Source organism: Emydura macquarii, unplaced genomic scaffold (assembly GCF_026122565.2).
Source record: "Emydura macquarii macquarii isolate MOO-44397 ecotype Brisbane River unplaced genomic scaffold, CSIRO-AGI_Emac_v2 contig_1827, whole genome shotgun sequence".
Taxonomy (NCBI): Eukaryota; Metazoa; Chordata; order Testudines; family Chelidae; genus Emydura; species Emydura macquarii.
Genome location: NW_027131964.1, coordinates 1,743,457 through 1,815,545, shown reverse-complemented (window position 1 = coordinate 1,815,545; position 72,089 = coordinate 1,743,457). Strand labels below are relative to the sequence as shown.

Here is a 72,089-nt window from a genome sequence, read left to right as displayed (position 1 = left end):
ACTGAAGCAAACTAGGCATTAAACACCTCAGATGTCTTGATGTCATCAATTATTAGATCTCCTTCCCCATTAAATAGCAGATCTACAGTTTCCTTTGTCTTTTTCTTGTTCATAATGTATTTAAAGAACCTCTTCTCGTTGCCTTTTATTTCCCTTACTAGGTGTAACTCACATTGCGCCTTAGCCTTTCTGATTTTGTCCCTAGACACTTGTGCTAGTCTTTTGTACTCCTCCTTAGCAATATATAAATTGGAGAGGGTTCAGAGAAGAGTCATGAGAATGATTAAATTATTAGAAAACATGCAGACTCAAGAAGCTCAACCTGTTTAGCTTAATAAAGAGAACGTTAAGGGGTGACTTTTTACAATCTATAAATACCTACATAGACCACAAATATGCAATAATGGACTCTTCAGTCTATCAGACAAAGGTATAACAAAATCCAATGCCTGGAAGTTGAAGTTAGACAAATGGAAATAAGTTTTAAACTTTTTACTGTGAGACTAATTAAACACTGGAACAATTTAACAAAGGCTGGATTATCCAGCATTGGCAATTTTTAAATCAAAATTGGATTTTTGTTTTAAGGATATGTTCTAGTTCAAAAGGAATTATTTGTGGGAAGTTCTGTGGTTTGTATTATACAGAAGGTCAGAGTAGATGTTCACAAAGTTCCTTTTCTGTCCCTGAAATCTATGAATCTATGACTATAACATCTCTTTGACTTTAGTGCGAATTGTGAGCACCCAGCACTTCTGGAAGTCAGACCCCTAACTCTTGGGTTACTGTACCCAGAACATGAAGAATACACAATTAGTGACACCAATGAAAATTTTGTTTTAAGCAAATTACTTAGCATCACATAGGAATTCTGTGGTAGGAGCAGGAATAGAATCCAGTTTTCCAGAGTACCATTCAACTGCCTTAACCATAAGACTGTCCTTTGTCCTCATTCACTACACACTTTCCAACTTTTGCAGCAAATAAGGCAGGGTCCTACAGACAACAGCTTCCTTCACCACACTACTCTGATTTATTCCCAGAACAGACAACCATAATACTGGCATTTGTTAATTGACTTTTTCATTTACATTTTTTTTTAAATACAAAAAATTCCACTGAAAACTATTTTTCATGGAAAAATTGTTTTCAACAAACCCCCATTTTTTGATGGAAACATTTCTTGTTGAAAAGATGTTGACCACCTTACTGTTAATTCAATTAATATACACTAGCAGTCCTTTGCAAACTTTTCATTTGAAAATAACTTCAGTAAAGCTTTTGATATCAAACAATGCAAACCTTTGTCATTGGAGTGGAGATCATGTCCATTCAGGGTGGCCGCACATAGCACTGGAACTCTCATAAGAAACATTATATACTTACAGGTGCTCAGAATCTACAAAGCATTTAAGGTCTAAGCCTCAATGTAGTTTGTCAATAAATGAGGTGAAATAGGATATTAATTGGAATCAGATTGACTACATTATTTGAAATTAAAAGCTCACAATAAAGAAATAGTACACACAAGCAAAATATGAACCAGATCATTACAGAACCATATATTTCATTTGATATAATCAGAGATGCCCTGCTGGAAACACAGGCCTCAGCCTCCCAGTCAATCCTCACTGTCAGAATCCTTCAGCCTCTTTTGACTCAGTCTGACTCTACCCTTTCTCTCAGTGACTATCAGACCCCTTTCCTTCCTAGCCCACACAGTCACAAACTCAGAATTGCTGTTGTATTTCAGTCTCTTTGGGCTCCTTTCCTGAGCTTACCCTAAGCACTGCCCACAAAGCTCAAAGAGAACCCCACCAAGGGCTCAACCCCAAAGTAAAGTTTTTCAAGGCTCACATTTTAACAGTGCTTCCAAACTGCATATATGCCTGCTTGCAGTTATAACAACAATTGCTACATTATTGTGTTGATTCTATCCCTTTTCACAAACCAGAAGATCTAGTGATTTCTTTTCTCAAGTACATTCAATTCAACTTGTTTTGTTAGGACCAATGGGTTACCAAGCTTTTCTTATGTAAGTGAAGTAGGTGGATGTCTTTCTTTTCCTGACTACCTATCTATCAAAAAAACTTTGATTTTTGATTGATATTGGTGAAACCTGTTTGAAGTGGGAAGTGCAGACATGGAGGTGTAAGTCTATTTAGAAAAAAAAGTGCTGCTGTTCAGACACGTGACAATATCAACAATAGGTGGCAACAAACTGAAGAATCCCACATGAAGAATCCCACAGTCACTTCTGAAAAAGACTCAGACCAGAAAGGACCAATATGATCATGTAGTCTGACCTCTTGCACAGTGCAGGCCACAGAACCTCACCCATCCACTCCTGTAATAAACCTCTAACCTATGACTGAGTTATTAAAGTCCACAAATCAGGATTTAAAGATTTAAGGTACAGAGAATCTACTAGTAAGTGAGCCATGCCCCATGCTACAGAGGAAGTCGAAAAGGCCTTTGCCAATCTGCCCTGGGGGAAAATTCCTTCCCGACCCCAAATATGGCAATCAGTTAAACCCTGAACATGTGGGCAAGACTCATCAGCCAGACACCCAAGAAAGAATTCTCTGTAATAACTCAGAACCCACCCCATCAAACATCCCATCACAGGCCATTGGCATATCTAAAACAAAAGATCAGTCAATTGCCAAACTAGGCTATCCCATCATACCATCCCCTCCATAAATTTATCAAGCTCAGTTCTAAAGCCAGCTAGGTTTTTTGCCTCCACTGCTCCACTTGGAAGGCTATTCCGGAACTTCACTCCTCTGATGGTTAGAAACCTGCATCTAATTTCAAGTCTAAACTTCCTGATGGCCAGTTTTTATCCATTAGTTCCTGTGTCCATATTGGCAGTGAACTTAAATAATTCCTCTCCCTCCCTGGTATTTATCCCTCTGATGTATTTATAAAGAGACTGATGCAAACACTACCAATGGAAGTCGAAATAAGTGGGTTAAACAAAAATAAGAACAGGGTTAATCAGACTAGTGGTCCATCTAGTCCAATATCCTGTGTCCAACAATGGCCAGTACCAGAGTGCACAGAACAGGGCAGTTGGAGTGATCCACCTCTGACTTCCTATCCTACCTTCTGGCAGTCAGAGGTTTAGGATTATCCCAAACTTGGATTTGCATCCCTGACAGTCCTGGCTGATAGCCACTGGTGGGCTTATCCTCTGTGACTGTATCTAGTTCTTTTTTTAATCCAATTATACTTTGATCATCACAACATCCAATGGCAATTAGTTCCACAGGTTAATTGTGTGTTGTGTGAAAAAGTGCATCCTCTTGTTTGTATTAAACCTGCTGCCTATTAAATTCATTGAGTGACCCATGTTTTTTGTATGCAGCAAAGAGTAAATGACACTTCTCTATTCACTTTTTTCACACCATTCATGATTTCATAGACCTCTAGCATATCCATTCTTAATCCTCTTTTTTTTTTTAAACTGAACAGCCTTAATTTTTTTAGTCTTTCCTCTTATGGAAGCCATTCCATACTCTTGATCATCTTTTTTACCTTTCTCTTAACCTTTTCCAGTTCTACTCTATCCTTTTTAAGATGGGGTGACCAAAACTGCATACATTATTCAAGGTGTGGATGCACCATGGATTTATATAGTTGCATTATGATATTTTCTGTCTTATTTTCTATCCCTTTCTTATTAGTTTCTCACATTTTGTTAGCCTTTTAGACTGCTACTGTGCACTGAGCTGAAGTTTTCAGAAAACTATCCACAATGATTCCAATATCTCTTTCTTGAATGGTAACAGCTAATTTAGAACACATCATTATATATGAGTAGTTGGGATTATTTTTTTCCAATGTGCATTATTTTGCATTTATCAGTATTGAATTTCATCTGCCATTTTATTGCCCAGTCACCCATTTTTGTGAGATCCCCCTGAAATTCTTCATAGTCACCTTTGGTCATAATTATCTTGAATAGTTTTGTATCATCTGCAAATTTTGCCACTTCACTGTTCACATCCTTTTCCTAATTATTAATGAATATGCTGAACAGCCAACATCCCAATACAGATACTTGAGGGACCCTGCAATTTATCTCTCTCCATTGTGAAAACTGACCATTTATTCCTACCCTTTGTTTCCTATCTTTTAACCAGTTATTGATTCATAAGAGGACCTTCCTTATTATCCCATGGCTATTTGGTTTCCTTAAGATTCTTTGATGAGGGACCTTGTCAAAGACTTTTTGAAAAGCCAAGTACACAATATCAATTGGATCTCCCCTATCCACATGCTTGTTAAAATCCTCAAAGAATTCTAATAGACTGGTGAGGCATGATTTCCTTTACAAAATATGTGTTGACACTTCCCCAACAAATCATGTTTATATATGTGTCTGATAGTTCTGTTTTTTACTGTTCTTCCAATTAGACCAGTATTGGAGTTAACCTCACTGGCTTGTAATTGCCACGGTTGCCTCTGGAGCCTTTTTTAAAAGTCAGTGTCACATTAGCTTCCTTCCAGTCATCTGGTACAGAGGCTTGTTTTAGTTATAGGTTACATACCACAGTAAGTAGTTCTGCAATTTCAGATTCATTGGGAGTGGTAAGCCCACATGAAAAGGCAGAGATCTTTAGTGCTATATCATTTATTGGAAAATGAAACCTGATGACACACAAGTTGTTGTGAATGAAGATCTGTTCTACATGCATTGTAGTTTCAGAATCCACTGCAGTAAAGCTTAACAATCCTCAAACCAGGACAGTATGTTAATTTTCTAGCTCTGATATCCAACTAGGATAGAACTGTAGCTGCTCTCAGGAGGCAGATCAAGGTGTTTTGTAGAAATGAACCAAAAATTTCATAACGGTTTGGGATTCAGCAAAATCTGTTAGTTTTCTATTTGGGTAAACAGAAGCGAAGTCAAAGAAAATATTTTACTCATCTATCTATGTAACATATTCAGTATGTCCAGTGAAAACATATGGTTCAGAAATATTTGAAATGTATATAATGTATATTTCAAAATTTATATTACAGAAAAAGGTAAATTAAAAAAAATAAAATTTCACAAAAATTGACCTGAAATGATAATCTGCTTTCTTGCTCCTTTCTATTGTTTTGTAGAGAACACAGGCTTCCTCTATTTTCTGTCAAAGGTAAGGGATATATAGATTTCTACTGGCTACTAGATATCATGGAGTATGAATCTTACTGGAGGATTTGTGATTCGATTTTGTTAATATAAGATAAGAAAATAGAAAATCATTTATAATCTATATCTTTTTCATAAATCAGCTTGAGGTCATTTGGAGGCTTGCCATTGTGTACTAGCAATGAAAGAGTGTTTACAGAGCAATTGTATTGTGAGCATTAGAGTTATTGTTAAAAATGATTTTTATGTCAATATGTAAATAAAAGGCTTCTCTTTGATGATTTTCCATATCATTGTTTAAAAATATATGAACACCTTATAAATATATAAAATTCCTTTTAGGAGTAAGTTTATTCAATATTCCCTCTCTGTGCCAAGAGGATGCTTGAGATTTCCCTTGTTCCTTTTGAATAAAGCCTTATAGAAACACACCTACATAACCATTCTCAAAATATGAATGACGTGGTTTTTTTCAGTGTAATACTTAAACAGTTCAGAGCAGGGCCCATATTCTACAAAGCTTTACCAATCTACCCATAAGCCTTGATGTAGCTATTACATACATAAACATAATTTAATCAGTTGGATACCTATTTCTCAGTCATTTGATGGTATAATGAACAGGTGAGGGACCAGTTGTTGGGGTAACATATGCAGGGGCCTATTGATTGGATAACACTGACATTTTCTTTTTTGTCTTCACATATTCTTTCAGCAGTTCACTGTGGAATTCCTGCTCCAACAGCCTCAATTCTCAGTTTTGCCAGATGTAGCCCATCACAGAATCTTTGTTCTTCTGCCTAAATCAAGTATTTTCTGTCCAAAAACATCTTGCAGTCCCTTTTCATTTCCCTCTGCATTTCTAGAAAAGTATTCCCTCTTGTTTTCCTTTTGCATTCCCTTAGTTTGGTCAAGCTCTTGACTACTTTTAACACAGGATACCTGGTGTCATGCTTTCTCTGTGCAGCTGTTAGTGCAGTGATGATTGCTGAAATAATTGATAAGAAACAGTAGGGCTAAAAACTATAAAGTGGCATATCCAAACTTTTTAATACAAAAGAGTCCAAAGTGATAAAAGTAACAGGTTCTGTTCTGTTTCTCATTCCAGTCCAAGGTACTCTGTTTAAAGACTCCAAATGGTAGTGACAAAACAGACTGCTGAGAAAAGGTCAGGGATAACGGACTTGGAGAAAAATGGGGCTAAAATAAATTATTATCTCCAGTAGATTCTTTTCCATGGATTAGCTGGATGGCAGCAGAGAGGATGAACAAGGAAATAATATCAACCTATCCTATCTAGGTACTTATATGGCCCCTAATCCCCACAGTATATAAGTGTCTTACAAACTTTTGTAATTCAACACCACTGTGAGTCAGGACATTTTTATTACCACATTTCACTGATGGGTAACTGATATTAAGTGGCTTGCTGAAGAACAAAGATGAAGGCTGCAAAAGAGCCAGCAACTGAACAGGACTCCTGAGCTCCAGTCCAGTGTCCTAAGCACAAGACCTTCCTTTCTTTTGTAGCACCAGTAGAGCAGTATGCTGTCCGCTAATATTTATGCTTGTTTTTCCATACATTTCCCATACATTCATTATAAAAGCAGAATGATGCATGATTTCAGTTGGCTAGAAGAAGACGGCTACATAGGTTTACTGGTCTGGACTATTCTCTGATAGATGTAATGAATATGCTTCACAATTTATTTTACTACATTAACATTTTGTTGTTTATATGTATTCTGTGTTACAGTTTCTGTTTGACTGTTTCATTTTTCTCCACTTTTCTCCAATTTTGAGACAGATCATGTGGTATTGCTTCACAAGCCACTATGTACTCCATTACAGGCTCTTGTTCCCTTATAGGAACAGTGGCACATGGAGATTATCAAACCCTATTTCCTATTCCAGGGATCTATTTCTAACAATCTCCTACTTGTTATTTTGACTTTTGCATAAATTTTTGCAAACTTCAGGGGAGCAAAGAGTTGTGAGTGGGTGGTATTAGTTGGATGCAGTGAGAGTGAGTGAGAAAGAATTCTGTGTAGTGGGAAACAGACTGGGAGCTTTAACTGTTCATTTCCAGGCATTCTAATTATCTTTTAAAAGTGTAGAATTTTTTTGCAGAAAATGTAATATATTGGGGTGCTATTAGCTGAACTCCATTGAAATACCCTTTCCACTTTGATGACCAACTCTTCAGTAGACTACAATGGACCAATTTACACCACCTGATAAGTTGGCTCTACTCTTTTTTTAAAAGTTTGATTGCAAATAAGTATATATGGTACTGTCACCAGGCCACAGACTATCATTTGGGATGATTGGTCAATGTGGTATCATGTAAGCAAGCTACAATCCTCTATCTCAAACCCTATAACTATGGAACTACAGCTATCTGAACTTTGCAAATAATGTCCAGAGAGCAGACTAAATGAACTAACACAGGAGCATCAATAATAACTCTGAGCAAAGAACACTGTATAGTTTTATAGAGAATTTCTTAACCACAGAGCTGTTAGCTTAGCACCCTCTGGTCTACACAGTGTGTCCCTTGTGAAATGGAAAAACATGTTAATGTATTCTTCCTGACAAGTGGGGGAATTGACCTAATTGACTCCGTGAAATGGGGCCTGAAGGGGCCCTTGCTGCTGGACAGCAGGGAGTTTCTTCTCTGGAAGGAGGGCTTCATCTGCCTTTTGCATCACTGTCACAGTCAGCTGAACAATAGCCAGGGAACCTGTAGTTATTCCATAACTACCACATGTCCTAAGGCTAGTAAGTGAGGAGTAAAATGAATATTGCAGTCAGCTGCCAATGGCTCCTCTTACTGCAGCCAGTAGAGGTTCATTCTAGCTCGCCTTGCAAGAGCAGATTCAGAGAAGGAACCCCATGCATAAAGAAAATGATTATTGCAGGTCTCATACTAGCTCCAATCAAAGTGTTGTGTTCAGAAAAGTGTCAACTTTCTCCAGAAAGCCTGTCCCTGAGGAAGTTTTACTGTTACTCCCTTTATTTTTTCTCTCACTAAGTTGCACAAGGAACTCTGTTTGGCCACCGATTCCATGGTCCCCAGTGTTTCATTTGCCAAGAGTGAGGCTGAATGCAGGGTAAGCTGAACAAATGGAACTTTATTAAATCCTGTGGTGTGCTCTGTTCATGCAGTTGAATTGTCTCCAGCCTAACTCCTGTTTCTTGTTTTCCTGGTGTCCCTTCAATAACAGTCCATCCAGGGAACATGGGCCCTCTGACTCCAGTTCCACTGATCATGATACATTTTCCCTATTTTACAAACATTTTAATATAAACACTAAAAACAAATAACTGAAAACCAGGCCTCCAACCCATTCCCCTTCAAACAGAGGTTGCTAGCACATGGCCAAGTTGGAGTTTCATCTTTACCACATGCTCAGCTGATTTGAGACAGTTTGGTCTCCTCAACAGGTGACCACACCAGGAGTGAACTATCTCTGTCTCCCTGTCACCTATCTCTGAATATAGCGAACTATCTCTCTGTGAAGTCTCCTTCCTGTCTGTGGGGTTGTCTTCTGGATAGTTCTCCATCTCTATATTCCATGATGATCGCTGTAGGCTCTCTTTGGGTGTTGTGTTTGTAGGCTCGTAAGTGCCTCCTCGTCCTTCAGATCACTTGTCCCTGTTCAGTAGTAACCTCTCATGATCTGGGTGCCAGTGAACTATTCACAACTCCTTTAGTCCATGCCTTCTTTCTAATGGCTTTCCTGTCTTTCTAATGGCTGGATCCTCACAGGAAGACCTGTCCCCAAGGCAGATAGATCTTTGGATGACCTGTCATATTCTAGTACCTGCTTTCTCTGATTGTTAGCTATCTTCTTTCAGTTGTATCTCCATCCTTCTGGCTGCAACAGGTCTCCTGTCATTAGTAACTGGATTTTGGTCATTTGTCCCATCAGTGCCTGCATTGTATTATTTTAATATCCCTGTGATGGAATATTCTGTGTGCCACAGAATCCTTGTTCATGTTTTATGATTTGTAGTTATATTTTACTTAGTTTAAGATTAATTACGGTTCATTGAAAGTGTAAATGGGAAGTACTGGCAAGGTCAGTAGCTTCTTGGGGACCCAAACTATAGCACCTTGAAAACTATTGAACATGTATGTGCATGGAATGCTGACACATTGTGCAGGGAGTATCCAGTAATAAAGACCTTTGTATCTTGGACAATCCTTCAACGGAAGATTCAATTTTGTCTGGCTTATGCCTCAGTGTCAGGGACCTGGGTTTGAACCCAAATATGCAGCAGCACTGGGTTGCCAGTGGGCTGACTTCTGAGACTCGGTGGTAGCCAAGGTGCCGGACAGGGTTCAGTGGGCACAGCTGGAGTCCCATGGGATGGACAAGTGTGTCCAATTGCTCAGTCCAGATTATCTAGTGAGCTTTCAAAAAGCAAGTGCCAACTGAAGTTGGTAGGCTTGTTGTGCAGGGCAGAATCCTGTAAGCTTAGACAAGATGACCTGATGGGCTTTGCTGGAGCAGGCACCTGATAATCTGATAGGCGTGGGCTCAGGAATACAGGCATTCGCTCCAAATAGTGTTAGTGGACCTGTCAGAGCAAAGAAGCTCGCTGGCCCATGTTAGCCTGGTAGATTTTGCAGAGATGAACAATGAATCTGGTGAATCTTTATGGACTCAGGAAATAAATAAAGATTCTTTAGACTTTTGCATGGATTATTTTGGAAAGCATAAAAACCCTTGGGCAAACAGTATTTTCGTGGGGGGAGAAAGCTTAAGAGAATTTATGTGAGAAATGAGAGGAATGTATTGTCTCAAAACCACAACTTAGCCATAAATTAAAGAAAAGGACACTGATATATGGGTCAGTGATAACAGGGGAGGAGCTCAGCAAGCACTCCAGGAGAAAAGCAAGGAAATCTCCCAACTTAAAGATTTGTTAGCAAAAAAGAAAAGGAACCAATCAGAATCTAAAGCAAGAAAACTTCCAGTGGAAGAAATCAAGATATTAGAATGATACAATGGAAGGAGGCCCTTCCTAAAGTCCATCCTAAAGTCCTACAAGGGAGTATCCTACCCTATTCTGCACAAGCTGCAGAGGTAGTAGCAGTGTCGGCAGTATTAAAGGCCATCATTCCAGACAGTAATATTCTCATCTACTCAGACTCTGAGTGGGTCATTAGAGCATTAATCAAATGGATGCCTACCTGGATTTCCAGAAATATGACCTCTGCGGATGGAAAACCTGTGGCGTATACCAAATATCTGTTCTATGGATGGCAAATTGCCATGACAAGAAAGGGAAACACTTACCTTCTTAAGGTGAGCACTCACAGAAGGAATTAGGTGGAGGTATCAAGGTTAATCAACAGAGTCGATAGCTCAGTAAAATAAGCGGCAGTATTTTGTTCAACATCTTCATTAGTGATCTTGAGGATGGGGTAGATTGCACCCTCAGAAAGTTTGCAGATGACACTGAGCTGGGGGAGTGGTAGATACCCTGGAAGATAGGGATAGGATACAGAGGGACCTCGACAAATTGGAGGATTAAGCCAAAAGAAATCTGATGATGTTCAGCAAGGACAAGTGAAGAGTCCTTCACTTAGGATGGAAGAATCCCATGCACAGCTACAGGCTGGGGACAAACAAGCTAGGCAGCAGTTATGCAGAAAAGGACCTGGGGGTTACAGTGGATAAGAAACTGGATATGAGTTAGCAGTGTGCCGTCATTGCCAAGAAGGCTAGTAGCATATTGGGCTGCATCATTAGAAGCATTGCTAGCAGATGGGGGGAAGTGATTATTCCCCTCTATTCGGCATTGGTGAGGCCGCATTTGGAGTATTGTGTCCAGTTTTGGGCCCCCCACTACTAAAAGGATGTGGACAAGTTGGAGAGAGTCCAGCGGAGGGCAACAAAAATGTTTAGGGGGCTGGAGCACAGGACTTATGAGGAGAGGCTGAGGGAACTGGGATTGTTTAGTCTGCAAAAGAGAAGAATGAGGGGGGATTTGATAGCAGCCTTTAACTACCTGAAAGGGCGTTCCAGGGAGGATGGGGCTAGGCTGTTCTCAGTGGTGGCAGATGATAGAACAAGGAGCAACGGTCTCAAGTTGCAGTGGGGGAGGTCTAGGTTAGATATTAGGAAAACCTTTTTCACTAGGAGGGTGGTGAAGCCCTGGAATGGGTTACCTAGGGAGACGGTGGAATCTCCATCTTTAGAGGTTTTTAAGCTGTGGCTTGACAAAGCCCTGGCTGGGATGAATTAGCTGAGGTTAGTCCTGCTTTGAGCAGGGGATTGGACTAGATGACCTCCTGAGGTCCCTTCCAACTCTTATATTCTATGATTCTATGATTCTATTAGGAAAAAAATATATGGACTATGTCAGACACTAAAATATATCAAATTCAATGAAAAAAACAGAAATGGAAATTAAAATGGATATTGCTGAACTACAAAGACAGGACAAAGAAATACAAGATCTACTAAGAAGAGAGGAATATCATAGTTACGATATTTTTAAAAATAAAAAATTTGACTTGTAATGGGCCTTAAAAAAGATCTGGAAGGATCTTGATCTTGAGGAAGTAATTGCCTTTGTCAAGCCTTCATTATCACTTCCGTATAGTGGGATATCTGCAGAGTTCTGGCCTGGTAGAAAAGACTAACAGGACAGTTAAGACCACTTTGTGAAAAATTGTGGCAAGCACTGGCAAAGATTGCCCATGATACTAATGGCATTGAGGTTAACGTCTGCTACACATGTGTGGAAGAAACAAAGCTTACTTTGCGTTTTAGTTGAGGCTCATCACTTGGCTTCACATCACATGCAGTGCTAACAGGCAGGGCCATGTGAATACCAGAACAATGGTGGCTAGGAGGGGTGCCTCCTGAGAACTATCAGCAAGGAATATTAATGGACCTGTTCATGAGCAAGTTGCTGAACAATATTAGTATCATTCAAGTATTATACAGTAAATATTAGTACTATACAAGAAGCATTTCAACTAAAAAGTAATAAAAAATGCATGGATAAAAGGTTAGGGATTCCCTACAAATAAAAGAATGGTAAGTCAGGGACAAGAGATATGTGTTAAGCCCTAAGTAGGTAGACCCTGTAAAAATAACTAAAGCCCTGTACATGGATCCACATCCAATCCGCATCCACCACAATCATCTCACTGCAGACTGCCATCCACAGTGTGGTGATCTGCACTGGCAGGCATCTGCAGCTCTGGGGCCCCCAAAACCCGCCAGGCAGCTGCCCAACACCTGATCAGTGTTCAGGGAAACCCCGCAAACAGCTGATTGATTGGCAGCCCTCCCTCAAGAGCTGTTCTGCAGGAGTCCCCCGGATGTCCTGTAGCCACCAATCAGCCGTTCTGCAGGAGCTACTCTGCAGGCCACCAATCAGCTGTTTCACCAGGCTTCCCCTGCCAGACGCCGATCAGCTGTTCAGCAGGGCTCCCCTGCCAGCCACTGGTCAGTAAACCATTGTGCATGTGCTTTTATGGTCATCATGATTTCACAGAACAGTTGGTTAGAGGCCAGCTCCCACCCCCTAATCTCAAAGTCAGGGAGGCAGCCTCAAAGGCTGTAAACTGCAGGGAGCTGCTTCCCCACCTTTGAGATCCACATCTGCTTCACTATCCGCCAAAAATGATGCAGATATCCGCGGATATAAAGGCGATATCCCCAGATTTGTAGGGCTCTAATAATAACAAGGCCAACCCGACCATTTACTAGGTCGAGCTCAAAGGAAAGTGAAAACAGAACCTAATCTGGTTCCATTTTAGTCAATCAGAAGTGCTTTGTTACGTAAAACAATATTGAATATAACTTGCCCTGTGTTTGTTTGTTTTACAGGGAAAGATCATCAATCAATGTATTTTGTTTGCATTCTACATATATGTTTTAACTGGTATAAGTATTTCCCTGTTAATTAAAGAGGGAGAATATTACTTTTGTTATGCACTGGGAAATAAGTGTGATGTTAATAGTGATGTAGATTACGGACTAGATTTTGAATCAACATACGAAATACTAACTAGATATATAATTATATATGCCTATGAGGAAGGCTATTACTGTGATGTTGTGATCCTGGTTGTGGTCCTGATCCTGTGTCATTTGGCCTAGTCTATTGTCCTTTTTGAAGAATGGTAACATACATGTCTGTTAATTAGTTTTGTTGTTATCCACTGGTTTAGTTTGGGGTTCTGGCTTTAGGCGAAGTGTTGAATTTACCCCTGAGTTGTTATTTAATAAAACATTATTTTAATTATATCTGCTGCCTTGTCCTTTAAGAAGATCACCACCGGTGATTAGAAATGGTTATGGGATTGAATCTTGTGGAAGGGGGTTCCTTTTAAAGATTGCCTTCCATTTTAAACCTAGCATTTTGGCTTAAGAGTTTAACATAGGGGCATCTGATATCATTTGTTTCAGCATGTTAAATACTTACTGGAGAAGCCCTGCCCAGTCACTGCCTTGTGAACTAAAACATGGGTTCCATTTCTTCAGCCAGATGTGGACAAAACTTTCACAGAAAATTTATTATTCCTAAGAAGTGCTGTATCCCTTTTACATCTACTGGAGTAGCTATGTTTTGAGTGCCTGGATCCTGTTGGGATCTGCTTTCAGCCCCTCTGTTGGGAGCAGATATCCAATGTATATTGCTTGAGTCATATTTTTTGTGAGTTGAGTTTTATGTCCCTGTATTGCTGTAGAAAAGCTTGTAATTTTCAGCTTCTGTATCATCACTCCCTTCGCCTACAATGAGAATACTATATGCAATAATTTACACCCCAGACAGCCCTTCTAGCACTTGTGTGAGTCTTCCCTGGAACACTTTTGGTGTTGGACTTATGTCCATTGGCATGTGCAGCCATCTGTAGCACCTAAATTGCAGTTTCAAAGGCTGTCAGCGTGCTGGACTTTTTATCCAGGCTTATGTTCCAAAACCTGTTCCACTCATTACAGACTGTAAACATTCTTGCTTTGGAAAGTTCTAGTAAGATGTGATCAATTGTGGGATAGTGACACCTTTTCAATTCCCAGTTCAGTGGTTTTCGCTCAATATAGATGTGTAATTTGCTAGTTCACTTCTTTATCATCTCCATGCTGCTTACCCACGCTGTGCTGGCCTCTACTGGTGCTACTGATACCTGTGTGCTGCAGAGTTTTGAGCTCTTTGCATACTAAATTATGTAGTATCACTGGAATTTTCCTTCCTACTATACACACAGGTCCCACTGTGGGATCTACTTTCAGTCAGAGTTTTCCTATGAGGCACACATAACCTTTGAAAATATCACCATATGCTTTTCACATTGTCTCCATTGTCCATAGGACTCCTCCCTTGCTTCTTGTAATATACCTATAAAATTCTCATGGTTCACCTTAATTGGATCCATGGCATGTATGACTGTATCCCCCAATAGAGGTCTGTGGTGCCACCACCACAAACTTCAGCTGGTACCATCTGTTATTTTTCAGGTTAGTTACTATGTGGCCATATTTTCCTAAGTGATGTACTGTATTCTCATTGTACATTATTAGGTTGTGCCTGATCTTTGTAATGGGTGTTCAAGTCCAATTCACCCCTAGGAATCACATTATAGGAGCTGAAATTGCACTGATTGTTAATAATTCCCTATTAACATTGTTGTCTGCATGGATGTTGATATTGTACCTTGTTGCAGTCCTGTCCTGGCAGACTGAACTTGATATGCTCTCAGACTCAAGGAGAGAGTCATGATGTCGTCACCAATCTGATGTACTCTCCCCCTCTTGTCCAAGTCTGACTGAATCTTTTGGAGACTTTCCTTTGCTTTTATACAAACTGCTAAAATGGTTCAGCTAGCCACATTCCTTGCAGTGCTGTGCTAGTACAGAACACATCTCCTTTACCCACTCATGCTGTCTCCCCCCCCGCTGAATATATCTCATTATGGATAAAGAACCTGGCCATCTGCTCTCCTTTGCTCTTGTTTATATATATGTACTTCTTGGGGTTTGCAGCCTGCCAGGTCTTTCATCCTTTCTCTTGGGGTTTCTGCTGCATGCCCCATGTCAAAGCATTTCTCTAATATGAGATCACCTTCCTGGAGCAGTCACTTCTGCAGGGGTGATCCTAAGTGCCACAGACTATCCTGTCCTGAAGTAGGGAGTGTGTGAAATCCCCAAAATAGCATGTAGCAGTCAATGTACATAAGGCCCAAACATAGAGATCTATCCCCATCCCTTCAGATTGGTCTCTAGTGAAAAACATGCATCACTCCTGTTTCATTGTGATCTGTGGAGCAATAAGTCCCATGGGCTCCTAGTACTGCTGTGAGGCTTAAGAGAGTGGTGAGCTTCAGAGGAGTGCAGATTTCTCTGCTTTGTTCCCCAATAAAATAAACTAATAGCATTATATTCCAGCTGTTGTCATCCTCCTGCATGGCCATGTCTGTGTACAGCCTGAACTCCTCCTTCCACTGGTTCCATCACTAGGCTAGGTTTGTGTCTGCAAAATCCAGGGCTCTGGGCGGCTTCAGACCAAGTTCTGTGGCTCATATGGCTAGCTCCGCACTTCAGAGAACTCACAGCTCAGATGCTGCCACCCTGTGAAGTTGAACAAGTGGAACTTCATTAAAACCTGTGGACTTCTCTGGCCATGTGGCTGATCTGCTTCCAACCTAACTCCCCTCATTCCCTGTTCCACTGGTGTCACTTCAATTACAGTCACTCCAGGGAACATGAGCTCTCTGATTTCATTTCATTTATTGTGATACACCCAATTTCCCTGTATGGCTTCCATCTACAACTTATGCCTCAGAAGAATGCTCGCTTGAGAATATCCTGGTCTTGTGATGCATTGCTTCTCTGGTAAGTTGTCTCTGGCCATATGCGACAAGACTTCCATGAACAAGTGAGACATCATTTGTATGAGAGGACATTTAATACTAAGTTTTAAGCATTTCACCAAAGATGGTGACATAATGGGGGGTAGTGGTGGAATTGGCAGTGGCACTTCTGTGCAGGACCATGTTGACATAGCAATTGGGGTCACACTGCCTCTGCTCAGTTAGGTGCTTTCAACCACCTGTCATGATTACAGGAGGTAACAAGTAGGTGTGTGGGTGAGGGGGGGGAGAGTAAGAGGTAAGGAACTGGAATGGGCTTCTTGTTTGCCCACAACCCTTTATATGAGCAAGCTGTTTGCTAGCCAGATTTCCAGAAGACCTTTTCTGAGCACATGCATTGAACAACCTGATGGCCCTTTTATAAAACAAGCTACGATTACCTGCATAGTTTGGTCCCTGTATCCCTATTTAGGCAACTCCAGAAAAGACATCATTGGTTGCCACAAATGATGGTATAGTATGGTCTATTATACCTTTTCAGAAGTGATAAGATTTATCCTAAACAAGATGCAATATGATATGATAAACTGTGCAAATATCAAGTTTATAAACCACGTACTGTTAGTAAAGAGGGATGGGTAGTTTCAAAGGAATCCTTCACATCATAATTCACACACACGCACAGATAATAACAGTTGAAATACAAAGTTACCATAATTCATGGACTGTCAAAAACTATCATGATGATAAACAATGGGGGCAAGCTCCAAAATAAATAAATAAACAGTGCCAAAGAAATTATTTGCATATTTTTCTCTCTCCCCAACCACTGCTTGAAAAATGTTCTCATTCATTGTGCTTGCTCATCCACAGAACTGCCAGCTGTGCCTCCTTCTTCCAGCAGTAGTCACATGCTACACTGGTTTGTAATGCTGAGTTTGTAATGGTGCAACAGCCTAGGCTATGAAATACAGCTCTCTATGGTGCTTTTACAATTTGTGTGGAATTATGATTGCAATACTGAAACAAAAACTTGATGTGCTGCTGAACACCATGGCACATAAGAAACCAAGACAAAGAGAATACACGCAAAAGTGTCCAGCGAACAGGAGACTTCCACAGCAATTGTCATGTCACTAACATAAATCTGGACTGCCAAAGCTACTAAAAGCACTTGAGGCAGCTTTAAAATCCCAACTGCACAACTGCTACATTTAGAGCTCTTTCTCACTCTTTTCAGTTATGCACATGTACCTTGTTTGCAAGGCAGAAGGAATGTGATAACTACATATTTAGAGCTACATTGTGGCTTTAAACTACAGATCAGTATTAGGAACAATGATGAGGTGCACCCCCCTGGGAATTTAGGGTGATGTTCTGCTTCCCAAGGAATTCTCAGGAATCTATGCAGGTGCTGTGTGCTTTAAGAGATTGTATGTAGCATGTGTTCTCCTCCCTAGTTAGATTGAAATCTTTACTAGTGATGAGGAGTAGAGCCCTGGTCTGATCTACTCTGCATGCCCCTATCCCCTTAGCAGAGGCTGGAAGAAATACAGCTCTACAAAGCACAAGGGTTTCTGTTGTGACTAGCCTGTGCGTGGGTGGCACAAACAAGTGAGCGTTTCCTTGAACATTTCTCCTTTCCTGCATGCTTACATAAAGAGCAGACATAATCTGGCCCGTACTATTAGAACATAAATAATGCATTATATTCCCATGCACCAGGATTTTAGAAGGTTGCAATTTAAATTATATTTAAATGCAAATCTCAAATATAGGCAGAGGCTGCAGTCCACAATTTTTGACTATATAAGAGAATCATCATCCTGATTATAATACTCAATATACATTTCAAATCTAATATTTAGAATTCCCACTGGGGATTTCCCAGCTGGTCATTTATAGCTAAAATCTGGTTCCATACTACTGCCTGAAATCATCAGTGAATATCTGGCCCTTAGTCCTTCTGTTATTGTTATAGGGGTTTGCACCTCAGTGTTTCCTTAGCAGTCATTCTCAAGGACTTTTAGGAAAGTGGCATACCAGTGGTGGCAGCACAAAGCTGCCCCCAGCCATTTTTTTTATAGGAAGGGACAGAGATCTGCTTCCTTCCTCTGACAAATCCAGATTCTGCATCTTTGAAATTTCCCCATCTCTAGATTTATGTGCAGCTTTGCTGTCCTTTTATGTATATTTTTACAATGATGAGGAAATTTTACTGTGTGATTGAACATGCTTTTAGGCTGTTGTGAATCTGGAGATGGCTTTACAAAATATTCCCTTGTAATTCTAGAAACAAGGTCAAACAAATTTAAATGGGAGATTGAGATTTTTATTATTACAATGTTATATCATTAAGTTTCTCCCTTTTCTCTTGTCTTTTCAAGGAATTCTCCTGCACTTATCTCCTTCTTTTCAAATACTTAAAAATCATGTTTCCTAAAGTTTTGGATGTCCTTAATACTGATATCCTTTCCCTCTTTTTGTTAAAGAGGCATCACACTAATCATTCTGCCGGCTGTCTGAAGCACATGTATCCAATGGCAGCAATCATTCTGATAGGACAACCTAACTCCCTTTACAGTACCTTGTCTTGCTTAGTACACAAAAAGTGCTGGCCAACTGATTTAGCAGCCAAAGAATTTACTCCAGAAATGGTTGTATGAGGTATATGATGTATGTAAGAGTCAGCGCCATTACCCTTCCATGAAGAAAAGACACCTGAACATAAAAAGATGAGACACAGCAGTAAAAGTGACAAAAAAAAAGTTTCCCAACTGTGCCATGCATTTTCTCTAATATAACCTTCTAGTCTCACCATAAATTACTGGCATGAACTGCACGTGGCTCCACAGAGGCACTCAGAAATTCTGTACTGTACATGTGCTACACAGATGATAGATTTGGCACTTGTTGGCTAGCTAGTAGCAATCAGAATTATTTTAGTCGAGGGTGAGGAAGAGAGAAACAGACAATTATCCACAAAGGGGGAATAATGCATTGGCTCTGATTCATCCCAGAATAAATCCAGTTCTTGTGTCAGCATAGAGGGTTCTCGGCCCTTAATCCCACATGGGCTGCAAATCATTGTGGTCCATATGCTCTCCTTCTGTGTAAACAAACATGGGAGAAGAGCAATCACTCACAAACAACCATAGCTTTCCTCACCCTCTTTTGTGCAATATGCTCCTCCTGTAAATTGCATAAAGGGAATAGAATGGAGCTTGGGAAAAGAGTAGAGACCTAGGATCCCCAGGAAACACATGGCCAGATCTCTTGGATCATTGGGCAGTTGGACAGAAAAGGGTCTCCTTCTACATACCTCATAGGGCAACCCTGTCAGATGTGGTAGCACACCTGGCTCAGCTGCCATGTTGCCATTGGTCACTAGTTGGCGGAAATGTTCTTGTGAATCCTGCAGCCATGGCCCAAATACAGTCTCCCATCCCTGATGATACTGTACAGAGTACTCCTGCAAGAAACAACGGTAATCTGTATGAGCTGGATGTGTATGGGGCTACAGTCAGGCCAATTCACGTACTATTTTGGTTCATCGGGCCATACTCCTGCAGAAGGTCACTCACTGAGATAGCACCTCAGGGATCCTGTATAGCAGCCTCTCCATATGGTTGACGGAACCAGACCTGGAACAGAGCTGATAATTGCTATTCCTTTCTCCCTTCTTTAGTTGAGTTTTATCTGGCATGAGTATAAGCCACAAATTCTGATATGTATAGGTACAAATTCCAACTAGAACTGGCCCACTATTCTGACCTCTTCTATAAAACAGTAGGGATGGGTGAATAATGAAAATATTATTAATCAATTAGTACAATGAAATTTGTCATATTTGTCTCATAAATTCTTGACCAGTGTATTTGCAAATTATTTCTCTGTCTTTGTAAGGCAGATGACAAATGGAAAATATTTAATGAAATTGGTCACGTGTATGCTTTACTATTAATAGTTTCCCCAACTCTTATAAGAAGACATACACAGCCAAATTCCACCTTTGTATGTGTGCACAGAATTTTCATTGATTACACAGGGCAGAAACCCCAGATCTGTCAAAAACAAAAATCAAACACAGACATACAAAGCATATTTTGTAACTTTATAATATTTTACATTTCTCTTTTAATTCTTTTGCTCCTCTTGTCAGGTAGCCTGCTTAGGAAGCCAGACAAACAGGCCTTCTGAGGCAGAGCTGATCTGCACACATATTACCATAAAAAATAGCATGTTAAATCCTCAACTGGTATAAACTGACTTCAATAGACATAAACTGAATTGCTCTAGCTGTGAATCAGACCTGATATTTTAAAAGAGAACTTCTTTAAAAGCTTTTAATTAAAATGATTAGCAATTTTAATCCACAAGTATTACAGGCATGGTGAGTGTTTCTTCTCTAGAAATAAGATGAAATAACTGCCAGAATCACCAGAAAGTCATGGAGATCACTTAAGGTGTGAAATGATTTCTTGAACAGAGGGAAGATTTGCAATACTTAAACAGTCAGACTCAGCTGCACTGGAGAGAATATCCTGCCCAAGAAAAAAATTCCAGGGCTTAAATTATCCATTTGGCTCCATATAAATTGAGCCCCCTCACTGGATTTGATCCAAAGGCCACTGAAGTCAATGAGAGGCTTTCTATTAATTTCAGTGAGTTTTGGATTGGCCCCTATTGTCTACCCTTCCGTTTTATATGAGAGGGACAAACCTTTCTGATTTAAAAGCATGGGTTGGTGTCCTTTTTTTTATTTCTTTTTGATGGATGAAAAAGCCAAAAAGTTTATTTCTAAGGTTTTGGGGTTTGGTTTAGTTTGGTTTGGTTTTGGATTAATCTGCTCATTTTTAACCATAGAAACAGTTGGTGTTTGCCAGTTTTGCTGGATGACCTCTAGCAAAACTCAGGAATGTTTACTGTGAGTTCTAGCACCTTAGCTGAAGAGGTGAGCAGGATGAATTTTTAACAAAGGCTTCCTTTGTCCAAAATGTTGATTAGTCAGTGAAATTAAATGGATGCTTACAAAAACAGAGACAGGCGATGAGAATGGTTAGTCATTGAAAAGTTTTTGTAGATAAGGGATTGAAATGACTGGGGTAGCAATGTGGACATGTGCTTGAAAATCTCTGTGTAATGTGCAGCTATGTTCAGAAAAGCAACTAACATTTTCAGATGCATAAACAATTAGATAATATATAATACTACCAATCTTATTATATTATATAAATCAGTACTGACTCTAACTCAAAATACTTTGTTCTACAGTGGTCATCCAGCCTGAGAACATGCAGTGGTCCCAGCTTTTCTAAACTTAGTTTCCTCAATAGACTCATGTTTAACTTTATCAAAGGTCCAAATAAATTATGTCAACCAAATTCTCTTTTATCCACTCTTTTGTTATCATACCCAAAGAATTCTAAGAACTCTAATACCTTAAAGAAGCACAGTTTTCCTTTATAGAAGTCATCCTGGTTTGTCTCCATATTACCTTTTTCAAACTGATATTTTATAATGCTATTTTTAATGATCATTTCAGCCAATTTACCTGGTTCTGAAATAAGGTTTGTGTTTCCCAAGATCACTACAAGTGCGTTTTTACACAAACTACATTTACTACACACCTGTTTTCTGGTATAACAGCTGGTTAGTTCCTTGCATAAGAACATACAAAATAGGTCTGCAAGGACCTCCTGGGTCGTGGAGTCCAGTACCCAGCTATTGCAGGCAATCACATCATACAATGCCAAAAATGACAAACCACAAAATCTGTCTGTCTGGAACCAATCTCAGTTTGAGAATAGAGGAAAGGATCCCTCTTCTTTTTTCCTTCATGGAGCTCCCCAGTGGCCAACTGAATTACTTGGGCTGGAAGCTGGAGAAAGGATTTTGGCCTAAGTGCTCAGTTGTGATAATACTGAGTGATGGCCTTTTTAACAAGAAACATCTTGTATACAGTAAATGAACAGACTGAGTAGGAAAGAAAGAAAACCAAAGAATAAAATGGATAGCAACAAGCAGACTACACAAGTTAATTTTCATTGTCAACAGATTATCTCTAAGACAAATTCTATAACAAAAATCAATATGCCCAATTAAAAGAGTGGAAACAGGTAAAACTTCACTAATCAGATAAGAGCTGACCAAGCGATCAAAACAAAGAAAACAGTGTATTAAATCCAAGTTAAAAAAAGTTTTTGTCATTGCTCCCAAAGGGGAACATGTTCACAGGAGATCCTTTTATAATCCTCACTTTTTTTATCTTATCATAGTGATAGAATTAGTACTTTTGTCCTCCATGGATGACTGTAAATTTAGCTGGTCGCACACTATAGCCTCATCATTTGTGTAGACAAATTCTGATTGCAGAATATCAAACATTTGCTGTCATAACTAGGTCTCTTTGAAAAGGTCTTGGAGTTTGTGGAAATATTTTTTTTGTGGTTAAAATTTTCAAAAGTGCTGATGTGCCTAAGGTCACTGAGACCATTTAAAACGTTTACCCTCTGCGTGTGTGCATACTCGTGTATGTATAAAACAATATGATACCTGTGTTTGCAAGAGAATTGCTAATACTGGGTTGGTTGTTTTGTTTTAAAGTGTACATAAAGAATGAAATGTAATGATATTTTTTAAAAATAATCTCACCAAAATCACAAAGAAGGAACATCTGATAATATATAATGTCATTACTTTATTGTATAGAAATAATATGGCTGTCAAGGGAGATGGTCTATTAAATTAAGTTCCTAAAGTTTTCTTTGTTCATATTTAAGTAAAGTGTAATAATCCAGTTTAAAGGTCACAACAGCATGAATCATGACAGCCATGTCACAATCTAGCAGATCAGGCCACATTATTCTAGTCAGTCTCAGCTTGAAGAAGGCAGGGGGAGTTTTGTTTTTGTTTTGAGAATCCAGAGGCGTTGAGGAATGAAAAAGATTCCAAGGCTGTGGACTGGTTATCAGGTAATGTGATAGAGGTTTATAGCTCTCCATAGTATTTCTTTCTTCCCACCAACATCATCTCCATGTTGTCTGAATTCACTTCAGCCACTTTTCTTTCATTTAGGTGTTGATCTCAGATAAAATTAGGTTAGCTGGGAGATGGTGCTATTTGTGTAAGAGACAAAGGAGAAGCAAAATTTGGTATCGTCTACGTATTTCTGGTGTTTGAGACCATGGCATCTCAAAAATGCCTCCAGTGGCTTCATATAGATGTTTTAAAGAATGGTAGAAAGAATCACTGCCCTATGGAGCCTCACAGGTTAGCATGCTAGGAACATACAGAGAAAAAGGATTGGAGCCATTTCAGCAGTTTCCCAGCAAAGATATGTTATAGAACTGTTGGTCATGTGTGACCCTATAGCTAAGGCTAAACTAAGTTTTGGACTTAAAACAGGTATTCAATTTCTTTTGGTAAGAATACAGTTTATCCTCCCCAAACTTTCACCACTCACATGTTGAGTATAGGACTACAGAATGACTCATCTGAGAATTTATGATAATCTGTTAATTAGTTAATGTGCTAAAATTAAATTAAAAAATGGGTCCTTTATGAAATTAAGTGATCACTGTTAGATTTGTATCTGTTCCAAATCATGTTAATAATGAAACAGCACAGATTGTTCAAACTTTCCATATAGTTAAAACTCAGTTTATACATAGGATTTCAACTATGTCTGAGGAAATGAAGTTATTAATGATTGCTATACCTAATGGTTATGAGTATAGGCAAATAGACAGAACCAGGTCAATAGTTCAAATCATTCTTAAGTGGAATCATTTTGACATCAGAGGGAGCTCAGTAACACCCCTTCTCTTCAGCTGATTTGCATGCTGCATTTCTGTTGGTTGAAATGAATCAGTGACATGAGGGGGACTGCATATATGTCTAGTTTTTTCACTGGTAAGTTATTTGGATGCCAGCTGTCACTGTATTTGTTCCAACTGACACTGTCTAATAATTCTGTGGCTATATGCTGACAAATTAAGGGCCAAATTGACCAATATGCTTTGAGTACCTTGCATAGCTCCAGTGATGCAAAGCAGCTGTAATCTTGGCCTCCAATTCATTAGATCTGTCACATGGAAAAAATTTTCTTTGAGTTTCTTGTTAAGTGCTTATGTATGAAAATTGTAATAATTAAAAAAATATATAATAATAATAATATATATATAATTAAATCAAAAATTTAAGTCTGAGAGTACATGTCAGTGACCTGAAAGTAAATAAATAAATACATCCAAGACTGATATAATTATCCCAATACCAAGAATTACAAATCCAAGAAATTCAAAGTTAAAGTTAAAGTTAAACTTAAAAGAAATTGAAATATATTAAGTTATGGAAAAACTACAGTTAAGCCACCCAAACAACCTTAACTCTGTCCTTTACTGACACATTATTACATAATCATACAATTATTATTAAGCTATTTTAGTGTTTATTGACTCAGTGCACATTAAACTGATGTTTTAAAGATAGTTTAATTTTTCCATTACCATCATAGCATCACTGGGCATTTATTTTCTGTGTTTATAATGCTTGTTTCTGGGATAATTACATCCCTGTAATTTTAGTTATTTGTGTATTTTACCCATAAATTACTGATATATACTCTAAAGCTGTAACAACATTTTAACACGTTTTTGGTTTTTTTTTGTCTGGGAATGTGTGTGTTGGTAGATATGTGGGTATACATGCGTACACAGACATTCCATATATGAATGAAAGAGAAATGCACAACCCAGGTGAACAGGTGCTCTCTAGCGTTAAAAGTGATGATAATAACAGAAGATGGCAATTACAGGAAGAAGCAGAAGGGGATTGGCAGGGCTACCTCGAAATTGTCTGTTACACTCTTAATCTGACACGAATTTCGTCTGTTCCCACATGCCCTGCATAGCTACGGGGAGGGGCTATTAAAGGAACTGTGGTTTTATATACACACACATTAGCTGAAGCATTCCAAGGATTCTGCCTAGAAAAATTCCCCGAAAACACCTGACAAGTTCACTACGTGTAATTAACAGGGTAGTCATTGTCAACTCCTGTGATAGAAGAGTTCGCTATGACTATGAGTCCTTAACATAAAACAGCACTGTCCGATTCAATTAAAGTGCCCACTTTTCCTTTGCTCTGTCCATCATCCACTTTGAAAATGTATCAGGCGCTGAAGGGATTAGATCTCACACTAACTCTGAAGCGATCTTTTCAATAAATGTTGGCTGAGTACAAAATCCAGAGGTAAGGATGACTGACTGGCTCCAGAGGCTCTGGGAGGTGAGGGGGGAGAAAAACCTCTTCCTTTAGCGGCAGAGTCACATGTGAGGGTGAAGGGCTTATTCTTAAAAAGACTAACTTCCCCTGGCTGCAACAACTGCAAACCTGAACTTTCCCTAAACAAAGACGGCACCTTCCTTACCTGCTATGTTTAATATGGCAGTTATTACGAGGGAGATTTAACTTTTCCATAAAGAAATCAATTGTAAACACTTCCAAGACATTTCCAAGAGGCAGACTCTCTCTCTCTCTCTCTTTCTCTCTCGCTGTCTCTCTCTCTCTCTCTCTCTCGGAGGCAGTTCAACTGGTGCATTTTATTTTTCATAACTCAGAGAAATACAATGCACCTTGCAAGCACATAATACACACCTCAGTCTTCTGCAAACATCGGAATAAAATAGTTATTAAACTTGCTTACAAAAAAAAAGCAAGTGTACTGTCATTCTTAATGATGCATCTGGTGCAGAAACATATGCATAGTATCAGGAGAGAACTCGGGATATGCGGAAAATAAGTGATACACTGACTGCATCTCCACTGAAGTTATTCTTTGAAAATGTACCGTGAGTCCAAAAAAACCGAAAAACCACATTATAAAACATATTGAATTAATTTACTTTTTAAAGGAGAAGGAAATATCCTACCTGTGGCTTGAGCACTTGTTCTCTCTCTAAATAATGTTGACTTGCTTCTAGGTGGAAATACTAGGCTCAATGAAGCGATTTGAGAGCATGTCTTTTACCTTATGCCCACTGATAAAAAGCTGTGTATATTGCACTAGGCAGAAAACGACTAAGGCATTTATTAAATTGGGAAATGGGAAAGTTGAAACTGTTACAATTTTCTAAAAATCGGTTGTGCTTTTCAAAGATCTTCATTTCTTATAGAATGACGCACAACTAATAATGTCTAAAAATAGGAAATAAAAACCCTTTCTCATTCTAAATAAACAAATAGAAGTTTTTATAAGAATAAAATGTTTCATTTCGCTTTTAAAATTACAGGACCCTGCACGGAAATTCAGCCTGCATATTTTTTCCTTTGTGTAAATAAAAATATTTTCAGAAAGTCGGCCAAATTCACAGCACTTATCCCAGATTTAAAACTAAATAGAAAATGTTATTCTTTTGGTGTATATTGAAATATTTCCAATTATTATGTCCATTCTTACCGGACTGAAAGGAAAGAAAGAAAGAAGACAAGTAAAGCTCGGACAAGAAGAAGTGGAGTGAATCTCACCCAGGCCAATAGTCCTCCTTTTAATGTATGTAGCAAGGGGCCACAGTTAGATAATATTGTTAATAAAAGTAATGACTAAGATATGAAAAGAAACCCAAGGGAAGAACCTTACATAAACAATTATGCTGTGAGAGTTTTGGAGCACTGGGGAAAATCCATTGCCACAGCGCCCCCTCCCACACTCAGGCTGAACTAAAGATTTTATCCTGGAGATGAAAAAAAGTTCTTTCTTTTCTGTCTACCACCCCTTTCTCAGTTCTTCCATTTAATACTAACAGCAGATCCGACAAAGTGACTCTTTTTTCATTATTATATACATTGTTCTCTTAAAGTGTCTTATTCAGAAGAACGTCGTAAACCCTGCTTGTTTTACTAGCAAACTGAACAACATCGTTTACACAGTATGAATGCGCCGTTGTTATTTTAACGTACAATACTCAATTATTTCACTTTATCTCCGTCCCTCCCCTCCCCCCCCCAGTTTCATACAAGAAAGGAGAAAGCATTCCCAGTCCATTGTATTATTATGTCACAGGAAGCCGCTTCTGCTACTTAATATGTTGCATCCCAAAACCCCACTAGATTCTATTTAGACCCACTTATAAATTACTGTGACCAGTACCATGACGGTTGACTAAATTACACACATACTGTTATCCGTGTAGCATGTGTGTAAATATATTTGGACCTGATCGTGAAGTCCTTAATCAAGCAAATCTCTCTTTGACACCAATGGACCTGAATAAAGACGAAAGGATTGGGCCCTAGGTAAATACCCACCAAACACACAAGCCCATGCATAAACACACACAGTCAGTTATTACACAGAACAAACAGATCATGTTTACATTATATTAGGAAGGACACCATTCCCACAGTCCTGGCTTTCATCTTTGATCGCCTTAAAACTTCAACCTCTATACACGAGTGGCTTTAGTGTATGGAGTCGTAGTTAGCATCCAAAAATTGACAAACCATAAAATCTGTCCCCCAAGTCCCTAATGAGAAATAGCTGAAAAGGATTTATCTGTCATCTGTTCATTAACTATATCCTGAGTAAACTTTACATTTAAAAAGTCAAATGCGAGTGTTGCTTAAAACCTAAGGGTGCGAACGCTGCAATAAAAATTCGCAGTGTGTCAAGTCTCTGTGTCGGCATTTTAATTTAATACAATTATTACCAATAAAAGCGCATGTAGTACTATTCTACTGTTTAACAGTGCAAGGTAGACGGTTTTTATTAGTAACAAGGAAAAAAAGATTTCAGTTAAGGAGCACAGTAAATTAAAAGCTATCCATGATAGAAGTATTCAGACCAAAAAGCATAATTTGGGGAAACGTTAAATATAATCCGTATACAGTGACCAAAAGCAATATTGACCCAAAACTTCAGTTTTTAATCACAGAGTTTAGTAATTATATCTAAATGACCTCAATAGCGCTTCGTTCTTCACATTCCAAGCCAAAGTAGTAGTGTTTTATTGTTAAAAAATACTCCTTGCAGTGGGTAAGAGCATGCCTTTCTGAAGCTATACAAAAAATATGCAAATCAAAGCAAAGCAAGAATGTCTTTTGAAATGATAATACTATATTGCATTAATCTCTTATTGCAAAAGTATCCCCATTTTATATATGAAACAATGTTTTTGGCATGCACAATGAAAATATTGCAAATTTAATCGGTTGCTTATTTGTATTTGTTGAGGATTGTGTTATTGATTTATAATGTCTTCTCAATACAATCACAAAAAGATTGGCACCAAGGAACGCAAGAAATACGAATACAGACAGAGGCAACATCTACATTTTCTACATGCATACGTATACATCCAGGAGGTGTGTTCGTTTCTGTGTGTGTGCGCGCGTATGTGTTTTCATGTGTGTGTATACTCTGAAGTGAATTATATAATTCCTCTTGGGATCACTGTATTTGTTTAAGCACTCTTTCCAGGTCATAACTGTAACACTCAGTTAATAGCATTAATCCCCTGTTATAATGTCAACACAACGGCCGTTGTATTCCCTATCTGAATTGTACCACTAATTATTAAAGAGGATGAATTAAAAGCAATCAGTTCCCTTAAATACTTACTTACGTCATCCCGCTTGGAAAGAGCAGACTCGTTTTACAAAATAAAAATGCAGGGGTATTCTATATTTTGCAATGCATGCAATTTGATTTAGAGAGATTCATGTATGACTTTATAATGTTATAATTAATTTTGCACTCTCAAATCTCCGGCTGCTGCAGCGCTAAAGCAAAGCACAAAAAATGCATATACTTAAAAAGTCGCTCTGCGAACACAGAAATTTAATATTCAGACGTAATTGCATGATATCGATTATTCCACATAACTACTGAAATACCAATGCGTATTATATCAAGCCCTTGCTTTTACAGTTATTACTATCGTTTAATATATGTGTATTAAATATCAAGTAGGAAAGCAAACGTCATTTCTGTAATATGTTGCACTGACTTTACCTGGTGTTTTTCCCCCCCTTCACTTTCTTATCACGGAATGGAGAGTCCAGATTTAATGACAAGAAATACCTGTTGGTGTTAACCTCCTCCCCCTCACCTTCCTTTTTAAGGACTGCATCTCCTACAGGCCACAGGAATTAATTCCCCGTGCCTGGTGGCCAGATCTCTTCCGCATACAGGGGCGAGGGGAAAATTGGCGCCGGGCTGGATGGGGTTCTACAAGGAGGGAAAAACAAAAACAGATTGCTTAAAACATACACACATCCATATACTTGGCCATGTAGTTTTAATACTGCCCGTTTCCCAGAGAGCACACTGAGCCTGTATTAGAAAGATTATTAAAACAGCATCTCAAAGTGTATTATTTTATTAGCAGCATGTTTAATTGATTAACAATAGGCTGCCCCGGTAACCCATAATTCTCCAGTTATTGCCATCTTTCCTTCCCGTCACTTTCTAATAGATTCCCCAGGTTCTCTGGTTTGATGTATTTTCCCCATCCACCCAACTGTAATTATCTAGGGTATTTTGTAAAGAATTCAACTGTGAAGCTGACTGCACTTTTTTAAGTACTATATTTGGTTAAATAAGGGCCAAATGCTCATTCACAGATGTAGTGAAGGCAAAAATACACGTCTCAATGAACACTTTTTCGATCCAGTGTAGAAGTTCATTTCGGGCTTTAATGCTTTACCTATTGGTGACAACTATTTCATTGAAACGTGGTTATTTTCAACAAGTAATATTTTACAGTTCAGGTTAATTAGTGGTCTGATCCTGTATTCTTTAAGTAAAACTCTCACTGATGGATCGCGACTGAATAGAGGTGTGCAGCTGAGAACACACACAGGGGCCTACAGTACATTCAAGGAAGGGATACATCAGTAATAAACGGACAAATGCAGACTGGTAGGGAAATCCACACTGAGGTAGATAGGTTGTGCAGATTGCAATACACTTTTGGTAGATGAGGTGTTTATTTATGGGAAGGTATGGATTTAGAAACGTGAGGAGGAGAGGAAAAACGAATTGTAGGTCAACCACAGTGCACTAATAACAGAGTTCAATTCCAGATCCGAAGCCACTGCTCAAGAACTGTGTGCGCAATTAACCACAGACTTCTCAAAAGTCTCTCAAGACCAGTCAGCCTGAGAAAATATAGACCAATACCTTCATTACCATCTCTCCTTTCTGGTATATTGCAGAACCACCAGTATTTGTGGTGGGCAGCAATTATATTATTTGTGAAGCTGATTATACCCTTAATGCTTGTTCTGATGGACTTCTCCGAACTGCAAAGAGAGGGGTTGTACCCCTGCATAGGGTCACCTGGCCCTCTGCCCAACACAGCCAGAGCCAGAGCGAATAGAATGGAAATTGAAAGATTCTTCCTTGGAGGGTTTAATGCGAACACTTAACCTAGCTTGGCTGCTTGTGAAAACTGGTATCAAAGGACAATCATATAACGTTTTCCGTCTCTTCATGTGTGTACCTAAACGGACAGCCATTCACAGTGTTCAGTCTATTCATGTGTGTGCCTGCCCGCCTTTTCACCATGCACTTGTACAACGTGCTCTCCCACTGTATTCGAGCAAGCCCTGTGCGCAAGTCTATGGGCTAATGCATATGATAGAAGAGGTGTGTGTGCCTAGATAGATATTGCAATGGAGAGTGTTCAAGCGTCTTTGTAGCTCTGAGGAGCCGGGAGAAACCGATCCGCAGCAGCAGCAGTCTCATCCTTTGGCTGCAGCGGTGCTGGCTGGCTGTCAGACCGCGAGGGCGGCTTGTAACGCATGACAACAGCCTGCTCCCCTCCCTCTGTCTGCGGGAGGAGAGGGGGAAGGAGGGAGAAGGGGCGGGCCCGCAGGAATATGCAGATGAGCCGCGGTGACGGACAGCTCTGCTTTCCAATGCCCCTTGGAAACTCGAGCGCTCCTTCCCTCAACTCTTCACTCCAGACTCTCTCTACTTCCCCCAAAATCCAGGCTCGCCGGCGCTGGGGGAGCGGCGGGCGGGCGGGCTGGCGCGCGGGCAGAACTCCATATGCAGCAGCCACTTGCCTGAGTCGGGCTCTCTGTCTCTCTCTCTCTCCCCCTCTCTCTCTCTCTGGCTTTCTTTCTCTCTCCCCCTGCCGTTAACCAGCTACCTCTCCCCCTTCCCCCATGTCCTTCTCTTCCCGGGTAGTTTCCCAAGCGGATCTGCCGTGCTGATTGTGCCGGGGTGCATGGGGGGCCAGTAGGACAATTCGCTTTCTCGGCACAAGTGCCCAGAGGCAGCCGGGGAGAGGGAGCGGGAACACGAAAGCAGCCGCCCGCAGGAGCCGCAGGCAGCAGCGCCAGGGCCGGTCACCCTCGCCCCCTCCCTGCTCCCGTGCACGCCCGGGCAAGCCATGTCCTATCCTCAGGGTTACCTCTACCAGCCCCCTGGCTCGCTGGCTCTGTACTCCTGCCCGACGTACGGGGCGTCGGCTCTGGCGGCCCCCAGGAGCGAGGAGCTGGCCAGGTCTTCGTCGGGCTCAGCCTTCAGCCCTTACCCGGGATCGGCAGCTTTCACCGCCCAGGCGGCGGCTACAGGCTTCACCAGCCCGCTCCAGTACTCCACAGACCCCGCCACGGGATTCCCCTCCTACATGGTAACTACCGAGAGAAATCCTCTCCTTCTTCATTAGCATCCTCATCCTCATCCTCCTCAGCCCGTCTCTCCTACACACTCAGCACCATCCCTAACAGAGCCCAGGCTGCACAGCCAGGCGCTGAGCCGCTTATGTCTGCCCAACCCCACGCTCAGTGTGCAAAGCCGAGGAGTGCAAGCGCGGGGCAAAGGGAGAAGTGGACGGGGACACTGGCACTGCCTCGGACAGGACCCCGGCAGCTCTCGGGGCTTGCGAACACAAAACCCGAGCCTGCCCCGGCTTGCGGGTCCTTTAGGAAAGAATCCGCATTGTCTGAAGCAGTTTGGTGGCCGCGTTTTGTGCTGCGGTAGGAGAGGGGAGGATTTCTTTTTCTCGCTTTTCCGAGTCAGAGCTCCGGCTAGCGAGCCCCGTGCGGCTTTAGTTACTTTCAATGCGTTTTGTGCTAATGGTTTCACCGGATTTCAGGGATGAAAAAAGCATCTGTTGGCGATCCGTGAGCTTCGTTCATGCCCGAGATGGTTGTGGTGGCCGCAGTTTCAGATTTCACTTTGTTGTCATTACTTAAAAGGCGCGTTAGAAATTGTGTCTGTTTGTGTATATGTAGTTTAAGTATATATGGTTATATAGACACACGTCAGGAATTTAAGGTCGGAGACTCAAGATCGGTTACCATTTGTTCCAGGAAGGGGGTGGCAAAAAGGTTCGTTATAGTTCCATATAAACTGATAGAAAACCGAATGTTTTCTGGTTGTAAAATACTTCAGCAGAAATGGTCGTGGTTGCAATGTGAAAGATCTGAAGATCTGCCCCGCCTGACTTTCCTGTCGAGGAGCAGTAGATAAGTGGCTGGAAGTTGCAAAGTGTGTTTGTCGACTATTAGGTGAATCTGGGATCAACTCTCCCTTCTCTAGGATTTGTAAACGTCCTTAAAGTTACCACTTCCTTAGCAATATCTTCTACTTCTCCTGCATTACGCAGACTTAAATAAGCGCAATGTAAACGTTAAAGGGCGAATAAAAATGCTAATTACATCGCATTTAAACAATTCGAAACGGTGCATATCTTCTGATTTGCAAATTGGATTTGCAATGCATTAGTGCAGTGAATTGCTAAGTGGTGGCTTTGTTGTATTTTCTATAGCAAAACGGAAACATCTTTTGAACCTCTGAGAGAAACGTAGATACCAAGACACTACCTGTAAGGCCTTTTAAAACGTCTGCGTGGCTCAGAAATAATTTTGGGAAATATTCAATTACAAGGAACTGAAATTAATCGTGATTAAAAGATCAGCAATTCACGTGTGTGTGGGTGTGGGGGGAATTAGATCTTAGCCTTTGGGTACCCTTTTTTGCTATTAGAATATGAATGTGAGATACCAATCCAGGAAAATGCAAATATTATCACTGATCTTTTCTTGACAACTTACTAATGACTAGCAGCAATAACAAATTGCCAACGCACTGTTTTGCCCTTTCCAGGGCTCTCCTTACGATGCTCATACGACGGGAATGACCGGGGCCATCAGTTACCATCCGTATGGCAGTCCTGCTTATCCTTACCAGCTGAATGATCCCGCTTACAGGAAAAACGCCACCCGAGATGCCACAGCCACCCTGAAGGCCTGGCTGAATGAGCACAGGAAGAACCCCTACCCCACCAAGGGCGAGAAGATCATGCTGGCCATCATCACCAAGATGACCCTCACCCAGGTCTCCACCTGGTTCGCCAACGCCAGGAGGAGGCTCAAGAAGGAGAACAAGATGACTTGGGCTCCCCGGAATAAAAGCGAAGATGAAGACGAAGACGAAGGGGATGGGGCAAGAACTAAAGATGAAAGTTCAGACAAGGTGCAGGAAAGCAATGAAACTTCAGCAGAGGACGAAGGTTAGGCACAGCGCGATTGTACTATACCTAGATATAAATGTCCCAAAGGGATACGTGCGCAAGGGCGAGGCTTTATTTAAAATACACTGTTACTTCCCCAAATGTAACCGTGTTTCAGTGTCCTGGTGCTGTGGGATCTTTTTAAAACTCATGTCCCATTCCCATCTCTGTGCTTTACCCTTCCTAGCTAATCTGCACGTTTGACTGGTTAATAAAGATGGCAAAGAGGGTTTACACTGATCTAATTCTGCAACGAGCCATTCCCCTAAAACAGCCAGCCAGAGCATTTGTGTTAATAATGCCTGTTGTGCTTTATATGGGCGCATACAGGAAGCTGCTCTCATGAAGCCGTAGTGATAGCCTGTGGGAGTGTTCCTAGAATTGTAATTATACATAAAAGGGTTTAATGGCAAGCGTCGCTTTTCCATCGATGGTTGCAATGGCTGAGCTTGTTTCTCTCCTGCTCTCTTTCTTTAGTCTCTGTGTAACTGACTGTGCCCTTGTCTGTTTGGCTGGTACCGTTGCAGGGATCAGCTTGCAGGTTGACTCGCTCACGGATCACTCCTGCTCTGCGGAATCGGACGGAGAGAAGTTGCCCTGCCGAGTAGGGGACGCGCTCTGCGAGTCCGGATCAGACTGCAAGGACAAATACGAGGACATCGAGGACGACGAGGATGAAGATGATGAAGCAGAGAGAGACCTTCCCGCTAAGCCTGTGACTTCCTCTCCCCTCACCGGAGTGGAAGCCCCCCTCCTTAATCACCCACACGAGGACGCTTCAAGGAACTCCAATAAGACCACGTTGGACAACAGGATTTCGCCCAATTCGGAGACACAGGCCATTAAGCCCAAACTCTGGTCACTAGCTGAAATAGCCACCTCGGACCTTAAAAATCAGAACATGGGCCAAAGCTGTCAGCCACCGGCTTTATCCTCAGTCACCCCCTCTTCTACTTCGCACAGTTCTGCCTACTCTCCCTCTTCTCTCTTAGGAAGGCACATTTATTACACTTCACCTTTTTATAGCAATTATACAAACTATGGGAACTTCAATGCTCTCCAAAGCCAGGGGATCCTAAGATATAACTCCGCAGCAGTGGCTTCGAACGAGGGACTAAGCCAGACTGTACTAAGTACAAGCTCTGTTCACAAACAGAGCAGTGACTCTTTGAAAACGATCACTAACCAGCTAGAACAACATTACAGGCCCTCTAGTTATGAGTCTAAGAAAGGTAGGTGACTGATTGCTTCTTTTCTTCCCAAAGGCAAAATGACTTCTAGACACACTCTGTATGCAGATAAAGAATGCTTATTTGGACAAACGCGACCACCACCAGCAACAGCAGACAAATAAACCGACAACACTTAAGGAAAAGGAGCCGAAGCTAGACAACAATATAATTTTGGAATTCAAAATTATATTCCCCCTCCCTGTCGTCCCCCTCCCCGTGTAATGAAGAGAAAAAGAAATAAAAGAGGAGTTAAAAAAATCTAATGGGTTAAATATGTAGCTTGAAAAGTCAATTTCTATACAGAAAGCTTTATATATATCATTTAAAAATTAAATCTTTACGTTCTGTGCATTGTGTTTAGTAAAACAGGACACTAACGTCTTTAAGGTTAAGAAGTTAAATATAGTTATATTCGGTTTTAGCTAAAGAAAATAAAACTATCAAAGTTACCAAATTATGTCCACCATAAAACCACAGTTTTCCCCATAAAGATTTAAAATTAGTATAACCAAGTAATACAATTGTCTGATTTTTAACAACGAACAACAAGCCTGATACCAACATTATCCAAGCCGCAGTCAATTATAAAATATTAATGTAGACTTTTTTAATGGTTTCGATATGAATTTTGTACAAGCGAGAGTTTTGGGACATACACACACTGTATAATCTAGTTAGCTGGCTGTGTCCTGTGACTAACTGACGGTTATATTTTGACAGATCCCACTGACGTCTGCACAGTAGGAGTACAACCATACTTATAGAAGTGCAGTCACACAGCAATGAAAGTAAGTGAGAACATTTTCTATTACATTGATCATTTGGCATCAAGTTCAAGACATATTGCACAGCTGTAAACTTCCTTAACGATAATTTCCTGCTTCATTACATAAGAGTCTGATGACAGAGAGATATGGTCATTCCTGGTCTTTTTTTAAAAATCCCTTATTACAGCTTTTCTTTCTCGGCTTTATACTTTTTTTATAAGTCGGTTTAGACGGTTCCCAACCCCTTCATATCGCCTGGAGTTTTCTTTTTCCTTATATAAAAGAAAAAATAAGGAATACTTATATTTTATGGAGATATCTTTAGACGTTTTTATTAAATACTATTTGAATAATTATTATAAGATAAGGCGTTTTTGTTAAGATATTGTCAGAATTGTACAGTGTAAAAGTTTAACAGATGATTATATATTTAAAATTAAAATGGACAATTATAAGATTACCGTGCATTTCCAAGAAAGTATGGTGTTTCTGATTTGTCTTTTGCCTGGTTAACAATGGCACTCTTAAAACATACGATGTTTAAGACTAACCAAAATCCTATAGATATTTTAAAACTAATATTTACATGAGAAGAAAAAAAACGGAAGAGTAATATTTTAGTTTGCTTTAAAAAAACAAAACAAAAACAAAACAATTTTATGGTGTTAGTGTGTAACTGAAGGATTTTGGATGATCTGGTTTTTTCCTTGGTCCACAGGTAGGTGTCACAATTGCTTTGAAAAAAGTCAGCAAGCCATCATCTCTCCCCGAGCTAATATATAGAACAAATCTCTAAATCCGGATCACATCTTGTGCCACTGTATAAAGGAAGACCACAGAGCACTATTAAATCTACAGACTCTAATTATTAAGCCAGAATTTTGTTGGACATATGTGAGTTTGCTGGTATAGTATAGTTTCCCCAATGTACGTGTTACTTTTGAAAACAGATCTGTTTTTCTCAGGATATCTTGAATTGATCACTTCATTGCCACGGTATATATTCGATAGGTGTGATAGGATTTATTGTAAAATTTATTTGTAAAAGATGTATACAGTAGAGACAATAAAGATGTGATTGGAGAACTTGGAGTACTTACAAAGTGGAAACAAATTTGATATTTATTTTTGTAATGATATAAAAGCTTCTAGTAATTTATGCAAGTTATATTGCAATGAAATCTGACATTTTTGTAAATAAATTTTGCCTGGTTTTTATTTGAAACGTTGATGGTTATACAATCTTTGGTTGTTTAACAAGATTTCTTTACTAATTTATATCTTTAATTGTAAATAAAAACAGACTAGTCTGCAACAATATGGTGTTTTTGGTTCATTTCCCCCTAAAAATTAAATTATTATTTAGAAAATCATCATAAAATTGAAAAGAGTTGTGATTTCACTTCATAATTTTTAAGAGTGTAAAAAACATAAACAAATTAAACAAGCTGCAAATACATGTTTTGTTTAAGTGAAGCTCAGTTAATCATATATATATATATATTTCTTACAAGCTGGCAGAGATGCAGTTATTTTTTAGTATTAATACTTTCCAATGTTCTTATTTTCTTTTTCCATAAATAAAAGATCTTCATAACCCACCGTAGTTTGCTGTAGCTCAAGCAATCATTTATTTTGATTCTGGCTAAGATATGTCCAGAAGTGCTGAAAATGCAAGAAAACAAAATACTCCAGGCCCTCATTTTTATGCTTTTTCCTCTTCTAAATCATATGAACCGTGTCTATGATTTGGTAGTCCTGTAAGAGATCCACCTTGATTAGACTCATAAAAACAGCTACCCTATCATTTTAATTTTCAGTAAAATAATGAGACCCCCTATATAATATAATTTCAGAAAAGAAACGAACAATCATTTATTTCCCCCAAAAGATAAATTGAGTGAATATAACTTACGGTTATAAAACAAGAATAATAGCTTCTTAGATTGCCCTTTAATCAATCATACACTTATTTTTCAAGAGGCTCATCTATTTTATTCCATGATTAATAATGTTCCAGCGTGAGAGCATTATTAGATCCCAGCAGGGGAGATCCTGGATGCTTTTAACTGCTTTGGAATGGTCAGTTGGGGTTCATTATGGTCTGATATTGAACAATTTATAAAATCTTGTCTAAACATCTGCCAGCTCAGATAGGCCGATGTGTCTGAAGATGGGAAATTGCTGGACCAGTTGATATTGACAAACGGATCTCTCTCCAGTGGCTTTTTGTTCAGTGAAAATTAGTGGCCTCTTGCTCAGGTCTTGTTAGAAAGGGCATTTGAAAGTGATCTTAGATACTTTAGGCATCAGCCCAGGGAATGTTAACTGGATAAAGAGCTATTCTAGGCTGGAGTCAGAAAAATACATCATGTTGGTACTAATGTTGGTACTAAGTAGGTAGAGGGGCTTTTTTTTTTTTTTTTTTTTTTTTTAAACACTTGTATTTGTAAATTATAAAGATGTCGAGCTGATTAAGAAAAGTATGTCAGTGTGCCTTTCAACAGATAAGGCAGGAATTAGTATTATAATTCTAGGAAACTGGGATGTTCATAGAAGATCTTTACAGTAGAGGCCTACTTCAGATATTGCAGAGTGATAGTTCTCTGTCCATATCAAACCATGTTTTAGCCTATAAGTAAAATGCAACTCTGTGAGAGTATGTGTATAACATACAGTACAATTAGACAGAAAGGCTACAGATCCTTCAGAGAATGTTTTGCCTTTAGACAAATGTAATATAGATGCAAACATTTGAACACAATCAGTCTCAAACTGTGTTTTTACCGTGCAAATTAGAAACGTCATAAAAATGAACTTTTTGTTTTCTGTTGAGGCATTTGCACTAAAGCCTCTTTTACCCTTTTCTAATCTAATACTCTCTCCTTTCCGCCTCATCCGCCCCCCACCACCCCCTTTTAATGTCCCGGGTCCTCTGTGGGACAGACGTACACATTGCAATTGGTAAAAACCAAAAGCTGTGGCAGAGATTAGAAAAGGCTAACGACATTCCTTTGATGTTTATTCGCCCAAAGAATTATAAAAGATTTCCATAATTTACCTACCCTTGCTAGTATTTAGACCTGGATTTCTTTCTGGAAAGGGAAGTGGAAAGGCTTGGGGAACTCGCTTTTAAACATTCACTATGTATGTAAAACCCAGGGGGTTTCTACCATTCTCTTTGAGAAATTCATCAGTGCTCATGCATAGGGATGGACACCCCCCAAAAGAGGCGGCAACTAAATTTATTTTTTAGCAGAAAATTAATGGACAAGAATTGCATTTCCAATCTCAGTTAGTATTTAATAATTACAATTAAAAGCGGGAGGAAAGAGTAGCTGGGTTCGTCTGTTGGCACAAACAGTGTGATTAATTCAGGAAGGCAAGAAAAACGCTCGGACAATAAAAGAGTACTTTCTGTACAGTTTGTTTCATATTGACGCTAATCAGCCCGTTGGGGTTAATATCTCACGCCCATCCCTTTATTTATTTCAAATCCTCTTCCACTCTCCCCCGTTTTCCTAAGTGCTTGTTTTGGAACTGCTCGAACAAACCCTCCCTTCTCCTGGGCTCGAGGTTTCATTAGAGCTGATTTACCGAAATTCAAGCTTTAGTCTCAGGTGGGATCCCTGAGGGACTGGTGCTGTTGTCAAATAGGAGCAGAGGCGCGTTCCACTTCGGACTGCCTGGGCTGTGCCTTTCCTTGCTCCCTTCAAATGTCGACACTTGTTCTCAGTAAAAGAGCTTTTGTTTCAGTAAAGCTGCTCTCCAACTGCCTTTGAAAGTTGAAAAGAGCTTCACCCACCTTTTCTTTGATTGAGACTCGGGGAGGAGATGGGGACGGAGAGACAGTGCACAAGCCATAATCAGAAAGGGAAGGATGTGAGTTGCTCCTGAATACAAGTTCACGATTTGAGGAGAATAAGAAGTTTAAAAGAAGAGTTAGCGTACACTGGTATAGAAACCGGCGTTTCGGTTTCCATTGGCTCTGCACTTAAACCACGGATGCACTCGGACATAATTAAAGAAGAAGAGAAAAAGAATGGAGGAAAGGGGGCATTTTTTATTGTATATACATATATATATATATATATATATATATATACACACACACACACACACACACATTTTGAGGAGATCGATTTTTATTTTAAATAAAAAAGTCGTAGGCAAAGAAACAAAGAGCGGGATGTGCTCCGTAACTCACTGCTACCAGCGGCATCCAACAAGCCTTCACACAGTAAAGCCTGTCCCTTTCCACAGAGGGGCGGATCTTGTACTCCCTGCGCGTCCCAGTTCCCAGACTCCCATTGAAGCGCACGGGAGTTTAGGGTGCACACGGAATGTGAGACCGGGCCCTAAATCTGGCAGAGGAGACAGCATTTAATTACAGTCATTCATAACCAGATATAAAGAGAAGAAAAAAAAATCCACCTCGTTTTGGAAGTTTATCTTCCCGTCACGTTTTACATCGCACTTTAAAATTAGTTAAACCTCAATCTATCCCGTTAATAAACCACAGCAGAAATTCAGTTAACATTGGAAGATTTTATTGCTTATTAACGTATGCAAAAGTGATTCATGTAGAGAGATATCGTTTGATAATATTATGTATTAATGTATTAAAATATTTCTCAAATTCACGCGCAATTTCATTACTGAGTTAACGAAAATTATCCCTTTTCTTGTAGGATAAAAAAAATTCAAGTGCTGCAAAATTCATGCCTTTCTCTTTAACGCAGCAGCTGAAATGTCAGGTGTGCTTTTGGGTTATAAAGAAGGTAAAGAACAAAGCAAAAAGTAAAGGGGTGGGGAAGGAGTCCATGGTGTATTTTCAAATGCATCTATACATCCCGATCCGGGAATACTAGATAAATAAATTAATTTAATTATTTTGAATTGTTAATATTATTTTGCTCCTTTGAAGCGTAATGTAAATAAACACGGCAGCAGAAAAGTGAATCTCTAACAGCGAGTTTACATTTTGGTCATAAACAATTATTACAGCGAGCGATCTTATGACAGGACGTATCCTCTCTATGGGAGCATTTTACCTGTAAACAGTCTGGCAGAGGTGACAGCTGGGCTCCTGCAATCTGGAACAGCCCCTCCCTTTCCTCCCCTCCCCCCCCCCAAAAATAAATCACAGGAGAATGTCACTGTTTTGTATCCAGTCAGGGCATGGTCTACTGTATTTTCCCGAGAAAAATAAAAGACATGAAACGTAGGGACTTGACTGCCCTGATTTAGGGAAAGACACTTGCGTCCGAAACAGGAATTTACTTTTCGTGTCTGTAATCTGGGAAATATAAAGTAGCCTTAATAGGAGAGGGAAGCTAATCTGAGCCTCAGTTCTTCACAAATGCATTCAAATGGGCCGGCATCGTCAAATCACTTTGCTAAATAAAGTGCTTGAGTAATTAATTGTATGCGCTTAAAAAAATTAAAGACATGGCAAAATGCGAACGGTATGTCTTGCCCCCTGTGCAGGAGCTATATGAATACTTTAATTGGTGTCTATATTAGGCGCACAGAAAAAAATATGTGCGTTTTATAGGGAGATAAATTGACAATTTATTGTGTATAACTTCTGATCAATTATTAATCGTTAGTGTCAACAACAGGGTTATAATTACCTTCAGTTATTTAAAGGAATATTTATTTTTTCTTCTCTCTGATCTGGTAATTAGTTAATGCTCTGGTGTAATGAATTCAAAGCTGATTTGATTATGATTTAGAGTTTTCCCCGCTCTTTTGGCAGCCCCTTCTGCCCAGCTCACGGGGGAGGGAAGCACCCAGTTTGCAGAAGACGCTCTTTGATAGCAAAACTCGAAACGTTCACTTTTCCTCCATAAATAACCATTCTGCAGGAAAGGGAGAAATGACAAACAAATAGACCGCAGCTGGAATTAATAAGGCTGATCAAAGTTGGTGGGGCTGGAGCTATTCAAAGCAGCAGTAGGTCTGAGTCCCATAAAGGTGCCAGCAGTTATTGCTTTTTTCTACGGGATCAAGAGAAAGGGCAAACAGAACATTTTAACCCCTGACATCGTCTTGAAGGAGAAAAAAAGGAGGCTTGATTTTCGGCCACCCTTAATACAGTCGAGATAATTTAGCGTTAGCAGATTAAGCAATGAGCGCTGTTGTACCTGTTAGAATCGTATTGCGCTGGAACATGGTACATTGCAGGAGAAAAAAGTACATTGCAACGGCTCTCTCGTGGGGCATCTAAAGAGTGAATCACGTATGGCAGTTTAACAGTAGCGTTAGTAGTATTAATTAAAGTCACAAGTTCGAGTAACTCACCTGCAAGAGAGGGAGACAGGAATTTAAAAAATCTAGCACGGAGGAGCATGCCTTTCACTGTGAATAATTAAGACTTTCCTCAGAAAACTGCTCCTACTAATATCTTAGCGTGGAAGAGCCTTTTTAAAGACACAGTTTGTCATATCCCAACGATTTTAGGGGACTGGTTAAGGCCACCAGGTCTGATACCTGAACTAAATAATAAAGCTTTAATCATTTAACATTTGAACCCTTCTATTCAAAGTTTGAAAATCTAAAACGCTATTTTGCCCAGATCCTTTCCTTTAACTAAATTTCATATATTACTAAGTTGTTAGATTAAGGTTGAGGATCAATGCATTAAAAATAGTGCAATGGAAAACCGTATGCGGTTAAAGTGTTTCCCCATTGCAACAAAAATGCAATGGGAATTGCAGTCAAAATGAAAGTTTCAAATTAATTCAGCTTGACAGCTTTGATATCACCCAGCTCCCTTTTCTGTAACTGTCCACAAATGAATGTAGTTTCCAGAGTGTATGTTTTAATTTGTCACATCAAGGCAATAAAAGGCAGCAATATATACTTAAGCCAGTTAACATTGTAATAACAGGTTTAAAGGAGCAATTAAATGGTAGTGAGTCGCATGTCTGATTTTCTATAGGCATTACCACATCAATGGTACCTTGTAGACTGACTATAACTTAGCATGATTGTCTCAATTAGTTTAGCTACATGATAGTTATCGTGAACTCTTTGTGAGTAATCAATGTTATGCAAGCTTACTGGAAGGAGCCTTTATAAGGAGATCAAGACGTGAAGAGGCTAAGTAACGTGGACCTCATATTTCCAGAAAGCATATCTGGGTCCCCCCCCCAATGAAATAAACAGTAATTTATAGTCTTATAAATCTGTTTCCGAAATCAGTGTAGCAAAACGTAGATTTATAGGCAAATAACTATTACTGGCCGTTGCTGATAAATGAAACAGTCACTTTAATTTAACGTCAAAGGCGAGTCATCCCTATTATATTTCTCCTTTTTCGTTGCCGAGTGCCCATGATGTTTATTGTCACGACTGAGCCGCGAACTACAAATAACCTTGATGAATGTTTACATCAAATTATGTGTGTATAATGCTTATGTGCTCAGATCACGTACATTTCACTCTGTTAATATCATAAGCCGTCCAAATGTTCGCGTTATGGGTATCGAATCGTATATATAAATAGAAAGGCTGCTCTGTGGAAAAACGATCTGTAAAATGTGGGTTGTAAGTGCAAAGAGAAAGGTCCTGTAAGAGTAACCGGCCTTGCTAATATTTCACTATTTCTCTTTATACCAAGCTATGGACGGCCAATAAAAACTCAGAGATGCAAATTTAGAGCGAGCTGTGTGAACAGTGTTTAAACACTAGCAAGTTCGTGGTATTTTCTGACAAGGAAAAAAGAAAGCTCACCGTTAAATTTAAAGATAAACAAGAGGCAGGGCAATATCTGTTGTGGAAGTTATTCTCATTAGTCCTAACAACGTCTCACCATTAGACAGGGCTGAAGTCAGCTTCAGCCTTAAGATTTCAGATCTGCAAGCTTTTTTTTCATGCACATTACATTTCTGTCATGCTTTGCAGCAGAACACGATATCCCCAAAGAACCCAAAGAGAAAAAAAACTACCCTGACAGCAACCATTAGTTAAGAGTGCAATGAATAAACCCCTTGCACAAGAGTATCAGAACTAATTAAGATTCTGTTTAGCAGCCCTGGATGGAATGTTAATGCAGCTTTGACTAACTGGGAATAAGTGGGGGGGAAAAACTGCATTTTAAGAGGAATGCTGGGGTGATAACATCTCTCACTTCTTCTGTCCAAGGTCTGCCCAAGCCTGTTACAAAGTCATTATCTCAAATTACTCCTGTACTTCATTTTTAGAGGTTTTTGGGCAAGCATAGATCCCTTGGCGTTGAAGCGCTGCCTAGAGCCTCACAAAGCCAATACTCTCTAAGGGGATAAAGGCTGAATCAACCCACTATCTCTACCTTAGAAAGTTTGCTGGTACCAGCTCCTTGGACAAATATAGCCAGAATTGTGCAGGCAGATTAGGATCTATTGCTGGCGTCTCAGCACAAATCCCTAAAGGCTTTTTGACCCTTTGAAGTTTCGTCTATTTTGCTTACACAGAAGTTTACATGATTAAGTCAGGATTTTACAAGGCTCAACAAGGCAAATTTAGTCACTACGGAACACTCAACACCAAAAAAAAAAAAAAAAAATCCAGTTGTCCTGTTACTCATTTAGCTGCAGAAATTCTAGGTACTGTGCAATATGTCTCGGCGATTAATCTAACATAGGAGAAAGGTATTGCCAGGTTTGTCTTAGAAGAGGCAGTGCACATTATTCACTAAATCCTCCTTCCTGTATAGTAGGTACTGGTGTTTTAGAAGAGTAATGATCATATAATGCAAGGAATATAATATGGAGAGACAAAAATAAACTTCTAGAAGTCCCTACCAGTCCTTCCACATCTCTAGCTCGGTTTTGATCCTTCTTATCCAGACAATTGCACCTTTTCACCCATCCAGCCATGAGCACAACCAGCCCACCTTTCCAAAGTAAACATTTCCCACCATTTTACCTGTTAAAAGCAAACTGTGGAAATGAAAATCTTTGTGTGTGATGAGAGACCCACGGATTCACAACATAAACAACCGAGGATGAACAGACTTGGTGCTTAGGGACTAGTCACCTGTTTAGATAAAGCTGGTCAAACAGGGCAGTAGGTTGCTTGAGACTGGGCTTGCATCTGGCCCACCATGTTTTGTTTTGTTTTGTTTTGTTTTTTTCCTTTGCCTAGACTTTTGTTGAAGGGGAGAAACTGCAGAATCTAGCTGGCTTTGCCCTGGTACTTGCTTGAAGTTTGCCTCCCATTTGTGGAATACACACTGGCTCCCACTTTGCAGACTAGCTACTGCTATACAGTGCCTTTCCTTAAAAAAAAGGAAAATAAATTACAGGCCTGAAGTTTTTGTGGCTGCATCTGTGAGTTGCAGGGACAACAGGACGATCAAATGAGCTTCAGATTTCCCTTCCTTAATTGATCTATAATTGATGAATGGATCTGCTTGTGCTGTTGAAGAGTGTCTAAAACTATGAAAGAAGGCAGGTGTAGTGATAGGTGTTACTTTTGTAAGGGAGACACTTAAGAGTAGGTGGTGTGTTTTTCAGTGAGATATCTGAGTAGGGAAAACCAGTGCTTTAGCTGCCTGTGGAGGGGATTCAACTTTCCATGGTTCTCTAGTATTTTCAGTCTCAATTTAGCTGACTCACATGAGGCTGGGACTAGGGCTGAATGAAGGCCTGTGAAGGGATTCTGAAACAGGACTCCCCACTGATTTCAATAAGGAGTTCTGTTTCCAAACTGATGACATAATATGGCCCTGTAATTGTAGGGAAAATGTAAATTGAGTTTAATTTTGACTGCAACAAGGAAATAAAATGTATAATTTATATCCTGTGCATTTCAATTTCTGGAGAGAAGGATTTTCATACCCGTTAAGGTACAAATATTAGACATTTCAAATTATACAGTTTCCTCCCATAGGACTCTTCTCTCAGAAGCTAAATGTTTGCTGCTCGCTGTAACGAGATGGATATCTTTTAGAATGAGGATCCACCTCAGTAGAGCTGGTACATAATTATGGTATTCGGGCTCAGATTGATCCCCACTTATCTGTTTATGGAGCTGGGTATGGATTGAGCTGCTTCTGGGGCACCATCCCCTCTTCTTGAGACCTTGCAGAGGGCTTTTCATATATTCAGGATCTGCACGGGAGGCAGGGGGCTGGCACATAGCAAGGTGGTTAGGAAGAAAGCTAGGAATATTGTCCTTCCATCAGCCCTTGGTGATTAAATGTCATTCTGCTAGGGAGGTGGCACCTGCAAGCCCCAAAGCCAGCCCAGAGTCACAAGGGCCCAGATCCACAAAGGCACTTAGGAGTCTACATCCCAGTTTTAGCTTCACTGCAATCGACAAAACCCCTGCCAACCTGGTAGGTGCCTAAACTCACTCCACACCTAAGTGTTCAGGGTAAAATCCAGCATATGAAGTGTTGTTCACCTTATAACCTTTAGCCCAATAGTTAGAGCACTAACCTGGGATTCAGGGGATCCAGATTCAATTCCCTTCTCTCTGCCAGAGCAGAAAAAACATATGAGCCTCTTCCATCTGTCAGGAAGGCACATTGACCATGGAACCATGGGATATTTTGATATAGAGTTTCCTCAATCTTTCCTGTTGAAGCCCCAAACAAAATTGTCAGGCCCTCCAAAATCACAAAATTAGTTCAGAAATTATATTAAAAAAATAACAACAAAACAGTAAATATTAGGTTTTCATTTCAGGTTTTTGAGCCTTTAAGCCTCAGGTAACACTTTCAAGCATTTGTCTGTAAATCTGAGGCCTAGAAATTTACTTTAAAAAAAAAAAAAAAAAGAGCTGAGATTCTTGCATAATCACTTGATTCCAAGAACTGGGGTTTAAGGAAAACACCAATTATTAAAAGACTTCCAATAAAATTGTGAGACCTGGCAACTTAGTGAAAGGCGCTTGACCTTAAAATGCTGTTATACTAAGAAAAGTGACTAACACTGCCTCCTTTTTATCCACAGATATATCTCATAGGCATGCTTTTGAGTTTTATTTGCTAACTTTATTGGCCCATACATTTTACTCCTTTTTATTCTCATTAACACTACAGAATGCAGCTATGGGAGAGCCAGATGAATTCTCTTCTGGTTCTTGCATAATCAGTGGGTAAATTACATGTAAACTGGTAAACAGATGAGAGCCAGAAAGAAAAACACGTAACTTTCATATTTTCTGATGAATTTTCAGGGTTGCCAATCAGAAAAAAACCCACCTTTTTACTTGTTCCTGTTGAATATATTTGATATGGAACTAATTTAGAGAACACTATAAAATGGAACTCCACAATGACATTTTTGTATAAAGCCATTTTTTAGAGTATAAACATACTTAATTCTCCGTCCACTGAATTCAGTGGGAGCTGTACCCATCTCCAAGAAGTTGTATTCAAATCAACATTCCATTATCTATAACAACAACTACAACAAATTATATTCCTACAAATGCCATAATAAAAAAGATATGTTTACATCAACCAACAAAACCAAGGTAATGCTCGGTTAAGGAAGAAACAACTTCCTGCAATACATAGGGAAAACAAGAGATACTAGACAGCTAGACTCAATAAAAATGTAAGGTCACAATATTCTTGAAAAATCCATGACTTAAAACTGCTTCTGTATTGCAGAATCCAGTTTTCATTACCGAATCCAAGTCTGAGAAAAGTAGTAAACGTGAGCTACACATCGTAATGTTCTTTTAATGTAGTTTTTGTATGGATTAATTTTGAATGTTTGTATTTTGCAAGATAAGCAGTCACAATGTAAGCTTATAGCAAACCTTTTTGCCCGGATTGAAAGGTAGATAATAGGAGCCTTAGACTGTAATCCACAAAAGTCAGTAAGGTAGGCAGGGAGATGCCTATACTAGCCAATGGGAGATGGTAATGAGAGGGGTGTGCCTTAAACCTAGGGTGACCAGATAGCAAGTGTGAAAAATTGGGACGGGGGTGGGGGATAATAGGCACCTATATAAGAAAGAGCACCAAATATCGGGATTGTCCCTACAAAATCGGGACATCTGGTCACCCTATCTAAACCATCCTCTCTGACAGAGAGAGATGCCTAAATCCAGGCTGCAGGAAGGCACCCTATCTCTGCTTAGGCATCCACGGTGTTTCTTGCAGGAACAAGTTACACACAAAACAGCCAGAGGAGGATGAGGATGAGCTGCAAAAAAGGTTGATATCATTCTGGAGCATCATATATAAGACATTAGAAGTAATTGCCCTGCTCTACTCAGCCCTGGAAAAGCCTCAGCTGGAATATTGTTTCAAATTCTTGCTGGTGGTGCAAAGCTTACAACTTTTAACCCAATGGAAAAAATAGTATGCGAGCATGTAATTATAGGCTGTATTATAATGCATATGCACGAGGGGGCAGAATTAAAGTTGCACAGACATTATATTGGGCATTTCCTAATATTTGACTTTGCAACCAAAATAACAGTCTTTTAATGTATTTTGTGTGTCATTTCTTATTTTTTTAAAGTAAAAAAACCCCAAACTGAATTCTGTTATGAACAACTGTAGCAACCTTTATCATGCATGATCAGCAGGCTACCAGCACCACAATGTAGACCTCTATCACTTAAACTACAGAATTAACTACATTAGCTAGTTGCAGGAGAAGGCTGTTATTCCAGGGGGGTGGTTGTGGCCATGTGCTCATTTCCAGGGAGCTCAGCCTAGCTCTCTTCCCAGCCCTTCACTTTTAGCTGCTGCCAGGTATTCCTGCTTTGGTGGCAGTAGGGGGCGAGGCTTTCAGATGCTTCTGTTCAGTTATGATGAGCAACACAACGAGATAAGGGAAATTGTGATTATCAACTGCTTCCAAGCAGTGGGGACAGGGACAAGATGCTGGGTTCATAGTAGAGCCTCTCCCCACTCTGAGCAGCCAAGTCTGGATGTTGAGTGAGCTTCCTCTGCTGTGGGTAACTGGGACTGGCACTGGTGTGGCCACATATAGTGCACCCATTGAATCGTGAATCGTATTAGTTAATCTAAATATAGGAGTTGCAACCAGCTCTTCCTATAATATGCATACACATGCAGCTCAAAGCTGCAAACAGTTATTCACTTGAGTTACATTACCTACAGAATCATTGAAATATAGGGCTGGAAGGGATGTTGAGAAGTCATCAAGTCCAGCCCTGTGCGTTGTGGCAGAACAAAGTAAACCTAACTTCTTTTTAAAAAACCCAACCTTCTTTTTAAAAAACTCCCGGGATACGGATTCTAAAACCTCCTTTGGAAGCCTTTTCCAGAGCCTAACTACCTTTATAGTTATAAAGTTTTTTTTCCCAATATCTAACCTAAATCTCTCTTGCTACAGATTAAGCCCATTACTTCTTGTCCTACCTTTAGTAGACATGGAGGATAATTGATCAGTATTCTCCTTATAACATCCCTTAAAATATTTGAAGACTGTTATCAGATTCCCCCTCAGTCTTCTTTTCTCAAGACTAAACATGCCCATTTTTTAAAACCTTACCTGATATGTCAGGTTCTCTAAACTTTTTATCATTTCTGTTGCTTTTCTCTGGACTCTCTCCATTTTGTCCATATCTATCCTAAAGTGTGGCATCTAGAATTTGAAACAATATTCCAGCTGAGGCTTTTCCAGGGCTGAGTAGAGCAGGGCAATTACTTCTCATGTCTTATATATGATGCTCCAGAATGCTATCAACCTTTTTTTGCAGCTGCATCACATTTTTTACTCATATTCAATCTGTGATCTACTGTAGCCCCCAGATACTTTTCAGCAGTACTACCACCTAGCCAGTTATTCTCCATATTTAGTTGTGGATTTGATTTTTCCTTCCTAAGTGAAGCACTTTGCACTTGCCTTTATTAAATTTCATCTTGTTTAAGTCAGACCTGTTGTCCAATTTTTCAAGATCATTTTGAATTATAATACTTTCCTCCAAAGTGCTTGTAATCCCTCCCAATTTGATGTTATCTGCACATTTTATAAACATTCTCTCTACTGCATTATCCGAGTCATCAAATAAAATATTGATAATACCAAACTCATGACTGACCCTTGTGGAATTCATATTAGGTATGTCCTCCCTGTTGGACAGTGAACCATTGATAATTACTTTTTTAATACAGTTTTTCAACCAGTTGTGCATCCATCTTATGGTAATTTCATCTAGACCACACTTCCTTCACTTGCTTGCGAGAAAGTCATGTGATCTATGTCAAAAGCCTTACTAAAATAAGGATATATCACATAGACTGCTTCACTGTTATCCAGTAGGCCCACCACCCTCTCTAAGAAAAAAATTAGGCTGGTTTGGTATGATTTGTTTTTGAAAAATCCATGCAGGCTATTCCTTATAACTTTATTATCCTTTAGCTGCTTACAAGTTTTTAATAATTTGTTCCAGTATCTTTCCAGGTATTAAAGTTAGGCTGAACAGTTTATAATTCCCTGATTTCTCTTTGTCTCCTTTTTAAAGATAGGTATGATATTTGCTCTGGGCCAGTCTTCTTGAACCTCACCTGTGCTCCAGGAGTTTTCAAAGATAATTGTTAACAGCTCTGAGATTGGTTCAGTTAGTTCTTTAAGTATACTAGAATGAATTTAATTAGGCCCTGATAACTTGATTACATCTAACTTTTCTAAATATTGTTTAACTTGTTCTTTCCCTAGTTTTGGCTTGCATTCCTTCCCACTGGTTGTTAATATTAATTGTGTTGAGTATCTGGTCACCATTAACCTTTTTAGTGAAGACTGAAACAAAATAAGAATTAAATACCTTAACTTTCTTGGTGTCATCAGTTACAAGCTCTCCTTTCCCGCTAAGTAGAGGACCTACACTTTCCTTCATCTTTCTCTTGTTCCTAATGTATTAAAGAATCTCTTCTTAATGCCTTTTTAGTCCCTTGCTAAGTGCTACTCATTTTGTGCCTTAACCTTTCTGATTTTGTTCCCACATGCTTGTGCCACTCGTTTGCACTCCTACTTAGCAATTTGGCCAGATTTCCACTTTCAACAGGATTAATTTTTGATTTTCAGGCCATTAAAAAACTCCTGATGGAGCCATATTGGCTTCTGACTGTTCTTCCTGTCTTTGCTTTGTACCAGGATAGCTGGCAGTTGTGCATTTAATATTGTCTCCTTGAGAAACTGCCAGCTTCCCTGAACTTCTTTTTCACTTACATTTTTTCCCATGTGACCTTTGTGATGCTGACAGGCCAGCTCAGATCAAAGCCTAATTTATTTGTGGGTGAATATCAAAGACATATTAAGTTTACTGGTATCCATGGACCAATTCATTTGTGTGTGGATATCAATGAAATATTAATGTTATTTTCTTCACTTACCTATAACTTGTTGTTTACTATCGCATTACATTATGTACATCTGCTAATTAGATAACCTAGATTAAAGTGTGTGTTAGTATTAAGATATCAATGTACTGCATGTATAAACTTCATTAAAACTAATGAAGGATTGTTTCTGACTTTGTGTTTACATTACGTTTACCCATCACATGAGATTGGAGCCTTGGAAATGTAGAAGATTGCTACCTTCAAAGCCTGGGTTGATGTGTTCGACAATGGAAATTCACAGACTCAGTTTGTATTAAATCAACAAAGGAAGAGCCCATGCTGTGAATGAAAACACTTGCCAGATTGTCTTCCTTGGGGAGATGCTATAATGGATCCAGGGATCGATCCTGTATCTCTGAACATTTTGAACACCCACAGGAAAGCATTCCAGATGCAAGACAGAAAGTTAATTTGGGTAACCCTGAAAAAATTATGGAAAACTAGCAGATTACTACATCTCTGCTATCATTTTAGACACACAAACTTTGACTCACCTGTTAATGTATTTCATATGCTTTAACCTTTCAATGACTCTCATTTCTTTTTCTTAGCTAATAAACCTTTAGTTAGTTTAACAGAAAAATTGGCTGCCTGCATTGTCTTTGGGGTGAGATTAAGGGTATCCATTGACCTTCTGGAACAGGCTTCCCAGGGGAACAGTGGGGGCAAAAAACATAACTGGCCTCAAGACTGAGCTTGATAAATTTGTGGAGGAGTTGATATAATGAGACTGCCTACAATGACATGTGGTCCGTCGGCGACTGCCAGTAGCAAATATCCCCAATGGCTGGAGACAGGGCACTAGATGGGGAGGGCTCTGAGTTACTACAGATAATTCTTTCCCAGGTATCTGCCTGGTGGGTCTTGCTCACATGCTCAGGGTCTAACTGACTGCCATATTTTGGGTTGGGAAGGAATTTTTCCCTAAATCAGATTGGCTGAGACCCTAGAGGTTTTTCACCTTACTCTGCAGCATGGGGCATGGGTCACTTGCAGGTATAAACTATGGTAAATGGTGAATTGTCTGTAACTTGAAGTCTTTAAACCATGATTTGAGGGCTTCAGTAACTCAGCCAGAGTTTAGGGGTTTATTTCAGGAGTGGGTGGATGAGGTTCTGTGGCCTGCAATGTGCAGAACTTCAGACTATATGATCATAATGGTCCCCTCTGACCTTAAAGTCTATGATCTGGAGTAAGTGACCAACCCTTTGGGGTTGGGAGTATCCTGAAGTGGTGTGATTTTTGGTTTTAATAACCTTTTCTCACTAAGTTCCGTTTGACTGGGTGGCAAGATAGGCTGGAGGCTCTAAGGGGACTGTCTGTGACTCCATGGTGATACTGGTATAGTGGTCCAGGAGTTCACATTTGTTCCTGGCTTGGTGAAATCTAATTATAGAATACACCACCAGTTTAGGGTGTCTACCTTATTTTCTGACAGTCTGACCTGAGATTGGCATTCACAGTTGTGAACTTCTCCAGCAGCATGACAATTGGCATAGGCAGCACAAGATTCACATGCCACAGATCAATTGGGCTTAAAGATCAGAACCAAATGCTATTTAAAGTTTAAATTTAATACTGAGAGTTTTAAGGGTTAAAGATTAGACACAATGGGTGAATCACAGTCATATGAGGCTCTTGACAGAAAAGACCTTGAGCATTTGTAGTAGCAAAGGTGGTTATCTTTTAAGAAAAAAAACTGAGGTCAGGAACTGTTCATGGACTTTGATCAAAAAGGAGGGTCTCAGCCCCCATGCCTCAGATGCTGTAGATGCCACTGCAGCAGAAACTGAGTGGCTGAGACACCTGGAAGCTGAGAAAGTATGTGAGCATAAAAAATGATGGTGGAGCTCCGGATCAAGGAGAAGAAAGCCATCGAGGAAGTTGAGGAAAGAGTCCACCAGAGACACATCCAGAAATTGGAAGCTGAGAAAGAAGCTCATGCACTGCAGCTGGAAATCCTGGAGAAGCAAAAGGCGCAGCCTCAGCCTGTGGGTACATGCCCTCTCAACAGCAGGGAATGGGAAAAAACCTGCCCGATTTATCGTGAGTCTGACTGCATTGAGGAATTCCTATCCTTTGAGAGACTGTGTGATATTCATAAGATTCCAGGGGATAAAGGGATGCCGATCCTCTTAACCAAATTGACTGGAAAAGCCAGGCAAGTTTTTAATGAAATGGAGGTGGATGATGCTATGTCAGACAGCATGACAACCTTATCTACCATTTCTCTGAGTTTGTGAGACTGCACATAGGAGTAATTTGCATGCATAACTTCTTTCAAGCTCTAAATGTATGTGTGATGCAAACTTATAGTGACAACAGTCGAATTAGAGAAAACATGAAGAAGGGGGAGGAGGAGTGAACTACAATGAAAGTAAGAAGCAGAAGAGGCATGATAGAAGTGCTTCAAAATGCTCTAATGCTGGCAATGCCTAAGTTCAGGGAGAGCTAACATTCTGTACAGTAAAAAGTTGTAACTCAAAGATGTGGCATCACACTGCAGGTACTTCTACACTGCTCAGTCCTTTCGGCAATGTGTCGAGTACATACACTACTTCACCCTAGTATGAGTATAAATGGCAGTGTAGACAGTGAGGCACTGCTTAGGCAGCCAGAGTAAAGGTACCTGAACCTTCTGTGTATGTGCCCTGGTATGCCTCTCTAGTCACCTACGCAATACCTCCCCCATCTACATTGCTGTTTTTAGCGGTGTAGTGCTTCCCCACTACTGGAATCTTTCCCCACCACAGGGAAAGGCTTCAGCGGCAGGGAAATACTCCAGCAGCGGGGAGGCAGTGGGCAAAGATTCTGGAACCTCCCCATTGCCAGAACCTTTCCCCACTGGTAGAGCCTTTCCCCACCACAGGGCACTGCCAGAGACTTTCCCTGATCACAGGGAAAGGCTCCAGGAGGGGAAAGACTGTGGCAAGGGGAGGCAGTGGTAAAAGGCTATGGCAGCTCCCCACTGCTGAGACTTTCCTTGCTCCCTTTCCCCTGCTAGAGCCTTTCATTGATACATGTAGTTATAAACCACAGTGTGGACATAGCCTGCTTTTCACTGCGGTATGTAGCTACACGTTTCCTACATGCCACTGCGAGAGGCGCACAGAGTAGACATCGCCAACAAATAAAATACAGCTTTTTAGTAGAAAGGATTAATATTTCTAATATTTCCATGTTATTCACACACCACACACACACATCAGTGATTAAAGAGAAATTGTTTCTTCTATTTAACTATGTAGATAAAACTTAAAGATAAAATAAAATGTGTGTTGGGGGCAAGTTTTCCATCAATGTGCAGAAGATTATTCATGTAGCTTTTATTATAATTAGTAGGAGTTGTCCACATTAATCCCTTGATGGGCGACCAAACTCCAATATGTTAAAAAGTTAACACAATGGAGTATATTCTGCATCCAAATATTCAGAGTTTATTACCATATATTAGGGGAGGGATGGGTTTCCTGGTAATTTAAGCAAAAGACCTTTTTAAATCGGTTCTCTCACTTAAATTATCATTAAGTCAAACTCTGCTGCGGGGAATAACTATATATACTGGGACTTCAACAGTAGCAATGAAAATCCAAGGTGATGACCCTGTGAAGGAACAGAAAGAATTGCAGATTCTGTTCAATTCATTTTTTACCTCAGGAATATAAACACATTTAAATTTCCAGATAAGTATCAAATACATGTTTGATACTTAGGGCCCAGTTCCACACTGAGTTATGTATACACCACTCAAATGATGTTAAATTAATCAGAGGTGTTACTCAAAAGAAGTCTGGGGGTTCACAATGTTAATTTGGTCCATTGAGCTTAATGGCACTTGCATAGGGTCTCTCTCTATATATATTATATTATACATGTGTAATGTAATTTATGTAAAGGTAGATTTAAAATAGAAAATAATAAATATTTGAAATGGGACAAAACAGCTTTTTAAAAACCTGTAAAGATGTAAAACAATATCAACATATATGTAAAAAGATCCATAAAGCAAGTAACAGAGAGGGGGCATGGGTCACTTGCTGGTGAATTCTCTGGTGGATACTTTGTACCTTGAAGTCTTAAACCATGATTTGAGTACTTCAATAACTCAGTCATAGGTTAGGGGTCTATTGCAGGAGTGGATGGGTAAGGTTCTGTGGCCTGCGTTGTGCAGGAGGTCGGACTAGATGATCATAACGGTCCCTTCTGACCTTAAAGTCTATGAGTCAATGAAATAATTAAACTGAATTTTGAAAAAAAAACCAGGTAAAAACTATAAACTAACAGCAAATCAAAGGACGAATGGCTATGAAGTATACAACTAAAATGATAATGCTAATATTAGGTAAATAGGCAAAAATAGGCAATGGCAACAAAGCAGTACATATGTATTATAGGTGGTGCCAGAAATGATACCCAAATTAAGGTTGCCTAACACTTACTATTGTAAGACCCTATTTTCAGTTGTATATATTTCAGTTGCCAAACTAAAATTGTTTGGGCTGAAATTTTCCATGGTTTGTGTCCACTGCATGCTGATTTTTATTTATTTTTTTTAGAAAGTTTCAGCAAAAACTGGCCATTTCCAAGAATGAATTTAGGGGAAAATACATTGTTTGCTAGTGTTAAAAATTCATACAGTGTTTAACTGAGCAAAGTGCTTTGGAACAAGTACTTGAAATTTAGTAGAAGGGTTGCTCTGGGATAGAGGTGCCTTTTTACTGTCCCCATGAAAATTCACCTTCATTTAGCTGAGTTATAAGCCACTGAAAATTGTCATTTGCACATACTCAATAGAAGTTTTCAGAGTAGAAGATTTCATCTGCACTGAGCACGTATCAGTCCAAGGGTGCAGGGCTGAACAGGCCTTTCTCTAAAAATTGATCTTCCGAGTAGCCACTGTTGCACTGGAATTGAGAGCAGATAGGTTCCTGTGCTCTAATTGTTCTTCTGCTGGCAGCCAGAGAGGAGAGAAGGAAAAAGCAATCAAACTTGAATCTAGGAGGAGAGTGGAGTAGGGGCAGGTTTGGGATGTAGGGAAGAAGATAGGATCAGAGAGGACAGGGACTGGCTGAACAGGAGAGGAATATAGGAGGATCAGGGACTGTCTGAGACATAGAAGCAGATGGAAAATTCGAACAGGAAGCCAAGGACAGAAAGGGTCAGGTGAGGGAAAGTAGGAGCAGAAGTGGGTAGACTGGAGGGGACAGGGGCATAAAGGTTTGTAACCACTGCAGAACTCTCCCTTCCAGAATCCGGAATAAAACTCAGGATTTCTGATTCCCAACATTCTTCTGCTATTTAGTAAGTCACTATGGAACCCACTGAAAAAGTGGTGTTTCATTCCTGTCTAGTGGCTTGTCTACATGGAGGATAACAACTGATTAATGCAGCCAATTACTCCATTAGCTCAGGTGGAAAATGTTTATGCTGTGGATTTACAGATGACCCATGTGGGAATCAGTATGGCTCCACATGATGAAATTTCTCTTTTTAAAGTTTGCTTTAAACCAACCAACCAATCAACAAACAACTTTAGGGGATTACATACAAAAAGGTACACTAAAAGAATGATATGGTTGCAAAGTCAATCACTCATACCTTAGGAGATGCCAGTATTTAGGTTGCCAGTGAAATCCTAATTTGTGCAAAGGCATTATGTCTTTAATTCTTTACCATTAACTAATGATCACATACTAGTTTTGTCACAGGACTGCTACTTCATGCAGTGTACAGGATGGTCACTGCTCAGAGAATGATTTAGCTGTTCAATATTTGCACAGGCAACTATAAATATGGTATTTCCTAACTTTTGAATGCTTGAGTTTGCAACTTTAATGGCCTTTTAACATGTTTGTGTGTGTGTATTCCATACAATATACACACACATACACACATGGTCCAACCAAGAAACAAAAGAACATGGAACTAATGAACAGTTTACCAGTCAACATCCTGACTACTTTGTTTTTATATTGTAGTCCTTTTCGTTATCCTTCATATGTCTTTTTTCTTTTTGGGGGCAATCCTATGAACAGTTACACATGTGAGTAATACTCACATGTGAAGACCTATAAAATCAATGTGATTGCTTGGGTTGGTAAAGTTACTCACACGTGTAAGTGTTTGGAGGATTAGGTCCTTAGATTGTTACCACTTTGGAGAACTTGGGCTCACATCGTGTTTGAATAGTGTCTAGAACAATGTTGATGCTTTTGAAATATAACTAATTCACTTCATTTGGTCTCTACGTAGGCACTAGGTGCTATTATAATACAGATACAAATGCAAACACATGTCAGGAATGGTCTAGTTATTACATAGTCCTGCCTTGAGTGCAAGGAACTGGATTATTATTGTCCTACACTTCTATGATTCTATGTGAGACCACACAGAGAGCTGCCAAATTTTATGCAAGATGAATAGTCCTAATGAAGTCAGTTGAACTACTTATAAGCTTAAAATTACTTGCTTGAGTAAGCGTTGGTAGGATTGATACTTTGTTAGTTTGTTGTCTTCCTAAGTGGAAAATAGAAGGAATGTCTCTACATTAGCATTAGCAAATTAGGGCCAAACTGCCAGATGTACTAAAGCTGCCACAGATATCTGTAATGTATCCTTTTAACTTAACTTTTTCCTTGAGCTAGTTGGTCAGTCAATCAATGGTTCTCTCTCAGAAATTAAAAATAGGAAAGAAAACAAAATCTTAATATCTGCTTTTCTCAGATGTTACCTTTCCATTATTACAGAAGTCTAAGTCGGGGTAGAATTTTCTTTACAGGAGAGATGGGGATGATACCATATATACAAAGTAACAAATATTTGGCATATGATTCCATCCAAAAATGAATGAAATTTAACAAAAACTATTTGTAACAAATCTGATTTAGGAAATTTTAAGCATTTCTTATTTTAGAACTTTGCATTTTGATAAACATAACATAAAATCTCTGGTTTCTCTGTACAGACAGAGCTCAGTTGTCCCCACAGACACACATCCCACCACAGCCTTCCCATCAAAGTCAATGGGAATTGCTCACTCACATTTGCAGGGACAATGAGCCTCACATACTTTATTGCAAAAGGATTATGGGCTTCAAGTGATGCATATCATGTTAGACATCTATTGCAGAAATATTTTGCAATTGTCAGTCAACACTAACCAACAATTTGCAGTGTGCAGTATAAAAAGTGTGAAACTCGGACAATTCAGGGATAGAACTAGAGCCTACACTCTTGTTTATATTAAAAGGATATCAGCAACTAGAAATTTAGTCATTTTCATAAAATGGATTAAAAGTTGTTTGAGTTACATACCTGACACTGCCGACTTTTGTGGCTGTACAATAATATTTTCCTTGCTTTAAAATGGTTTTCTCCCCCACTTGTCATGTGCCATGTTCCTTGGACCTTTTAGTTTATTAGACTAAGCTTTAAAATATTTTTTAAAAATGTTAAAGTGTTATATGGAAATAGAAAACAAATGAGAAAATAGGTAAGTCAAATTTTGGACTTAAGAACTTAATTTTCCCATAACATTTTAGGCCAAACCCAGAGTTTCTTGTAGGGTTCTTACTTCCACGGAGATATTCTGTGCTGGCCTGATTGATTCTGAGAAAACCAAGTATTGTGGGCTCAGAGAGACCCCTCCTCTAACAGTTGACAGAGGCAATGGGGGTTTTGTAGGGGCTTTGATAGTCATCCTGCACTACCAGGTTGATAGTTCTGATCTGGCTGTCAGCTGTCTGTGTTGCGGGGGGGTGTACTCAATCATTCACTGTGACTATGGCTTTCACTCAGATGGAAACACTTTGACCCACATGTAGGGTCACTGGGGGTATGTCTGCACTGCAGTTAAAAACCCATGGCTGGCCCATGCCAGTTGACTTGGGCTCATGGGGCTCAGGCTAAGAGGCTGTTTAATTGTGGTGTAGACGTTTGGGCTTGGGCTGGATCCCAGGCTCTAGGATCCCTTTGCCTAAGCCCCGCAAATCCATGTCAGCAAGCCCATGCAGTGTAGACATAGTCTGAGTGGGACTCTGCCCTGTTTATGTTATATCCTGGATGCCCAACACTACATAAGTGAATAGGAGTAGAGAGGGGCAGGGACAGTAGGAGGGAAGAGTCTGGGATTTCGCTTCTAGGGAGAAGGTGAAGCTGGTTAGCTATGGTGCAGCTCTATGTCCACAGACCATTGGGGGTCTCTTCCCTCCTCAGGAAAGAAGCTACAGCAGCTGCAGGTGAGGAACCATGCTGAACTGGGCAGCCATGGCTGGACCTTGGACCCACATAGCATCTGCATCCAGGTTTTTCTATAAACTAGTAGTGTTTTTATTTTATTCCATTAAAAACCAACAAAAAAAGAAAACCGAGGATGGAGATTCAAAGTAGAGACTATACTGCTGTCTTCAGAATCCTTGTAAGTGTTATTAGGAATTCTAAAAGAGTAAATTATCAAAGTGATAGATCCTAAAGTGTTATTAGGAGTCATTATAATCTGTTGTTTAAATGTGTATAGATTTTACACATTCTCTTTATGAGCATTAAAAGCATGCACCACAACGGCTTAATGGATAGACTGAATATTGTGGATCCATAGAATGCATCCTTACAAAATTCAAGGTGGAGATTTTCAAAGTCAGAAATGAAAGTGAATGGGAGTTGGATGAATGACTCACTTATTTGTATCATTTTAAATATCTCCCAGACTTCTTTGGATGCAATATAGCCATCTCTGGAATCATGGTATTTGTGGATATTTTGATATAAAAAAATTAGAATAAACATTTGCCTTTTAAATGTAATTATTGTTATTATTTGGTTTTTGGTGATTAGGAGCTCTGGTCATGAACCAGAACCCAACTGTCTTCGGCATTGTTAAATAACAAAATCCTGAACTCTTTGAGAAATGGAAAAATAAAAACCCTACCCAGTAAAAAAGCATTGAAAACTTCAGTTTCTTGCACTGATAGGGAAAAAAAAGTTGAATTAAATTGAGTGTGTTGTGCCAATATGCTGAAGTCAATTAGTTATGTCTGTCCATCTAATAGCAGAATTGGATGCTTTCTTCTCACCCCAAACCAACTAATTAACCAACCAAGCAGAGCCACAGCAAGGCTAAGGGCATAATGTAAAATTTTAGCTTGGAAAAATTGTTTATTTCCTAGGCTCGTATTCTATCCTCACGTAGACTTCTGTAATCTGATTAAAGTCAGTTGGGTTGTCCAGATTTAAGGGACGCATCAAAAGCCCATTGAAGTAAATAGAAAGCTTCCATTTGACTTAAATAGGCTTTTGGATCAAGTCCTAAGTGAAGACAGAATTTGGCCTCTACTTAGAAATATTTGAAATGAGGTACTTATACTGTGGATTTTCATAGACCCTCTCTTAACTATAGAAGGTCAGTCAGCTAATGCTATATTACCTACATCTCTTTGACCTATTCACTATTACAATTTATTCAACCTGTTTAGCTCTTTCATCTTTTCACAAATTGTTGAACAAGAGATAACAATTTTTATGATTTTGTTAATTATTTTAAATTGTTTGATGATTAGTCTTTATGAGCATATTAAATCTACAGATTGTATGTAAACCATTTGAAATGATCTTTCAATACATTATTTGATATTATGAATTTGTTATATGAGCCATTTGATTGATCATCTAAGTCACATGGCAGTGTTTTTGTTGCTTGATTGGATGACCTAACTTGTAAAATATTTCATTCAAAGTGCCTCATCGTACATCCTCACAACACATTTCACTGCTCAAAAAAAGGAAGTGCCATGCATGGGCTTAAGGAATAACAATAATATACTTTTTACTATGACTTTAATCCTAGGCACTTAAAAGACATAAACTTTAATTAATTAGGCTTTACAGCATACTGTAAGGTAAGTTTTGTTATAACTAGTTCACAAATAAGTAAATGAAAGTACAGAGCCATTAAATGGCTTGCCTAGGGTCAAAGTATAAGTTAGGATGGAGCTGAGGATGGAACTCAGGAATCCTGTTTCTGAATTCCCTGCTCTAACTAATACACATAATTCCCTCCCAAATATCATCTCTGTAATATAGCAAATTCATAGAAAGTAGTCTCTCACACTTAGCTGACTCAACTCAATCTGTTTTTGACTTCATAAAACGACTTATACAGTTTGCTCATTTGGTCAGAAATATTAACTTCATGGAGTACAACCATCTACCATATACATATCAGATGAATTTATAAGGATTATCTCTAACTGGAAATAAGAATTTTCAAAAAGTTGACATTTCTCATTAAGCAAGTCTGGGAAAAAAATCTAATAGCACTATCAACCATGGTGAAAATGAAACTGAAGCAAAGTTTATTTTCCTTCTTGTAAGGCACAAACAAATGCACAATGTCCAATGTCATGTTTCTGATCATTTCATGATATCATATTGTTACAAGGAAGCTGTCAACACTAAAATAGGTTTTTACATACACTAAACTGAATATGACTTTGTGGCAACCTCACCAGTTGTTATATTATATTATATAATATATTATATTTGTGTTTTTCCTTTAACCTGGTGCTGCCTTGGAGTGATTCTTTGGGTTTTAGTATTCATTACATTGGAACACTTGGAAGGTTGTGACAGCAGAATTAATTCATTTAGCCTGCAATTTATTTGTACGGATTTTGTTGAGGCAAGAAACCCAAAATAAATGAACTAGTTTGTGTCCCTGAATTTGTTGTCTTTAAAGAATCCTATAATAATAACAATTTGAAAAATAGAATCCCCAAAGAATTTTCTCCATAAATTGAATTTCTGAATATGTTTTTTCCCGAAGTAGGTCATGTGACTCACTTAGAGTTGCCTTCCTTTCAGGGCAATCATCTTTCAGCAAATCCACACAGGAATATTAGTCTTATTTCATTTAATCACCAGATCCTAACAACTAAGTATTCACTTCATTAAAGGCACTCAAAAATTCTGGCCAGCTGTTTCCTGCCACTTGACTGAGGACAAAGTGAAGAAAGACAAGCAATTCAATCCTCAGCAACTCTCACTTGTGTTTAACATATTTCTGCCACATAATTATACTTTCATCATTTTATTCCTAAACTGGAATCTGAATCCAGGATAGGTTTTGTGAATTATGGGCTTAAATTCTGACACATTTTAATTCATACTATACACACTGAAATTTCCAGAGATTTCAGTAATCATTTCAAACTAATTCTTTGTTTTGTCAACACTGCCTTCTCTTCTGGGTCTTTTTCTTAAACAATAATTTTATATTGCAGCAGTCAAATAGATTGAAGAAGAAGGTATAATCAAAATGCTAATTAAATATACAATTGATGGATTAGATATATGCTTCATACCTTGAAAACTGTTTGAAATTCTGCCAAATATAATATTTTTAGAAAATTAAGAGCTCTTTGTCCAAGATTAAGGTTACCCTTAATTGGTGTGTTGTTCCCCCATCTTTGACAGTGGTAGAAATCTTATTGCACTACAAATTAAAATTCTCTGATTATAACTGCAGAATGGATTTAAAATATTTTTTTTATTCTATGAACTAGTAAGCCTATTACCTGTGAAAGTAACTGATAAAATATCAAATCACAAATGCATATACAGAGGCCAGATCCTCAGTTGGTGTAAATCAATGTTGCTCCCCTGACTTCAGATGAGCATTGCTGATTTACACCCTCTAAGAATCTGGCCACTACATACTACAAAACAAAAGAGCAGCTATCTGTAGCTATAGCCATGACTCAGGAAAGCACTTAGAATCATAGAATATTAGAGTTGGAAGGGACCTCAGGAGGTCATCTAGTCCAACCCCCTGCTCAAAGCAGGACTAACCTCAGCTATATCATCCCAGCCAGGGCTTTGTCAAGCCTCAGCTTAAAAACCTCTAAGGATGGAGAGTCCACCACCTCCCTAGGTAACCCATTCCAGTGCTTCACCACCCTCCTAGTAAAAAACTTTTTCCTAATGTCCAACCTAGACCTCCCGCCCTGCAACTTGAGACCGTTGCTCTTTGTTCTGTCATCTGCCACCACTGAGAACAGCCTAGCCCCATCCTCCCTGGAACCCCCTTTCAGGTAGTTAAAGGCCGCTATCAAATCCCCCCTCACTCATGCATGTGCTTAAGTCTATCTTTATTCAGGAAAACACTTGAGGAAGTGCTTAACTTATAAGCATGTGTTTGAATCCCACTGGCTTCAATGGGACTTAAATATATGCTTAATAATTAAATACATCCTTAAGTGCTCTTCCTGAACAAGGAGGCTTTCCTGAATTGGGTGCTGTTATGGGCTACAACTGCATGAGAGACCTGATTTTTTCCTTTCTTTTTATTTTTCATGTACAAAATGTGAGGGCTGATTTGATTTTCTTATGCAATTAAAATAATTAATATTGAAATTTCAAGGGCCATATGCTCTCCTTTGCTAGATGATAGAAAGAGGAGCTGTATCACAGTAAATATATGGAAATTTGGAATGAAGGACAACATAGAGGGAAAATGTAACTATATGGTGGCGTTTCACCATGGCATAGCCAACTACTTCCCCCCTCCAACGGCTATGGATTCCTCTCAGAATCAAATACTATTAGCTCCACTTCCCAGAGAGGAAAATGCAACGGAGTGGCAGAAGGCCAAGAGTTATAGGTGTATCTTTCACTTCTGAACCTTTCAATGTGCGAAGGGGAAGCTTTGGCCTAAAATGAATTTTACTGATCATGAAAGAAGCCAGACTGACAGTCTAAGTCTTATCCACAGAAGTGCTGTGTTGTAGACAAGGCAGTACAATCTTCCACCAACGTGCCTTAATCCTGAACTAAAGGGACCTCCACTAGTAAGACGTAGGATCACCTCCATTCTTATTCAATCCTTGATCTCTGCTAAAATTGATACCTGGAACAAATTGTTGTAGTGCTTTTTGTGATGTGGCCATCATTCTACAAGAACCAATACCTCATTTTACATAGATCATTTTACACCGATCATGGCAGTGGTTTTGGATCTGACTTGATACCAAGAAAGAAAATTTGATAAGAGGACACTAACAGAAGTCGTGACCATGAAGAAAAGAACCCACAACCTGTAGGTGAAATGCTTCATACTGCATGATCAGTCCTTCTAGAGAGCCAAATAGTCCTAGTTTTTATCCAGTCTGAGAGTTTACCTGAATTTGTCAACAGCAAGAAAAAAAAAATTAAGAGAAAAACTTCCCCAAATATTTTAACGTGTTCCAATCAATCTATTTATTATTTGTTATTATTTATTATTTTATTAAAATAATATCTAGGGAGCAACAGAGAACAGAACCCCATTGGGCAACACAATGTACAAACATAGAATGAGAGACAATCCCTGCCTTGAAGAGCCCAAAATCTAAACATATAAGAAAGACAAAGAGTAGAGAAAAGGGATATAACATATTAACAGAGTGAGCAGAGTGATAGTTTGCGAAGATCATGTTAGTGCCACAATTTTGGGGGGTTTATTTATTTATTTTTGTTATGTATATATTTTGGGTGTGGTTTAGTATGGAAGGGATTAATAAAACAGAAAAACATTGGAAAGGAGAAGGGACATTGAAGGAATAGGACAGGTAAAAAGGAGGGAAAGATGGGGGGTAAAAGGAGTGAAACTGAGATGAAGAGACTATGAGGAAGGAGTTTGGATGGGGTTGCAGCAAACAGTTGGGCAGCCCAAAGGAGAGGATGTCCTGACTGAAAACTGTAGAAAGCAGCCTAATAACATCATCAGCGTCCAACAGTCAAATGAAAGTTTGGAAATATGCCACAGAAACCAAAATGGAAGATCAGCAATACTCAAGCTCCTTCTGACTGGAATTTAAGGAGCTGACATTTTGGAGAGATATAGACAGTGGATCAATGTGATGAATATCTACTTGTATTTGAAAGCTAATAATTAAAGATGGTGAGGATTTATTTCCAGTGGTCCAGTACACAATCACTGAACACTGGCATGAAACTAAAAATTGCAATGCCTAAAAATAAATAAAAAGACTTGGATTATTCCAGCCTTACTTACTGCATTCCAACTGAAGGAAATGTAGAAGTTATACATAAAAATGTTTTTTGACAAAAAGGACATTTTGACAATGGAATGACATGTCAGTTAGACAAGAGGTGCATGAGTACTGTCTGAATCCATTTCTCAAACTAGGAACTAAATTCTGCATTCTGTTACACCTGTGCAACCTCATTCAGTTCAATGGTGCTGTAATGGTATAAATGAAAATGAAATTTGTCCCTAGGACTTCAGGGAAAATTAAAACTACTTTTTCAAGATATGTCCTCTGAGGGCCTGATTTATCACCACATTAATCCAGTTTCATACCGGTGTAACTAATGGAGTTACACTGGTGTGAAGTAATGGATTGGCTGGATTAGGTCCTGTATGTTTAAAGCTTATTTGCTACTTTCACATTACTAAAAGTTTGTAAAGTATTCAGGCTTAGTAGTTCACAGTCTTCACAATTCTGTGGAAAGGATAAACTGTGTCAAAGAATAGCTGATATAACCTTTCACATGAATTGCCTTATCAGCAACATAGTCAGAAAGCTTGTAATGACAAAGGAATAGAAAAGAGTTGGCTTGGCCTCATTTGTTTTAAATGATTGACAAGATACACCATGCTAGGAACAATCTCCTAACTGAAAATTTGGCATACGTAATTGCAATCTCCCAATAGGAGTTACAAAGTTTTCTTGAAGGAATAAGGTTCTTGGATACCAAGACACTGACAGAATTCTCAGCACTCTTAGCATCTTGAAGAAAAGAAATTTCAAATTAGGAAGGGTAATTACAAACAGGAGACATTTCTTCTCTATCTTTCCATTAAAAAATATGCCAGGTTGGCCACTGAAAAGATATAAAACAGTGCTATCAGAATTTTCTCATATTTGAAATCTTTGCATAGAATCTGAAGACTTTAACAGCATACTGGTAAAACTTTATAGCATGCAGTACTCTATAATAACTACCCAGTCAAAGAAAATGAGTGAGTCAGAGGTTGTATAGTTCTAAAACATAGTCTTGTCCTTTACTGACTTAACAGAAGGAAAGTAGAGAAGACATCCTTTCCTATCAGTTCTACAGATCTGAGACATTCCTTGCAGAGGTTCAGATGCTCAAAGAAAAGTTTGAAACTAGCCCAAATAAGTTTATCTCTCACATGAATTTAAAGGAGGAATATTAGATGACATAGAACTTCTATATTGCAAGAGTCAACTTTATTTGATTAGGGAGAACAAAGTCAAGAGCTTTGGCCAAAATGATCAAACCTGGATTCCTAAGGTTAGATCCCTAAATTCATATTTAGGCACATAATTAAAAGAGGCCTAATTTTTCAGTGGACTATCTACAGTGCTCATTAAGGTAAGTGGGATTTGTGGATGGTTCCCTCTTCTAAATATCAAACCATTAATAATTATGTGCTAAAATATGGATTTAGAAGCCTAATATTCGGCACCCAAATTTACAAACATTGGCCATTATGTAACAAAAAACTGTTGAATATATATGTTTTGGTGCATGTATATATATAAAAACTACAGAAGAGTATGACAGCCACTTCAATATATTCTCAAACGGAATGCCAAAAACATAAAATAAAATAATAATAATATAAAAATAAATTAGGTATGAAGACATAGGGCCAAATTCTTCAATGTATTTCATTTTGTATAAACCTTAGGGAAGGCAATGTGATTGCATAGGATGCAAGTCAACTCAAAATTTGATCCTTTGGAATGTAAATTCACAAGGTCTGACCTTCAGACATTTGGTGAATGAACTGGTAAATGATCCAGATGCTTTAGTTTTCTATTGATCACATTCTAAATTATATGTTAGATAACAAAACCTTCCACAGAGAAAAAAATGAACATGCAATTGAATTCCAGAATATCAACGTATGAACAGTCTAGAGGTAAAGGGAGCCCTGGAGAAACTAATTTCAGAGTTCTTTAATAACTCTTTTAAAATGTAAGAGGCTTTAATATAGAATTTTAAAGCATATTGTTTATTTTATGGAAATTTTATAGGCTGTAACTAGAAACATTAGTGCAACATATATATATATATATATATATATATATATATATATATATATATATATTCACTATCACCTTGCCTCAAGGTAGATAAATAAAGTTTACTGTTATTGCTTTAAACCAAAATATTCATCAGACAGTACTTTGTCAACCTTGGTTTGATGACATTTAAATTGAATTAAATACAAATGTAAGGGCATCTATACTTGATGTAATGAATAATTCTAGGTTATCATCACTTTTGGTTTTATTAATTTGATTTCTTTTATTATAAACTAACGACAGCAATTTTGATTTTGAGTAGCCTTCATGCATAGATAGCCTGTATATACTTTTAACCTATTAAAATATATATATTAATATATATTAAAATGGTTTTTTTTATATTTTAAAACATTATTGAAAGTCTAGATTGGTATTTCATATTTATTTTAATATATTTGACTGATCTGATGTTACTGTTCTATAAACATTGGTTAAACTAAAACATAGTTTTAGAAATTAAGCAGCAAATCCTGGTACCCCACTCCCAATCTCCTGCTCTTGCAGAGGGCCTTCCTTCCTTCCTCTCTCTCAGATATGTATTTAGGTTCATCACAATAGTGTCAAAACACTACATTTTAGCTAAGATCTGACAAGATACATTTTAGGTGAATAAGTTTTGGCAAAGTTGAGAAGTGATGTCAAATTTAGATTTAACATGGGAAGCTAGATTCAATTGTATGCATAGCAGAAAACAGCCTATCATTATTCCATAAGTTATATGTCTTATAGTTCATTAACATAAGAAAGAGCTTAGCTGACTTTTTTTCTGATTGGCATACTGGTCCTGATAGATTTCAGCCCATACATAGAAGATGTTCCTGAGACATTGGTCCAGGATCTAACAACCATTATGACAACCATGGGTTTCTCCTACATAGGCTCTAGACATGCTTATACAGATAATCACACCTTGGATTCAATCTTTGTCCACAAACTTGACAATGTGAATATGGTAAATAACACACATCTTGATTCAAACATCACATCCTTCAAGGCCTGTCTGCCCTGGAAATGAAACTAAATAGCATGATCAGCTCCTGAAGAGTCATGTATCCTGGGAGGCTGAAAGCACTTCATTGCTTGGAACACGTTACCTGGAACACATTGCCTGGTCATTTAAAGCACCTTCTTCAATCAGTCCAAAAGTATCCCCTTCTGATCCTCATTACTCATAAAGATCCATGATTCATTTATCTCTTGGATTAGTTGAAGTGCAACGGCAGGTGTCTACAGCAAAAGTGGCAACAGACTTGTTTGGAACTAGTCTGCCTGACACATAAAATTGATAACATTGTATACCATATGTTATATAGAAAACAAATAAAGTCTACAGGAGTAGAAGCAAAGTCAGAAACAAAATAACTGCTCCAGAGAGTGGAATATTTAACAAACTCATACTGCCTTTGACTCATAGACTCATAGACTTTAAGGTCAGAAGGGACCGTTATGATCATCTAGTCTGACCTCCTGTACAATGCAGGCCACAGAACTTCACCCATCCAATCCTATAATAGACCCCTAACCTAAGACTGAGTTAGTGAAGTCCTCAAATAATAATTTAAAGACTTCAAGGTAGAGAGAATCCACCAGCAAGTGACCGGTGCCCCATGCTGAGAGGAAGGTGAAAACCCCCCAGGGCCTATGCCAATCTGCCCTAAGGGAAAATTCCCTCCAAACCCCAAATAGGGCAATCAGTTAAACCCTGAGCATGTGAGAAAGACTCACTGGCCAGACACCCAGAAAGAATTTGCTGTAGTAACTCAGTAACCACTCCATCTAACGTCCCATCAGAGGCCACTGGGCATATTTACTGCTAGTAGTCAAAGATCAGTAAATTGCCAGATTAGGCTATCCCATCATACCATCCCCTCCATAAACATATCAAGCTCAGTTTTAAAGCCAGCTAAGTTTTTTTCCCCCATTGGTCCCCTTGGAAGGCTGTTCCAGAACTTCACTCCCCTGATGGTTGGAAATCTTTGTCTAATTTCAAGACTAAACTTCCTGTTGGCCAATTTATACCCATTTGTTCTTGTGTCCATATTGGTGCTGAATTTAAATAACTCCTCTCCCTCCCTGGTGTTTATCCCTCTGATGTATTTATAGAGAAAAATCGTATCTCCCCTCAGCCTTCTTTTGGTTAGGCTAAATAAGCCAAGCACTTTGAGTCTCCTCTCTTAAGGGAGGTTTTCCATTCATCGGATCATCCTAGTAGCCCTCCTATGCACGTGTTCCAGTTTGAATTCGTCTTTCTTAAACATGGGAGACCAGCACTTCACACAGTATTCCAGATGAGGTCTGACCAACACCTTGTATGTCGGTACTAACACCTCCCTGTGTCTACTGGAAATACCTTGCCTGATGCACCCTAGGACCGCATTAGCTTTTTCACAGTCACATCACATTGGCCGCTAATAGTCAGCCTGTGATCAACCAATATGCCCAGGTCCTTCTCTTCCTCTGTCACTTCCAACTGATGCATCCCCAGCTTATAGCAAAAGATCTTATTAGTCCCTAAGTACATGACTTAGCACTTTCCACTATTAAATTTCATCCTCTTTCTGTTACTCCAGTTTACAAGGCCATCCAGATCTTCTTGTATGATATCCCTGTCTTTCTCTGTATTAGCAATACCTCCCACCTTTGTGTCATCTGCAAACTTTATTAGCACACTCCCACTTTTTATGCCAAGGTCAGTAATGAAAAGGTTAAATAAGACTGGTCCCAAGACTGATCCCTGAGGAACTCCACTAATAATCTCCCTGTATCCTGACAGTTCACTTTTCAGTATGCCTCCTTGTAGTCTCCCTTTTAACCAGTTCCTTATCCATCTTTCAATTTTCATATTAATCTCCATCTTTTCCAATTTAATTAATAATTCCTGATGTGGAATCATATCAAATGCCTTACTGAAATCTTGGTAAATTAGATCCACTGCATTCCCTTTGTCTAAAAAATCTATTATCTTCTTATGAAAGAAGATTAGGTTGGTCTGGCACGATCTACCTTTTGTAAACCCGTGTTTATTTTGTCCCAATTACTGTTAAACTCAATGTCCTGAACTACTTTCTCTTTCAAAACTTTTTCCAAACTCAGACCCAAGTCATCTTTTGCAAAGAAATGTTTTCCTGAAAGATCCAAAATATATAGGATGGTTTCATCAGAGTGGAATAAACAATACCAAAAGAGAATGTTGCAACCCAGCACCTTCTTTGACAAACCTCAGCCTATTCATGCACTAAAAGATGTTTATACCTCCACACAAGACACATTCCTGCCATTATGGCTCATGAAAACAAGTGAGGAACACTTGGGCTCACTATTTACTAATATCATTGATTAATATATGAGGGAGGGTAATCTATTAATGGGCTTGGAGCATGTTTTAGTCCAGACTTTACTCAGAAAACCACTGATGGACCCCAGGAATCTGGCTTGCTACTTCCCTGTTTCAAGTCTTCCCTTCCTGGCCAAAGTTATCAAAAAGATAGTGACAAGGCAGCTCAGGAGATGTCAAACTTCTGCTGATATTAGGCCCCTTCTCCACAAATTAGGTTTAAGACTGGATTTGGGCACAGAGACAGTGCTGGTCATATTAATAGTTTATGTCTTTATGGCCAGGGTAGGAGACAAATTAGATAAATCTAGCTGATTCCACTAGATTTATCAACTACTTTTGATACATTTGAATAGAGCTAAGTGACCACTGGGGAAAAGTACTCACAAATATTTCTGAGAGTTCTGAATTGCATTTTGAATTTGGCATGTTCACACTTTATCTTATTCATTTCATGCGAACGTTCACAAAAGCAAAATTTTGTTCTTACAAATGTTAATTGAAAGCAAATTTCAAGTGTGTAGCCAATGTTCATTTAATCAAGAAACAAAAATTGTTTTGTGGTGACAGTAATTTAATTCTGATGGAAATAAAAGTAGTTTATTAAGGTTAGGTCATCCAATTAGGGAGCGGAAACAAGATCAAGACTAATTTCAGGGCTAATCACAAAATTTGAATTGACAACTCTGAATAATGAACAATTGACTGATTAGTCACTGCAAACGATCTGTGAACAACTCATAGTTCAAATATGTCAATAAAAAACTATTCATTGAAGAACTCTGAATGACAAGTCAATTAGGAATCATGATCTCTTCATGGCCAATTCATAAAGAGAAAAAATGGTTAACTCCTTTGAATACATTATTACAAAGAATAGTTCAAGCAGCTGTCCACTAGCACATGAGGAATTGTTAAATCCTTGTATGTAAACTATCAGGTTGACAAAACTATTCTATGACGGCTTTGAGTCTTCCTCTTAGGCAATTTGGAGGTTTGCAATAGGTAGCCACCCTTCCTCATTGAGAGCTCTCAGGTGGAGTCCCATGGGGCTTGACTTTTTATTGAGTCTTTCCCAGATTTTACATTAAACCAATATGGGAAACTGTGAGAAATTCTGGCTTCTTATGTCAACATTATCATGATGACATACAACCATGTATTCGTCTCCTCTGGAGCAGAACACATTATCATCCAGCTTCCCTGGAAGAAATAAATAAGTGAATGAAAAACAACTGGTTCTATCTTAGCCTAGGTAAGGCAGCAGTGATGTTTATGGGGATGGGGCAGCACCTTAATAATATGACCACTTGCTGAACTCCCTGCTGCTACAGGATCAGGGTGAGTTAATCTTGCCTTTTTTAGAGCATACATTTTTATACAGACATTCCCTCAAAAGAGGCATCTATATATTAGCCATCAAGTTTCCTTCCTTCCAGAGGTATCTGCCCCTGAAAAACTTCACCAAGTGCATGAAAAGTTCCATGGGAATGAACAACTATTATTATTATTATTTTACATTCTTGTATTGGTACCTAACTAACTATGGTGCACTAGGGAGACAGAGAGAATGAGAGAGGGAGACTTGCTTTTTGATTGTGTTTGTTTACTTATTAACTAGTTTGGAAAGTTTATTCATTCACAATGGGTGTCCATTTCAATAACCTTAGGTAAATTACAGAAGTTCTGAGAATGTCAAAGTCTAAACAAATATCTACAAAAGAGGTTATAGAGATTAGCCTTGAGGATGAGCACAGTAAAATATTCTTGTTAGGAGATTACTGGGCTCTTCC

At 39.0% G+C, this 72,089-nt stretch overlaps 1 protein-coding gene and 1 long non-coding RNA gene across 3 annotated transcripts; one reads left to right on the top strand and one right to left on the bottom strand.

Annotated features, from left to right (window-relative positions):
• Positions 1–31,142: 31,142 nt before the first annotated feature.
• IRX2 (iroquois homeobox 2) lies at positions 31,143–36,750 on the top strand. Of its 2 annotated transcripts, none has more exons than XM_067557425.1 (5): positions 31,143–31,636; positions 33,115–33,520; positions 34,048–34,752; positions 35,473–35,540; positions 36,238–36,750. In XM_067557425.1, exons 1-4 carry the CDS (start codon positions 31,394–31,396, stop codon positions 35,514–35,516), a joined length of 1,398 nt encoding a protein of 465 aa, XP_067413526.1. In that variant the 5' UTR covers positions 31,143–31,393; the 3' UTR covers positions 35,517–35,540; positions 36,238–36,750. The 2 variants fall into 2 exon arrangements, with proteins under 2 accessions (XP_067413526.1, XP_067413527.1); XM_067557426.1 differs by lacking the exon at positions 31,143–31,636 and adding an exon at positions 31,941–32,336.
• Positions 36,751–39,657: 2,907 nt separating this feature from the next.
• Positions 39,658–41,822, bottom strand: LOC137159263 (uncharacterized). Its single transcript, XR_010921608.1, has 3 exons — positions 41,669–41,822; positions 41,156–41,383; positions 39,658–39,883 (listed from the first exon to the last, which is right to left on the bottom strand). It is a non-coding gene; the product is annotated as an uncharacterized lncRNA (long non-coding RNA).
• Positions 41,823–72,089: the final 30,267 nt, after the last annotated feature.

What these genes read in the sequence shown, in the direction of transcription:
- IRX2 (XM_067557425.1), top strand. Translation starts at nt 31,394, where the DNA reads ATGTCCTATCCTCAGGGTTACCTCTACCAGCCCCCTGGCTCGCTGGCT. An exon ending in AACTTCAGCAGAGGACGAAG is followed by an intron (nt 33,521 to 34,047) that starts GTTAGGCACAGC and finishes GTACCGTTGCAG; the next exon opens with GGATCAGCTTGCAGGTTGAC. An exon ending in TAGTTATGAGTCTAAGAAAG is followed by an intron (nt 34,753 to 35,472) that starts GTAGGTGACTGA and finishes ATATTTTGACAG; the next exon opens with ATCCCACTGACGTCTGCACA.